The 72,089-nt window shown below is 43.9% G+C and overlaps 1 protein-coding gene across 1 annotated transcript; it reads left to right on the top strand.

The window, feature by feature from the left end:
* The first annotated feature begins 21,607 nt into the window (after positions 1–21,607).
* On the top strand, positions 21,608–52,599 carry RPS3A (ribosomal protein S3A). Its single transcript, XM_085641657.1, has 6 exons — positions 21,608–21,693; positions 30,300–30,403; positions 31,277–31,464; positions 32,794–33,002; positions 50,849–50,958; positions 52,437–52,599. Exons 1-6 carry the CDS (start codon positions 21,632–21,634, stop codon positions 52,556–52,558), a joined length of 795 nt encoding a protein of 264 aa, XP_085497783.1. The 5' UTR covers positions 21,608–21,631; the 3' UTR covers positions 52,559–52,599.
* The last annotated feature ends 19,490 nt before the right edge of the window (positions 52,600–72,089 follow it).

A 72,089-nucleotide genomic window follows, 5' to 3' on the forward strand; every position in this document is an offset into this window, starting at 1 on the left:
AAATAGACCTTTGATTTTTCCAAACCAACACCTTTTCTCTTTTTCTGGTGGTTTGTAATACATCATTTTGTCTTCTGTGTATCGCTAGTTTTTCCCTACGACTATTCTGTTGTTTTAACCAATCGTAGTGCGACTCACACTAACGCACCAATCCGGAGCGTCTAATTCACTTCTGTAATTCTCCAATCCCAGCGCGACTCACACTAACGCACCAATCAGGAACGTCTACATTTCTTACTGACTAGCCAATCCCAGCGCGGCCTTTCTGACGTCAGCGTTTTCCCGCTGTCGCTGCTCCTACTCCTGCTGACCCCTCCTTTACAAAATTTATCGGCAAACTTTCTTACGTTCTTTCTGACTCACAAATCTGTTAGTAACGACATAAAAACGCCACCATTATCTGTTTCGCTAGCAAAAGAATAGTTAATGACCTTTCTTACAAGAATTCCGTCTTTCCCAAGGGCAGCACTTACCTCTGCCCTACTACGGAATCGTTACTTTCGTTCATAAAGTAGCACACCCCTCTACCTTACCCTTCTAACAAGCATTAGCTAACCGTTTCTCCAGAATTAAGACACCTAGTTGGAGACGCTCTGCTCCTGAGAAATAAAACCAGAGTTTCCCAATTAACCTGAATGCTATTTCATTCACACACTTTCATACGGAAAATGTAGTTCATTCACACAGAATCCTGTCTTTCCCGAGAGCAGCGAACAGTCTGCCCTACTACAGAATTATGACACTCGTTAATAAAGTAGCACTTCCCTCTACTTTATCCTTCTAGCAAGCTTAGGGAACACCTATTACCTTTCCAGTGATATGCGTAATCAGAGTGCCTTTTGGACTCCTGGTACCTAAGACCAAAATTTCACAGGTGACCTTCGCTACCATACATTTCTCTCACACAGAAAATGTCCCTAATGGCAACACACGACGATGTTACCGAATCGAACCCAGACAATGCGTCGTGCAACTCCAATCGTTACACGTTTTCCCATGTACCTACAGGGCAACAACAATTCCGTCTTTCCCAAGAGCAGTGCTTACCTCTGCTCTACTACGGAACCGTCACAAACTTCCGACTTCCTACATCCCAGAAGCCGTCAAACAACATAGAACTCCTTGCGACTCAACATACATAAACCAATACTTATCCACAATCAATAATCAATAAGCAATTTACAAGCAATAATCATCAAACCAAAACAATAAAAACCATAACTCTGCTACCAGAAAAACTGATCCAGCGCAAGACCGGGAAGAATGAGGAATAACATTTACCGATACCCTCCCTGCATCGCAGACCCGACGTCACACTAACTCATTCACACACGCAGTCATTGGTGGGGCCCATAACACCAATACTCACACTTCTCTTTCAACGAGTCTACACACACAGGAGGGATGAGTAATTCAAGCGCTGGACATGTGGGGGGAACACCTTATAACCTATAGGGAGAGAAAAGTTATCTTACAAAATATACATTAACATCCTTCGGCTATAGATCCTTAATCCTAAACATCAAGGCGCTCCACCCACTTGGTCAATGGACCAATTTAGTTGGATTGGTTGATGGTGATTTAGAACCAGCTAAAACACATTTTAAGACTCAGAATCCTTATCTCTCCTAATAAACCACAAACTTGTATTTCTTGTTAATCAATATTTGTATATCTAAATTTTCTTAATTACATATTTGCATTTGTCTCGTCAAAGTTTAGAATTTTTAGATCGATTCAAATAAATCACAGAACATCATATTTACCTAATCTGGCTATCTGAAGTCCTCTAATTCATTGGCTCTACATACCCAAATTTTGTCATAAATTGTCCGAAAAGCAGGCCAAAGCTCAAAGTTCTTTGCTCAGCACGCTACAGTCCCAATTTCTCAAAGGACCAGAAGTCGTGCAAGCATCCATCATAGCCCGTAGATTTGGAAAGGTTCGCAGTCATCAAACGATCGGGCAGCATCCGGACCATTAAGGAAAGAGCCACGACCCACACCTCTCCTTCGGACTTTCGTAGCTTCCGTACGTAGCTCCACACACCGAGAAACACCGACCAACACCGACCACCACTTCTAACCCACCCCTCATTTTTATAATAAAAAGCAGGTTAAGATAATACAAATTTTAGGCAAAGAACGGTGGTGATTTGCTGGTTGGGATTGTCCGATCACTATTCCTAGATTTTCAGTACAGTTCGAGGGGTGATGTCACTGGTTTGCCCAAGTGTCGGATTGTTCTGGTTTACTGTAAGGTTGATTGTTCCCTTTTCTGGGCAAAAGTCCAATTTGCCATCCTTGACCAGGGACACACTGTGTAAAGGTCGCCAAGAGGTCCAGGATACATGTTGGCGCATGCGCAATTGATTTCGCGCCTCACGAGACAGTGGCCACTGCTGCACGCGGTGACAGCAGCCATCTTTGATTTAGGCCCAAATGCCAACTTAAGCAAAACAAACACAAAAGAGTAATTAATACATAGAAATATTGAATCTAATGTTAACCCCTTAATAATTCTTCTATGTGCTTGTATTTATCTAGCGTATAGCAACATTTAAAGCGATTATATTCACCTTTTCGATCCAGTCAGGAACACAAACATCACAAAAGCAACATATATCATGCAGTATTGTATTACCACATATACTATTGTTAATATGCGTACAGATTTTAGTTATAAAGGTTATTTAGCCATGCAAATAGCAAACCCCATGTGTAGTTTTTATTAATAATGTTGATTTAGTATACATGCATTACTCGTTTAATAATATTATAATTAATAGATTAATTAATTAGTATTTTCATGCAGGAATAGAGGAGGTATACAACATTTTGCACTACCTGCTCCATCAGTAACAAGCACTCTTGGAGAGACATTCTGGTGCACATCGCTTCTCCTACTTTTGGAACTTCCTTGCAGACTCTATTGGCTTTCCTTTCGACTGACGTATACACTGTGTTTACTGTTCTTTGATTTCTTTCCGTCTTATGGGAGAGTACCTTTGAGCTGTCAAGGCTCATGTCCCTTCCTGAACTTTCCCAGAGCTTTGGTAATTAATGGCAAACTCAAATTTAGCTTTTACTATATTGTACTCTTAGGTCTTAAATGTCTGCTATTGATGTAGTTACTCCTTTTAATATTTATGATAAAATCTAACTTTAACTGAATGCTGTTTCTCCATCAGTTGACTCCAAGAATTGATTGTGCATTCCAATTGGGTTATCAATGGTTGGAGGGAATTCTGATAGAGAGATCTCTGGACAGCAAATACTAATGTTATTATTCCGCATAGCTCTAACTGAATTATTGGTTTGTATGATCTTCAGATTTGGTCTAGCAGTGACAATACATTACTTGTATAGCTTAGTTCTGAGAGTTATATACATGAATCTAATTACGAGTTTGTAGGTCAGTTACCCAATTGCTGTTCCTCATTGTATAACTGGAGTTGGATACTCTATGTCCAACCCCTCTCAGCACAAAGAAAGATCAATCGGAGGACCATGTGAATGCGCATTAAGACGAGTGATAAGACAAAGAAGTTTGTGATCAAAAAGGGCCCAGTGACACTACAGCACCCCCTACCCCTAATGGGACACACTGTGGCAGCAACAGTAGAGTGACCAGACGTCCCGGATTTGCCCGGACAGTCCCGGTTTTTCACCAGCTGTCCCGGCAGAGTTTAGCAATTTTGGCACCTGTCCGGGTTTTTAGGTCTCGCCTGAGCCAGCGCTTTAGCGCTGCTCTGGCGAGAGTTTTAGTAAGCGGGATTTGGAAGTGCAGACTAGTGGCTTTTCAGGCCTCCAACTACAGTGCATGTGCGCGCACCATTTGTCCGCCTGTGTGATCACTTTCGCGGCCGCTTTGATGTTCTCAGTGAGCCGCTCGGCCACTGAGAACATCAAAGCGGCCGCAAAAGTGCACACCATGTCAGCCTGCGTGCCTTTCTCCGCCTACCCCCCTCCCTTATCCCACTTCCTGCTTGGCTTCCTTTGCGTTTCTCTTTGTGAGCGCGTCCTCTTGACCCCTCAGCCACCCCCCTCTTCCTGGGCTGCCGCCTGGGCACCCGAGCAGACTTCTCCTACCAACATAGCATATTTAACAGTAATTATGCTGCCCATGTTGCCCCGATTGTTCGCCTGTAACGAACTGAGATAGATCGGCTTTCGCCAGCCTTTCCCCCGCCTGTTCTTGTGGCTCCATTGGGTCGATTTTACTTTGTGACTTTTCCGATCTGATTTTTGTCTATCTGCAACATTGCCATTTTGCTGTGATGTTACTGGGTTTTTAACCTGATCCTACATCATGGCGGCTTCGAGCGATTTTCTGGCTCCGATGGATTTACTGGTCAAATTATATTATTACTGTATTTTGAAAATGTTAATCTGCTCTGCGGATTTCCCATGGGAGAGCGATAAATGAATTCTATTTCCGAGCTGTCCCTCTGCCAAGGCAGAGCCGGTGACAAGCACCTCCGATTTGCTGATTACAATTAGCCTCACCGATTTGGGCTCCTTCAAGCATTGATAATTTTTGCGCTTGTTTGTTGTTGTTTGCAGACTCCCCATAGCCCCTCGGGAGCCTCTCCTTGGTACAGCACCCCACCCCCCCCCCAGATCTCCCCTCCAGTTTCGCAGCGCATGTTTCCTGATCTTTGAAAAGTGGGGCTAAGACCGAGATAAGAGCAGGGCATTGCTGCCTACACTCACACACTGTTAGCATTTGACAGGGTGCATTACTATGTTTTTGCCAGTGTACTATGGTCTCAAGATACCTAAAATTATATAATTACTGTATTTTGGCATGTTAACCTGCTCTGCAGATTTCCCAGGGGAGAGCGGTAAATGAGTTCTATTTCTGAGCTGCCTCTCTGCCAAGGCAGAGCCGCCGACAAGCACCTCCGATTTGCTGTTTACAATTAGCCTCAGCGATTTGGGCTCCTTCAAGCATTGATATTTTTCGGCATATTAAGCACGTTTTAGCAAAGGTGATAGGTCAGTTTGAAATTGAAATGAAATTATTATTATTATTCTGATAGAAGTTTGGTTATTATTAAAAATCCGGCCTCATTTCAGATTCAGCTTTTTTTTCTCCTTCCTTCTCTTCTTAAATGGTAGGGGGGGATGCGTTTGGGGGCAGAGGTGTTGGAAAGAGACACCACTCTTAGGTCTCGCTTTTGGGACCTTATAAGTATTTAGTTATGCAGCACAATATCCATGGTGCAACAACATCAACTGTTGCATGGCTAAACACTTATAAGGTCCCAAAGGCGAGACCTATTGGCTATGCCAATGCTTGCTAGAGGATGTTGACTGAAAACAGTAAGAGGCACTTTTTGGTGTGTTCTTAAGCTTTGCTAGTTAGCAACTGTTATAAGTAAGAAATTTAATTAATAGGTATGATTTTGGTTGTAGAAATTCTATGTCAGGACCGGAGGCTCCGATTATGCTTCTCTTTTCTTTACTCGAAAAAACTCAGCAGCCAATCAGATTACAGTATCAGAAAAAACAACTACAATACCCATGAATACAGTGGGTATGACCCGACAACCATAGAGAGTCCCTCTATAAAAGGTCCCTAAGAGAATACCACATCCTCTTTCTTTGCGGCTCCGCAGCCAGTTAAGTCCTTTCACATTATTGTTGCATTGTTCATGTTCTCACTGTATTGTATGAGCATTGTGACATTAATTACTTTACCGCACTTGCCCTCGCTTGGCCGCGCAGTGCTGAAATTCATTTGGCTATTGTTCCCATTGTTTTACCTTCAAGGTTCTTTCTCTGTAGGAGCATGTGTCACCTCATTGCCTCGGGCGCTTCGCGCCCGCGCGCATTTGCTTTTATTTGTGGAGCGGGAGACCGGGGGTAGAGGACAGCGCGTCTGTGCATCGCGCTGTCCTCTTTTCATTGCAGACTAGGCGGCTGTTACTGCGCATGCGCGACGGCCATTTTGTTTGTTTATCCGGCGTTTTTTGATGTTTTTTCCTCAAATTGGAGCGCGGGAGCAGCGCTTTTCATGCTCAATTGCCCACAGCCTAGTTTTATGCCCCCATTGACGCCCAAAATTACATAATAGGTTTTGGGCTGTATAATTATTGCATAGGCTCTGCCTAGAGTGGATCTTTCTTGGCAAGCCCTCCCTCCACGTTTTGAATACATTTCTACACAGTTCTTTCGTGGCTGTGTGCATTGGCTTGCCTGGGGTCGTTTCCACTCCCCCTTATTTTGCTTGTTGGCATTACATTTGAGTACTGTTTTACTACCTCCTGTGGGCATTATTTCACTTCTAAAGTGTTACTATGGAAGACTGTTTTGAGGAGGAAGAATACTATTATGACGAAGGGACCTCTGGGTCCATGGAACAGGAACTGGTCGACGCACTTGATGTGGGTGTCCAACAGTCAGTTAATAAAGCGCTGGTTCGCGCAATTCCGCCTTTGAAGCGTCACTTATGTTCCTATGCTATTCAACAGGGCTGGTTGCCGGGTCCTTCTGCTAAGGCTCCGAATCCTCACAGATCTGATTTTGCTAAATTAGCCAAGGATCTCTCCAATGACCATTCTTACGTTCATACCTCCAAACCTGCGGCGAGCTCTACTTCTCGCCAGGCGGATGATGGGGATACGTCTTCCGCTCCGTCATCTGACCATGACGATTCCCCCTTCCGGCAAAAAAGGTTCGTAAGGAACATTTTGTTGATGCACCCTCGCATCCTCAACTTCTGACCTTCGAACCTAAGGACATTGTACATCCTAATTCCTCTGCATGGCTCCCATCCACAGAAGTTGCAGAATATGTTCAGGCTCATATTTGCCAACCTTTTGATAAAGATGTACGGACGCGTCTGCGTTCGGAATGTCCGCGTCCTGATCTAGCCGATAAATGGCTGACACGCCGGAAGTAGATCCGTCCATGATGACGTATTTGAAAAAGTATGCTAAGGACCCCAAAAAGGGTACTGATAGAGCTTGGCGTTCCTGCCAAGACAAGTTATTGGACTTGCTGGGTCCCCTTACCAAAATTTTAGATTTGGGTTTTAGGGCTAAGGAATCCTCTTCTGCTATAGTCACTGATGAACTTATTGAGTGGGCTCAGAGAGCCGTTTGTATTTTGGGCAACGCCAATTGTGCCATGTCTTGTGAACGTAGGCATTCAATTCTTTTGAAATTAGATCCGAAATTGGCAGAACTGTCCTCTTCTGAAGCTGGCCCATTGGCTCAGGGTTTATTATTTGGGCAACCTTTTCTAAAAGAGTTGACCAAGTTTGTTGCTACTTTCAGCGGTCTGGACAAGGCTCAGTCGTCTCTTCGACGAGCTTTCCGTCTGGTTTTTGGTCGGGCCGGACGATATAGAGGACGATCGTTCGGCCACGGAAATAGTCAAGGTTCCCAGCGTGGACCTCAGTCCCACCGTGGAGGGTCTCAGGACTCCGGATACAATAATACCTACAATTTCTACCCCAGTCGCAGATCCCGCAACAGGTTCCGGAAAGGACGTCACGATTCCTCCACTTCAGGTGAGTTTACTAACCCCTTCGGAGGTTGTGTTGGGGGGCAGGATTAAATTTTTTCTCCCCAATTGACGACACATCTCGAACGATGCTTGGGTGTTAGAAACTGTGATGGGTTACAAGATAGAGTTCTTCAGTTCCCCCTCCCAGTCTCATCCCCCATTCCCTATGGTTTTTTCCCTTCAAGATCAAGCAGTTATTTCCGCAGAAATAGATTCTCTTCTGCACAAAGGAGCCATTGTTCGTACCACCCCTCATCCTCACGGTTTCTTCAGCAATATCTTTCTGGTCCAAAAGAAAGGGGGCGGATCCAGACTGGTTCTAAATATCAAAGACTTCAATGACTGGGTCATTTATCGTCACTTCAAGATGGAGGGCATCCATCTTCTTTGAAATCTTCTTCAGGAAGGGGACTGGATGGTCCGCCTGGACCTGAAGGATGCGTATCTGTCAATTCCCATTTTCGGACCTCATCGTCGGTTTCTCCAGTTCCAATGGCAGGGGGCCTGGTTCGAGTACAAGGTTCTCCCGTTCGGCCTATCGTCAGCACCTTGGTGCTTCACGAAACTTCTGAGGCCTGTCGTGGAGTCAATCAGAGCACGGGGTGTTCGTCTGATCATTTACTTGGACGACATTCTTCTCATGGCTCGTTGTCCTCGTCTTCTCCTGACTCATTTGGAATGGTCGATTCATCTTTTACAATCGCTCGGCTTTCTTGTGAATCCACAGAAGTCAATGTTCGTCCCGTATCAATCAATAGAATTTCTGGGTTTTCTGGTCAATTCTCGCAGTTCTCAGCTCCTCTTACCCTCTCAGAAGATCAGATCCATCAAGAGGGATTTGAGATTGATTTTACACAAACCGATTGTGTCATTGAGATCGGTAGCCCGGATAGTTGGCCTTCTAGCTTCATCAATTCTGGCAATATTCCCGGGTCCTCTCCATTACCGAGCACTTCAGCGACTCAAAATCCGCCATCTCCAGAAAGCCCTCAAATATTCAGATCAGATTCCTCTTTCGGAGGAGGCGAGGTGGGAGATGCTGTGGTGGTTGGAACACATGGAGTCTTGGAATGGTCGAGCCCTATTCGGGGCGACTCCCGAAGTGGTGATAGAGTCCGATGCCAGTCGGTGGGGGTGGGGAGCCCGTTGCGGTTCTCTAACCACAGGGGGCTGGTGGTCATGGAGCGAATTATCTCTCCATATCAATTGTTTAGAACTTCTAGCAGGATCCTTTGCGATTCGTTGTCTTTCTCCCTGCATGACGAATTGTTGCATTCTTCTCCGCATGGACAATGTGTCAGCGGTTCGATATGTCAACAAAGTAGGGGGCACGAGGTCCAAGATCCTGGCAGAGATTGCCAAGGATTTCTGACACTTTTGCCTTCAGAGACAAATCTCAGTGATTGCAGAATATCTTCCGGGTTGCAACAATCTGATTGCCGATTGGAACTCTCGTCATCTCAGAGACTTCAGCGATTGGAGACTTCATCCTCGTGTCTTCAGGGCTGTCACTTGGGATTGGGGTCCTTGTCAGATAGATCTTTTTGCCTCTCGTCTCAGCAGGCAACTTCCTCTATTCTTCTGCTGGCGCCCGGATCCGGAAGCTCTGGCTACGGATGCATTTCTGCAGGACTGGCAGTCTCATCACTGTTATGCCTTTCCCCCGTTCGTGATGCTCCCCAGAGTCTTGGTTCGCACGAAACGTTATCAGTCGGAATTGATTCTGATCACTCCTCTTTGGAGGGCTCAGGCTTGGTTCCCGGTTCTTCTGGAAATGATCTGTGCAGTGCCGCTCCTTCTTCCCGAAAGTTGGAATCTGTTGCTGGACCCTCTCGGCAACCCGCATCCTCTGATCGAATCAGGTCAACTTCTTCTTGTGGCCCGGCGGGTTTCGGGGATCGCTGTAAAATCCCAGGCCATTCGCGAGACGCTACCAAGTTTATCAGCGAGTCTTGGTCTCCCAACACGCACAAACGTTATTCCGCAGCCTGGAAACGATGGTGTTGTTGGTGCGATTGACGGGAGGTGGATCCCGCTTCAGCAGATATCTCTTTAATTGTGAATTTCCTAGCTTCTATCGCTTCTTCCGGTCTTGCTTATAGAACGGTTAATAATTTTCGTTCTGCTATTTTGGCTGGCCATATTACGATCAATGACAAACCTGCAGGTGAGCATCCTTTGGTTTGCAAATTACTCAGGGGTATTAGGTTGGTGAAACCTCCTTGCTCTAAATATGTTGCTTTGTGGGATGTTTCGATGGTTTTATGATTCTTAGAAACCTGGCCTTCCAATTGTAATCTGTCCCACAAACAGCTTTTGGCCAAATTAGCTATGTTATTATGTTTGGTTTCTTGTAAATGCGTCTCGGATATCCGTGCTCTGGATCTGGCAGGTCGTAGATTTTCACCTGAAGGTGTTACTTTTGCCAACTCCAGATGCACGAAGTGCAAAACTACTTCTATTACTTATCCGAGTTTTCCTAACAATCCTAAACTCTAAACTTTGTGTAGTTCAATGTATTAAGGATTATGAGGTAAGTACTGCTCAATTTCGACAGGATACTCAGGGTCAGTTATTGATTGCTTTACAAAAACCTTTTCGCCCTGTCACCCCTGCTACCCTGGCACGATGGGTGAGATGGCTCATGAGTGAGCCTGGAATTGATGTTACAAAATTTGGTGCACACTCCGCTCGTGGAGCTATGGCCTCCAAAGCTTTCTCTTTGGGAGTTGGTTTAATGGATATTATGAAAGCCGCTGATTGGTCAACTGATTCTATGTTTAAAACTTTTTATTACAAACCAATTGTGGATATTGCATCTGTAGTGGTGGCACAGCTTTGAACAAGCATAATCGGAGCCTCCGGTTCTGGCATAGAATTCAAAATTTGCGAACATACGTTTTCAATTCTATTAAGGACACGGAGGCGAGGATTATCCCACCCAGTACTGTTTTTTCATATGGTTGTTTCTATCATCTGCTTTTAATGCATATGTATATTTGTATTTTGGATACATTCCTTTTTTCCCTCCCCTTTACTGTAATGTTTTTTCTGCCATGAGGGAATGGTCTATTACGACCCTATTTTTTCCTGTCTTATGGTTACCTGCAGGTTCCTGTTTTTTCTGCTGCTGCGTGCATCCAGCCTTCTGTTTCCATCCTGTTGATCTGCTGTTCAAGGAACGAGCTGCGTTCAGTTCCAGGCTCTTCGCAAGTTGGACTGTTCTTCAAGCTATCTGTTCTGTTTACAAAGAAAGAGGATGTGGTATTCTCTTAGGGACCTTTTATAGAGGGACTCTCTATGGTTTTCGGGTCATACCCACTGTATTCATGGGTATTGTAGTTGTTTTTTTTGATACTGTAATCTGATTGGCTGCTGAGTTTTTTCGAGTAAAGAAAAGAGAAGCATAATCCTCGCCTCTGTGTCCTTAATAGAATTTAAAATTCTTGTCACGTATGTTCGCAAATTTTGAATTACATTTTATTTACTTTCTTAAGCCATTCCGTGGATGAAAAAGTGTAGTCCATCTTCTATTTGTCTCACATGTCCCGTTTTTTGGTTCTCAAGATCTGGTCGCCCTAAGCAACAGCCTCCACTAAACTTCTCTATAATAAGAAGATAACAAGCATTAACAATGCAATGGTCTCGGCATTGGTAAAGTTAGAGCTATTGGCATTGCTCATGACATTACTTTTGTTTATGTTTTTGTTTTTAAAACATTTAAAGAAACGGCATTGTCATGAGCAATGCCAATAGCTTGGAAATCCATTGCTATCCGCCCCTCTTCTCCCCTGTTCTCCATTGGCTGGCCTCTTGAATGCTGGCCAGCCATTGGAGAAGAGGTGCCGTCACTCCGATCAGACCCCGTCCTGGACGCTGCGTTTCTCCGAGGCATTTCTGCTCTGCCTTGGAGAAAGGCAGTGGTGTGCCTTTTGCTCTGCCTTGTCTAACCCCTCAGCGGTTGTCTCAGCCATTTGTTATACGTGTTCTACACTCATTTAGAAAATGTTCGAAATTAACACCGGAACACGCGCCCCCTCCAGGGAAAAGAGTGAAAGGGCGATGTTTTCCCGTTTGTCTGTTGCTCCACCATGGACTTTGGTTTTCTTGCTATATCAACTCTTCTTTCTATCAGTTGTAATCTTCTACAGTGATTTTTTGCGGACACAAACGGAAATATACAGCCCGACGCCAAAGCACCAAAACTCCCAATTGGTGATGCGCGCCTGATCACAGGTAAATGTGGGAGAGAACGGGGTTGTTGAGCAGGGCCGGGCTGGCTTGCCCGGGCATCGGGCGTTTCCTGAAGCAAAAGTGCTTCACAGTTAACCTCCCCCATGACCCTCCAGCTGGTCCGACATAATTGCCAGGCCTACTTTGGGGTTCCAGTTCGGCCCTGTTGTTGAGTATCCTACCCACGGCTTTAAGTGGGATAAAAAAAAAATGGGTGGGGGGCGGTGTTGCGCGGGGTCTATACGACTTGTATTTTGCTGTCTCTTTTGTCATTGCATCCAGGCATAATGATACAGCAAGTAACATGATACCTACAACAAGTAACGACTATTGGCTTTGTCAATCGTTGTTAGTTGCATAAGATAAATTAGCAGTAACTGTGGCTTGTATATAATATTGAAAAAGCATCCACTTGAAGCCCTAGTGACACCACGACAATGTTACTGCTCCTGAGTTTCAAAAAGAGACAACAATATAATCATGCAGTGGCTGAACTCGACAGATTAAGAAATATATCCCAAATTATATATAACAGTTGGTAGACGCATGCCTCTACAGTGTTCTCTTATATTTTGAAACCAGAATTGGTCAAGTTCGTATCCTTTCAAAGTTCCCTTTTCAAACAATCATTATCAACGCCAAGTCTGGCCCTGGCACGGTAGTGCGTTTTTTGTTTAGTATTAATAAAATTTGACACTTCAGAGAGCAGTTTCAGCAGAGAGGACAAAGAAGGAATGGGCATGGAATCCAAATACAGAAACTGAAACTTATCTATCAAGGGGAAACATCACTGCCAAAGTTCAGAGCTTGTGAAAAAGCGACCAGCGAAATCACTTGCTAGTTAATGTTAGGGGGGGGGGGGCTAAGCAAAAATTTCGGGGGGGGGGGGGGCTGAATCTTTAAACAGTAGGCAGAGTGGCGCTGATTTCGGGGGGGGGGCTGAATCTAGGCAGAGTGGAGCTGCGGGGGTTCTTACAAGGGGTGAACCAACAGCGAGGCCTCATTAACATGCAAATGGTCTTTTTAAAGACCTGTGAAGTGCTCAGGCGCGGTTTATTGTGTAGTAGAGTATTGAATAACTCACTGAGCCATACGGCTTGATTTAAGCAGTTTTAAAGCATCCGAGGGGAAGGGGTGCTGGAAACGAGCTTCTTGAGCACAAAGGTCAGTCTGTGCTGCATTTGTTGGTAATTGTGTTCTGTTTCCATTGTTAAGCAGAGGGTTGCACAGGCATTTCCAGTTGTAGGGTGACCCTTACAGACAGCGAGCAGGAGATGTGGGGGAGGGGAATTCCATCAGGTCCGAGACTCTGCACTCCTGTTTCAGCGCCTAGTAGACCCGCTGGCACTGCGTGTGTTTATTTTCAAGCCACTACAAAATAACTGTCCTTGGAGCTAATGTCTGCCTCCTAACAAGAGCATTAGCCTTTCAGTGCACGCGTCCAACCACTGTCCAGACTCCGGCCCATGCTCACCTCACCGACCACCACCCACAGTGACTCATCTCTAAACAGCCTGAGACGTAATCAAACATATATCAGCAGACCTCTTCCTGTCACCCACTAGCCAGGGACAGTAGGGGTCCGGGCGCCTAGATTCCGAAAGCGCCACGGAACTTCCAAGCTGTAGTAAGCGCTATTCACATGCACATAAGAAAGGAATGTAGGGAGGGGGGGTGCGGGGCAGACAAGGTAGAGCCAGACGAGAAGTGATAAGTGGAATATGTTGTGAGGTTTAATGCAATGCGTCAATTTACTCCATGTCAGGCTGTATATGGCGACAAAATGCTGCTTAAGTGGCTTCATACTGTATTGCAGGGTGTTGTGTTTGAATCCCAGAAACCTCTGGCGACCAGCGGCAACATGTGATCCTCAACGTTTATTTGTTTAATTCTAAATTTAGCTCCGGGGGACTATAGGGCTGATGCAGCGTTGAGGCCAGCTGTAGAGATGCCTACGCTGCTGACCACTGGGGAGAGAGGGAGGAGGGGCCCTGGGGGAGGGAGGGCTGTCTGAACGAAGCAGCCAGAGTTGGTGAATCACTCCCTGCACAGGCATTTCCAGTTGTAGGGTGACCCTTACAGACAGCGAGCAGGAGATGTGGGGGAGGGGAATTCCATCAGGTCCGAGACTCTGCACTCCTGTTTCAGCGCCTAGTAGACCCGCTGGCACTGCGTGTGTTTATTTTCAAGCCACTACAAAATAACTGTCCTTGGAGCTAATGTCGGCCTCCTAACAAGAACATTAGCCTTTCAGTGCACGCGTCCAACCACTGTCCAGACTCCGGCCCATGCTCACCTCACCGACCACCACCCACAGTGACTCATCTCTAAACAGCCTGAGACGTAAACAAACATATATCAGCAGACCTCTTCCTGTCACCTACTAGCCAGGGACAGTAGGGGTCCGGGCGCCTAGATTCCGAAAGCGCCACGGAACTTCCAAGCTGTAGTAAGCGCTATTCACATGCACATAACAAAGGAATGTAGGGAGTGGGGGGGGGGGGGGGGGGGGGCGGGGCAGACAAGGTAGAGCCAGACGAGAAGTGATAAGTGGAATATGTTGTGAGGTTTAATGCAATGCGTCAATTTACTCCATGTCAGGCTGTATATGGCGACAAAATGCTGCTTAAGTGGCTTCATACTGTATTGCAGGGTGTTGTGTTTGAATCCCAGAAACCTCTGGCGACCAGCGGCAACATGTGATCCTCGACGTTTATTTGTTTAATTCTAAATTTAGCTCCGGGGGACTATAGGGCTGATGCAGCGTTGAGGCCAGCTGTAGAGATGCCTACGCTGCTGACCACTGGGGAGAGAGGGAGGAGGGGCCCTGGGGGAGGGAGGGCTGTCTGAACGAAGCAGCCAGAGTTGGTGAATCACTCCCTGCACAGGCATTTCCAGTTGTAGGGTGACCCTTACAGACAGCGAGCAGGAGATGTGGGGGAGGGGAATTCCATCAGGTCCGAGACTCTGCACTCCTGTTTCAGCGCCTAGTAGACCCGCTGGCACTGCGTGTGTTTATTTTCAAGCCACTACAAAATAACTGTCCTTGGAGCTAATGTCGGCCTCCTAACAAGAGCATTAGCCTTTCAGTGCACGCGTCCAACCACTGTCCAGACTCCGGCCCATGCTCACCTCACCGACCACCACCCACAGTGACTCATCTCTAAACAGCCTGAGACGTAAACAAACATATATCAGCAGACCTCTTCCTGTCACCCACTAGCCAGGGACAGTAGGGGTCCGGGCGCCTAGATTCCGAAAGCGCCACGGAACTTCCAAGCTGTAGTAAGCGCTATTCACATGCACATAACAAAGGAATGTAGGGAGTGGGGGGGGGGGGGGGCGGGGCAGACAAGGTAGAGCCAGACGAGAAGTGATAAGTGGAATATGTTGTGAGGTTTAATGCAATGCGTCAATTTACTCCATGTCAGGCTGTATATGGCGACAAAATGCTGCTTAAGTGGCTTCATACTGTATTGCAGGGTGTTGTGTTTGAATCCCAGAAACCTCTGGCGACCAGCGGCAACATGTGATCCTCGACGTTTATTTGTTTAATTCTAAATTTAGCTCCGGGTGACTATAGGGCTGATGCAGCGTTGAGGCCAGCTGTAGAGATGCCTACGCTGCTGACCACTGGGGAGAGAGGGAGGAGGGGCCCTGGGGGAGGGAGGGCTGTCTGAACGAAGCAGCCAGAGTTGGTGAATCACTCCCGCTGCACATTGTAAAGCAGGGGTTAGGGTGTCTGCTTTTCATGCTGATTCAGAAAAGCAACCCGGAGGAAGTGCGGAAGCGAACAAGGGTTTGGAAGCGGGCGAGGCGAGGGCCAGGAACACCACAGCCTTTCTCCGAGGCAAAACAGAAATGCCTCGGAGAAAGGGAGCGTCCTTTTCGGATTCGGGGGCGTGTTTTGCTGTTGTCTCCTCCCTGAGACTTTCGCAAAAAACACGCCCCCCGATCCGAAAAGGACGGGGCATAATTGGAGTGACGGGACCTCTTCTCCAATGGCTGGCCAGCATTTACTAGGCCAGCCAATGGAGAACAGGGGAGAAGAGGGGCGGGTTCAAGCCCCTCTTCTCCCAAGTCATTATCTCTCGCGAGCGAGACTGCGCAAGCGCAGCCATCGCTAGCCGAGACCTAAAAAGACAAGCATTTACAATGCAATGGTCTCGGCATTGGTAAAGTTAGAGCTATTGGCATTGCTCATGATATTATTTTTGTTTATGTTTTTGTTTTTAAAACATTTAAAGAAACGGCATTGTCATGAGCAATGCCAATAGCTCTAACTTTAACAATGCCGAGACCGTTGCATTGTAAATGCTTGTTAATGTTGCCCTTGTACTTTTTCTGTGCTTTATTGCTTAGTGTTTTCAAAAGGCGGCGTGCCTATTATGTTGCTCGCCGTTCCCCAGCCTTATGTTCCGTTGCCGTTCGTGTTTCTATACTTAATGAAGCAACGGTAGCAGTTGATCATATTATCCTACCCCTTTGATCTTATAATATTATTATCGATCTCAGTGTAATGTTGATTAATTTTGCTAATGTGAAATTATAATTTTTTTCCCCACTAATGTACACTGATGTTGCCTGTTCCTTGTAACCAGGGCTTTCAGTGGGATGGAAAAACTCGGAGGTCTCTCAATGGGGCATGGCCAATGTAATTAACGGCGTGGCTTAAAAACACGTATACTAAAAATCTGTGCTTTGCATAGTGTGCCGCCCTACTTGTATGTTGCTGTTTCTGTCATTACATCCAGATATATAACAAGTAACATCGTGTTGAGCATTTTAACGATAGCTGAATGCAAACTACAACAAAACAATCTGTAATCAAGGCGTTTTCTGCATATCTGCCAAGTGGAAGCATGCTACGTGACACGTCTATAGAGTGCACATTTTTTGATCAACCACAATTAGCATCCTAGGTCTTGATTTCTACAATTCCCAATTGGTGGTACTGGCAAAATCGCAATGAAAAGGGGTCATATGTAGCAACTATTTGGGCAAAAAGAGCACCATGAAACGCAATACACATGAAAAATAATGTAAGGACTCTACACACTCAGAAGTTGAGAACAGAAAGGCACGTAGGTAATATAGGCATGGGGAAACAAATTTGTGCAATTAACATGCATGAAGTGATCAGAAGCAGAGAGCAGCTGTGTGTGTGGGGGGGGGCAGACAGTGATGGCGGACTTGAGCAGCGAAGTCAGTAGGGGCAGGACGGCACAAAGATGGCGGATGGTGGAGGAGGGACTTTGGCAGCAATTAAGCACCCTGGAAATCGAATGCGAGACGGATCTAACTATTTACGAGATGGGGTCCTCTAAAGTACCAGGAGAGGAAGAGACATGTTATGTACAAGTCTCAACCGAAACAACGAAAGAAATGCGCGCGCTCAGGACCGCGGTACGTCACCACCCGCCGAGACTCACTACATACCGCCATGGTGACCGGAAGCGCCTGCGTACGGGGTTCCTCCGTCAGCTCCCCCAGTCTCCTTCACCTCCCCCAGTCTCCTTCACGGATTCTCTGGCACTTTCGGTCTGGACACACCGCCTCTACCACCGTTCAACTCTAAAACGACAAGCCGAGCACCTCCTCCAACAAACGTCAGCACCCACATAGACGAACAAAGGGGAGGAGAGATCACCAGCGAAGGCGCTGCATTCTGAGTAATAGGAAGAGCAAGCGAAAGGAAGTAGGTGGGGAAGCGAACAAGTGTTTGGTGATGTCATAACAGCAACTGCCAATGACTTCCTGGGGTTAGAAAGTATGAGCGCACACATAGAAAAATGAGAAAGAGCGGACTGAGCAGAGGCTGCAGATACGGTCTGAAACAAGCCGAGGGCACCGGAAGACACCACCGCCTTTCTCCGAGGCAGAGTAGAAAGGCCTCGGAGAAACGCAGTGTCCTTTTCGGATTCGGGGGCGTGTTTTGCTGTTGTCTCCTCCCTGAGACTTTTCGCAAAAAACACGCCCCCCCGATCCGAAAAGGACGGGGCATTATTGGAGTGACGGGACCTCTTCTCCAATGGCTGGCCAGCATTTACTAGGCCAGCCAATGGAGAACAGGGGAGAAGAGGGGCGGGTCAAGCCCCTCTTCTCCCAAGTCATTATCTCTCGCGAGCGAGACTGCGCAAGCGCAGCCATCGCTAGCCGAGACCTAAAAACTGACCTCCTAGTGCAGGGGTCTTCAAACTGTGGGGCGCGACCCCCAGGGGGGCCGTGGAGTGATGCAAAGGGGGTCGCGCCTTCCCAGTCACACTTCTGCCCAGGCCCAAGGGCTTCAGCCCCCCCCCCCACACTTTCCCCGTCCTGTGTCATCAGCCCGGGCTGCTGCAGTGAAACTTGAGCTGCTGGGGGCTCAGCTGGGCAGTGTCTGGATTCCTATCTCCGGCACGCCCGTGTTTTTCACAGGTCTTTAAAGACCATTTGCATTTTAACATGCCTTTGTAAACTGGTTACAGAGGCTTAGGTTTTTTTGCTGGTTCCAGTACCCCCTGGGTCCCCACTGTGCCTATTCCTTACATTTGGATTTTACATTCACTGCCGTAGTGTGAGAATGCATTTCATGGAAAGGAATACAAAGTTGGCTTCCTGGGGGCGCCATGTGTGAAAGTTTATTGTGCTTTTGAAGCACCTGCTGCAGCATTTCTTTCCCGGCAATTACCAGGCCTCACATAAATGTCAAGATAACTTGTGTGATTAATTATCTTCCTGGAGAGTGATCAGAATTTTGTATAGTTGAGGTTTTGACTTAGGTGAAGTTAGTGCAGAGGGTTAATATGCCTGCTGCAAAGAACGTGTACCAAGTAGATTACAGAGTGTGTATGATGTGAAGAGATCAGCAGGTTACTGCTTTCAAAAGAAACATCCTTTTGTTACTTGCAATTTATAACTTAAAGTCCTAATATAGAATAGTGAGCTATTAACTTTCATCCTAGAACAGCATGCACACTACAAAGAATACCTCATTAGACCATTGATTAATGTTGCAAAAAGGGTTAATTTGGCTAGAAATCAATTCTTATTATTAAAGGAAACTCCCAACTATGCTGTTTCTTTTTCGACTCTGAGTTTGTGCTTCTCCACACCAAGCACTCTTGAACTATACTGCCTACCAGTATGGATGACATGTGACTCCTATACTTTTAGTCCTTTGGCTTATGTAACATTTCCTATACACTGATTTACACACTTATGATTGATTGTCTCTGTGTAATGTGTGTGTGATGCAAAGTGCTCGGACACCCTACACTGGTATGAGTGGCACTATATAACTAATTCAATGCATCTGAGAGTGTGGGGTTATGGAGACTTGGTCACTGTTAAAGGGTGCTAGTGAGAGAATCCGTGGTGGGGGTGGTCATTGGGGGGGCACCAACAAACATTGTCGCACAGGGCACCACCAGCACTAAAGCCGGCCCTGGGAAGTATGCACAGATAAGCGCTGAAAATACCGCTTTAGGTGACTGCTTTTTTTGTACCGACTGGGCCATCAAAATAATCTGCTGGTAACCCTAACCATAGGACTGGAAGTTTGTTGCAGGATCAGCACATTATTTATTCCCTTCACCCTCGATCCCCGATTAATGCCGCAATAGTTTAACTTAGATCTTAAAGTCTACGCCCCCGTCAATAACATGCTGAGTTACTTCATGGGTCTGGGAATGCACCCTGCATTCAGACAGCTCATTCCTCATTCTCGCCCTTTATTGTCACGCTCACCTTGCACTCACAGTGATCACAATGCACTCACACTGATCACCATGCACTTGCACCATTCACCCGCTCACCTTGCACTCCCAGTGATCACTCTGCACTCAAAATGCACTTGTCCTGCTCACACTATACCTCAACCTGCAGTCACACGAGTACACTACTCATCCTGCACTCATGTGACACTTCACTCACCTGTCCCCCTCACTACTCAATATGCAACTCACTCAAACAAGCCCATCAGTAATCATACATTCATTCATCCCATTCTGAACTTGCATCCGCACCCAAAATGAGGTCAGGGATGAGGAGAAATGTGAATTGCCGAAGAGAAGTGTGGACACGCAAGAAGTGAGTGTGATCCAAAGGTGAGGGCTTCTGTTAGAACAAAGGGGAGATGTGAAAGAGGAATGGGGGGACTGGAGAGGTGTAAGATACAAATAGACAAAAATTTGAATGAAGAGACGAGGTGAATGAGAAGTGCTGAGGGGCACGGGAGGTGACAGGGCCAGAGAGGCCATGAGATAAATGTGAGAGACTGTTAGAGATGAGGGCAGTGAAAGGACAGAATGGCAAGAGGTGATTAAAGGTGAAGTGAGAGGTTGAATGGGGAGAGTTCAGAAGTTGTAAAAAGGGGTGAAAGAAAATGACCTGCAAAGTGAGAGAGGGATCCGGGGTTAGGAGAGGAGAGAGGGATGGAAGGGAGGGGGTGAGAGGAAAGCTGCATGGGTAAACGGCTTAACTCTACACAAAACCGCCAGGGTTTTAAGGGACCCCTGCTTCTTCCGGTCAGGGCCAGGTGAGCTTCTAATGTGGCAGCACGTATTGCTGCAGAGTGGAAGGCCCTTCACAAAGGTTGACTTGAAATCTTTCTGATGATAATTGCTGTATTTTGGTTATAAATGGGTACTGATTGGGTGAAATCTTTCCTCAGCGTTACTGTGTGTAACAAATATCAAAATAATGAAGCAATGCTATCCCAAAATACGCGGCATCACATAACCTCATTTACATTTTCATCCCACGCAATTTAGTCAACAGGTTTAGACATTTTTGTCAGGAGGGGGTCCTTACGCCTCAAAATGTTGACAGGGGGGTCTCGGCATCCAAAAGTTTGAAGACCTCTGTCCTAGTGCCTCTGTTCATTTGTAGGGCTCATGCTCATGGCCGCTATCACAAGCCAATAAGCTGAAATATAGCCCGAGCACGAATCCCAGTGCTACAGAGATGTTCGCTCCCATGTTGATACATAAATGAAGCATGCAACTCCCACTTTAGAACGTTATTAAAACGATATGGAGACACTAGTATAAATAGCAATCGTACTTTAAAAGTGAGATAGCCGTGCAATGTTAGAAGCGAAACCACAGGTCCCAAAATGCAACGTTAGAAAATAAGCGGGGACGGTTTTACCGGGATACGTGATATTCTTCACAAGAGGTCACTTCTCACTTGGCACGTATGCAGATTGACGAACAAGCATATGGCTATTCAAAAGCACTGTGTTCATGGGAGAATAGTGACTGGTGTGTCAAAAATAAGAATGTGCTGGCATTTTATCTCAACTCTGTGGTATTGACAAATCGGAAAAAGATTGTCCGTCGTCAGTCATAGAACTGGAAGGACTTAATCACGCTCGTGTACAGTCAGCCTGCAGCAAGCTCCAATGAAGTACCATATCTCAACTCAGAAACAACAGCATTTAATTTTTAAACAACTTTTTCGTAGCGTTATTACTGTATTTACTGATATCTTACCGTATCATTAGCGGTAAATTGTATTTATTACGAGAGCAAACTTGACACCTGAAATAGTTGCTCGTCATATTGGCGTATGGTGTATCTATGTAGCGATCTTCGGAGAAGTGGCTCATTGTGCATATTTTGAAGGTTTTCCTACTGTGGCTGTTTATTAACGCATTACTTACAAATGGCCGCCTTAAGTATTTCAACCTAGGATCTCTTGCCAGGACGTTTTTGGTTTTTAATGGGTTTGAACCGCTCGTAATAGTAACAGAGATGTTATTCATCCTCCAACCGCTAGGTGTAGCTGCAGGTAGGTTTGCTCTCGCGAGTTTATCTCTTCCTAATGTTCCTTTGCTCAGGCTCCTAAAGTCTCGCGCGAATACCCTTTACCTCCTCTTTCGTTCCCTAAGCTCCAACATGGCAGTCGGCAAGAACAAGCGGCTGACTAAAGGAGGCAAGAAAGGCGCTAAAAAGAAGATGTAAGTTCTCTCCATTCATGGCGTGTCGTTTGACCGTCTTTATTTTGCGACCCATGGTGGCTGAGTCATGATGCTAGAAGGGCGGATGGTCTGGATGCGAGTTGGATGGGGTTTGAAGCTCCCACTCTTACGGCGGCGGTATGGCGATTGGCGTGCGGAACTGATGCCGGTGCAGCTTTACTGTCCCGGCCAGCGCGCAGTGTAGAATTGGGAAATGTTCTTAGTCAGCTGTCGTTTGCTAAGCGGCCCCAGCTTTTCTCATTTGCGATATGTTTACGTAGGGGCATTGATGCAATTGGCTTAATAATAACCAGTTTTTTTTAAGACTTTACATTTAACACCACTTTGATGAAGCTGTTATTCACCTTTGCCATTCTCACATCTGTTTCCTGTTTTGAGGATCCTTTTTTTGTCTCTGGTGGTTTGCTTTATTTGCGTGTCAGGAGCCACAAGTACTTGTTCATCTGTTGCATGTTGGTTTCAGTCAAGTTTTCTGTGGTAAATGTTAACATATGCTCCGATTCTCTAAGCTTTGGTATTTGGCCATTTATTGTCTTGGAAGTAATTCGTCTGACTGAGGATGCTCTTATTGCTACTGTGGTGATATGGGTTGATGTATATGGGATAAAGTATTCCGTGTCCTGCATTATAAGGATATTGCGTTTTACAGAGGAATTGCATAACACATAGAGGATCGAGGCCGAAGGCTGAGTCCCTTTATAAGATGATGGAACTTCAATACGCATACATTAACCATCCCATAAACAATTTAAATCCTTGGTGTGATACTTCATGGTTAACAGAAAAGGCAGAACCTATACTATGACGTCAAACACACCAGTAAGCAGATTTTATCGAAAGTTTTTAGTTTAATGTACATCACCTATAGGATGGGAAAAAGTAAACGTGCTGCTGCAAGTCACTTTTTGTTCTTTCTTAGGTCGAAGCCTACTCTGGTTTGCTACTTATACCTTGGGAATATTCTGAAAGTTTCCCTGGGAATCCATTTTGCCTTTGCCAATCTACTCCACACCAACGCACTGTACTGTAAACCACTATACTCTAAAACACATTACTCCACTGCACAACTGCTCTCCATACTACTCTGCATCACTCTACTCCAACTGTATGCCACTACACTCTACTGTGCTCCACTTCATGCCACTCCATTTTATGCAAGTTCACTCTACATCAATTCACTCTAAACACTTTACTCAAAATCAATGCAGTCTATGCCACTCCATTTTATGCAAGTTCACTCTACATCAATTCACTCTAAACACTTTACTCAAAATCAATGCAGTCTATGCCACTCCACTCTGTGTTCTCCGCTACTGATCTGTATGCCACTCTTCTCTGCACCACTGTACTCATCTCCAATGCACTTGTACACCACTACGCTCTATGCAATTCTGCGTCGCGCCATCCTATGCCACTGAACTCTATGCCAATCCACCCTAAGCCACTCTGCTCCACTGTACTCTGTAACAATCTAGTGTACGCCACTGCACTTTACTCCACTCTGTGCCATTGCACTCTACGGCATTCTACACTGTACACCACTATACAACACTGTCACTCTTCACTGTGCTTAATGGCACTGCACTCCGTGCCATTCTACTCCAGTGCCTGCTATACCAATGCACTCTACTCTGCACCACTCTACGCCAGCGCCCTCCACCCAAATCTGCTTTGCAAAACGACACCCCATTGCACTCTTTTACTACTGTGCACCACTCTCACTACTCTACCCACTCTGTATACTCCCTTCTACGCCAGTGCACTCTACGTCAATGCACTTTACTCTTAACCAATACACTCTAAGCCACCCTATTCTGTGACCTTGCGCTTTCCACCTCTGAACTCTGCCACTCTTCACTGCAAACTCTGCCACTCTACTCTGCACCATTATACTTTATGCAAATCTACTCCAATGTCTGCTATGCCAATGCACTCTACATGCCACTGTAATCTTCTGTATACCACTGCACTTTTGACACAGCGCTCTACTCTGCATCACTCTACTGTATGCCAGTGCACTCCACCCCAATCTACTATGCACCACTCCAGTCCACTCTGGAGGACTGCACTCTACACCACATTACTCTCCGCCACTCTTCTCTGCAACACTGCACTCTATACCACTCTGCACCACTTCACTCTACTGCTATCCCTCCCTGTACTATATGCACCACTGCACTCTACAACATTCTACTTTAAATGCACTCTACACCACTACTCTGTACCACTCCATTCTACGCTTGTGCACTCTATGCCAATGTACTCTAACCACTGAGCTACTGTGCCACACTGCACTCTAGACCTTTTTACTCTACGCCACTCTAAGCAAATGCTCTTTATGCCACTACTCTACCCTGCACCGCTCCGTATCTGCTCTGTACCCCTATTCTACGCTAGTGCATTCTATGTCAATGCACTCTAACCCACTGAAAGCTACTGTGCCCCACTGCCTTCTGACACTGCACTCTACGCCATTTTACTCTACACCACACTATGCAAATGCTCTCTAAGCCCCTACACCACTCCGTATCCGCTCTACTGTGGGCCATTCCGCTCTACTGTGCGCAACTGCAATCTCACCGGTCAGTCCACTCTACGCCAAGGCACTCTACACTTTCCTCAAAACAAATACTCTACTCCATTAAACTCCGCTCTGACATTCTACTTCACTGTATTCCACTCCACAACACAGCTCCACTCTGCGACACTCCATACAGCTGTGTGCAATTTTACTCCACTCTATTCTACGACACACTTCTGCACTCCGACACGCCACTCAGCAACTCTATTCCACTCTATGCTACTCGACGCCCTTCAACTCTGACACTACTTCCTCCACAACACTAGACACCACTCAATTCCACTCCACTCTGCCATTCCATAACACTCCACTTTACGACATCCCAAATCTCTCTCCTTTACCCCACATACTTGTAGCCATGCTGAACAGCAGCCTAACTGGTGTACAACATGGCTAAAACATTGGCAAATTCAAGTGTTTGCATATGCGCAACCTATTTGTTTTGCCATTGCTTGTTTGAACTGTGGCTGTAAATATGCTCCTTGGCCTGCTTTTCATGTTGGTAGGAAGCATTGTGATGTCCTAACTCAACTGTAATAACTTAGTAGCGTTGAGCAGTTAGGTTTCTTTGTTACAAGCAACTAGATGCATCAAAACTATGTAATAAGGAAATAAGTGACTGCTTTTGTAAAGAGTTTCTCATGTACAATATGCTCTTGCTAAAGAGTCTAATCTTTAATGGAAATAAGCGTAACAAAATTGCTTTGGTAATCAATCAGATTAACAGTACTAGACCTTGAGAACCTCCAAAAACGTGGGTTTCGGCTACAGTAAAATGATACCTCACTTGTGTGGGTGGGCCAAAGGCCTGTCTCTGGGAAGAGCTCCAAACATAGGGATTAAGGGTATAGCACTGAGAATTGTAAGCGCTACATTAAAAAAAAGTTTTTAGCCAATTCTGCATTGGACAGCCACACAGGTGAGGTATCATTGTACTTGGGAGACCAAGGGGAACGCTAGGTGGTAGGACATTTGTGCCGGCACAGTGATCCCACGCTAAAATGTATGGAAAAAGTGATTCTTTTTTTTTTCAGCCAGATTTCAGGTTTGCAGGGGATTCTGGGTAGAGAAACGCAAGCCATATCTCATTGGACTCCCTTGGGTGTCTAGTTTTCAGAAAATGTGTGGGTTTGGTAGGTTTCCCAAGATGGTCGCCGAGCCCGGGGCCAAAAACTCGGGGCCCTTCCCTGCCGTGAGTACTTGGCCCACCCACACGTGAGGTACCGTTTCTATCGGGATACTTGGGGAAATGCTGGGTGGTAGGCAATTTGTTTCTTTCTGAAGCGTGAACATTTTGGCACAGTAATGCAAGGGAAATGTGACAGTCACATTTTGAGGTTTGCAGGACATTGTGGGTAAGATAACTTGGGGTCCACAAGAGAGACTCCCATGGGTGTTTAGTTTACGACTATCTACAGTTGGTAGGCTTTTCTTAGATGGAATGTACTTTTTGGCAAAGACAAGACCGATATTACTGCACAACCATCTATTCCTCAAGCGCACACATGCTGGTTGAATTTGGCCCTAGGGCGAGTGATGGTTCAGTATATAAAATTTTATTAAGAGATTTCACAAAAATAAAATACACTGTTAATGGAAATGATGAGAAACAACCATTGACTCGCAGCTCGTGAGCTGTAAAGCCACGATAAGGCACCAACCTCTTTACAGGCCATTCATAGACCTGTCATATGTGTGACACATACAAAATCATTCACACTGCCAGCCGTGTGCAAATGCGTGGACTGGTGTTTGGCTTGCAGTGTGTGCAGTAACTAGCAGCAAGTCACTACTCGTGCCAGTCCACGCGCACAGCCAGCCGAATACCAGCCTAGGCAACCGCCATCACATTTAGCGTTTTTTATACAAAAAAACCCCCCAAAATTTTAAATAGATACAAATCTACTAATGCAAAATCTGAAACTAAATACATTGCACAAATGCCGACCTTGAAACCGAACAAAAATTGTAAAACAATAGACCAGGCCATTCACTTTACCACTCATGGATGCTCCCAAAAATTATTTTGTGTGTGGTACATTCTAAAACAACCAGGCGCGCACACAGCGCAGGGTTAGGACACTCTGGACAGTACATAGGTGTCTCCTTCTGCGTACCTCTTCGCCTACAGGCTCTACATCTCCTACTGGGAAAATCTTTTGAGAGCGTGGGTGTAATGTGATCAGGAAAGTGGCGATCTTTCAATCTAGCCGCATCCTACTCCACTCCAATTGTAAGAACACTTGCCTGTTTCTCTACAACAAGGCTGCCTATTCCAGAGTCCTGAAACTTAGCCAAAGTCATATTTGACTCAGGACAACAATTCTTGAATAAAACAAAAGCATTAAAGGTTGCCAAGTGAAAAAGATGGATAGCCAAATGTAAGCCTTAGAAGAGCAGTGTAAGGTTCCAACCTCTGATCTACTCGATCAACACCACCCATGTGCCTATTCTAGTCTAAAATTCACACAGGTTTTGCGCACTTCAGCAACCTGGCCCCACACAGTCGCAGGTGAAGTGCTTTCATCATGGATGGTAATCAGCATGTAGACATCTCTCCTGTCTGAGAACTTCACAGCAAAAAGTTCCTTGCTACGCACTGCACCCGCACAAGCCTTCGACAAACAAGTTATTTGGGAAACCTTTGCGGTTAGTGGATTGTGCCATAAACGGTGTCCAATTTGGCCAATTCCCTGAACTCTACACCAGTGTAGAAGTTATCTACATATAAATGGTGACCTTTGTTAAAAACTCCTCTAAGTTCCTGCACAATTTTCTCAGTCACTCAAAGTGTACCGATAACCAGGGGTGTCAATCTTGGAATCCCTACCGGTGTACACCCGGAAATTAGAGACCTATCCAGTCCTACTGTCACACAGCATATACATCTTAATTCCATTGTGTTCCCTCTTACTAGGAATGTATTGCCTAAAAACCAAGCGGCCCTTGAACAAGACCAAAGACTCGTCCACTGCTATTTCTTTCACTGGAACATGGATCTCAGAAAATCTATCTAGAAAGTGATCAATGACAGGCCGAATCTTAAAAAGATGGCCACAATCTGAGTGATCTCGTGGCAAAGCTAAACCATTGTCAATAAAATGCAGCATCTGAAGCAAATGCCTATCGCAATCTGTGACTGCCGGAAATATAGCCGTTTCGATCAAGGGATTAGTAGACCAATATGAAGACATTGATGGCTTTCTTAGCAAGCCCATTAAAGTTAACCCCAAGAACTTAAACTCATCCAGATTTGTGGGAGTCCACCGGGTTGCTCTAGAGTGGGGCCTAAGGCTGGCACTTGTGTCTCTCAAATACTGTTCAGCATACAGATTAATCTGCTCAACAATCTCTGCCAAAAATACATTGTCCATAAACCACTGAAACTTATCCGCAAAAAGTTTTCAGTATTCACTCTTCACCCTGGAACACCAGTAAAGTCTGGCAGTGCCGGCTGCACCATGCCTGGGGCAACCCAGAGGTCAGCACTTCCAACGGGAAGCCTTGCAGCCCAGATGCCTCTTGCTGCACTATCAGCACATCAATGTCCTCCTCTAAAACAGGCTCTTCATCTGCATGCAGAGTAGCTTCATCGTCCGATTTCTCGTGGATAGAAAACTCACTGCCTGAATCTTCCACTGCCTCAGATGCATACCAAGAACCTGCTGAGCAGTAATCCTGCGGCTAGCCGTAATCCTTACTAAAAGTCTTCACAAACCAATCAACTGCAACCAACACTGTGCAAAATAAGTAATAAGTGTGGCTTTAGCTCAAAGATCTATATACTCAAAAACAATGACTCTCATGCCAAAGATAGCTACTCACCAGCACCTACTCAGCAGCGACACAGCAAAAACCAACGATATCCCATTAGAAAGAAACAAAACCAAAATGCACAGAGCACAGATGCAAAATGATTTTGACACTCAAAAAGCAGAAGCCAAACATACTGCTATTACACTATTTGCAAAAAACATTCATGCTGGGAAATTAAACTCATTTAGAGCAAATAGCACAAAGTCTCTTACCAAACACATGCAACGACACAAACTGCAGCACCACCAGTAACAAAACCGCAACTTGGAACATCAGTCTAAAGAGCAAAAAACTTGAACTAGAGTAAAAAGGAAAAAACCGTAACAATTGCAATTCAGAAGAAATAAAACAATTCACATTATAGCAAGCTATGTAACTACTCAAATGGTCAATGTGCCAGATGGGCTTTCAAATGGCGAGAAAAATGGGGGGTGAACTTACCCAAGGGATCTGGTGGGGTTTTCTGCCAGACCGATCTGTCCCCACGTGGGGCAGAAAAGAGCAGGCAGAAATTTGCCCCCTTGCAAAAGAAATAGATTCCTGGTCCCTAGTAGGGTTTTCAGCCCTCTCCCGCCTGGGGGCAGAAAGGCCAAAAAAACAGGCATATCCGGCCCCATGGTGGGGTAGAAAATACATCAACCTAACTTAAGCCCCTTGGAAGCAACCCTTGGCCAAGGGGTCGCTTCCATCTGCAATAAAAATAAAAACCTGGTGCCTAATGGGGTTTCTGCCTGCCCTGGGGGCAGAAAGGCAAAAAAATGTTGATCTGTGGGTGGATGCCATGACGGAGCGGTTCCTTCATGAGCACACGCCCACCATGGTTCATGGCTGGACCGCTCCGTCATGAGCATAGAAATGGCTAGGGAGGAATGTCGGAGCAGACAACTGTGATGGGAAATAAAACCATCAAATATTGAGTCCAGTGCTGACCCAAAGCATATTATAATTAACACTCCCTGTTTATTGTTTTTACAGATAAATACAGACCGAAACCCTTATATTGTCTGTATTTATTTTTAAATGTGGATAAAACAGAAAATATGTGCTTTGAGTGATTCTAAATGCACTTTGCCATGACTGCCATGCCAGTAGCTGTGTGGATTGATAGGTACGGGGGGTTAAAGATTATTTTAGTAAAGAGGCTTAAACACGAGTAGCTATGCACAAGGCTGGTACTGAAATATGCATCTTTTCATAAAAGTGCATTGTTATCTTCTGCAAGTGTTCATATCACTGAAACCTGGCAGGCATTCAAGATTGACTGCATATTTATTGGTTAAATAAATGTGGAAATACCATTTTCAGCTTTACTTTTTTCACAAAACCAATAATAAATATGGATAACTACATATAAAGGTGATAAATACAGACGGGAATGGCCAAAAAATAAATGCCATAAAATCAGGAGCCCTATTATGTTGCTTTGGTAACAGTAGCCTGCTGCGAACAGCTAAATCTGCCTGTGACAGTCTTAAGCAATGTCCAAGGGTGCGTCATATGAATCCTGTAGGTGAGCAGTTGCTGGTAGAGAGTTAAGTACCACAAACATGGAACAGCGAGTGGGCTGCTTAAGGTTTGATCAAAAGTCTTCTCCACATCTTTTGCTGTTTTCCCGTTCGTTCTCGTTACACCCTGGATTACCTGATACTCTATTGCTTGACCTCGGTTCACATGTTGGGTTCATTAATGCAACTGATCAGGATTCTGTGGGGCTCTTTAGTGCAACTGTGCACACTTGTGGATGTAGGAGTTTTTAAGCTGGGTTTTAATCTTTTGCCTTGTACTCAATTTGCATAGCATGACACACAGGCAGGTTTTTACTTCTTTTCAATGTGCTTGTCTCTGTAAATTCATCTCACCAGTGAAACCTGTTTTTCTGGTCTACCTGGGTTATCGCTGCATCTGTTCTTGAATACCGAGCTTGTAGCACTGCTACTCTAGATGGAACCTTGATCACTTATCATTTCAGTCCATATATGCATGGCCTGGCTCTGCATATTTGTGCATTTAGGAAGAGCATATGTTTTAGAAACTTGTGGGGTGTGGTACATAAAAGTAATAGTTATCAGATAATGGGCACTAGCCTACACTATTTCCTAGTAACCATTCAGAAGTAGATTGATGGTGGTTGGAAAAAGATTTTGTCTGAATTTGTACAATTGACAATCTAACATTTTTTTTTTCTCAGTGTTGACCCCTTCTCCAAAAAAGACTGGTATGATGTCAAAGCACCAGCAATGTTCAATATCCGCAACATTGGGAAAACTCTAGTCACCCGAACCCAGGGAACCAGTAAGTACTGAAAGTTACCCAGCGTTCTGCCGTGCAATCCTATGAATTTAAATCTGCCTATCTGTTGTGAAGCATATAAATGGTTGTAAACATTTCGCTTGTCTGCTTAACATTTTTTCTACTTTTGAGTTTGTACTCAAGTTGAGTTAATCACATTTGCTTCATACACTTTACATATCTACTACAGTGTATTCTTAACCAGTGTGTATTTGGTTCCAGAGAGAATTTTCATTTGTTTTTTAAAACTTTGTTGTATTCAGCTCTTAGTTGCAAGTGTCTGTACAGGTTTTTTGAATTTGGTTTTAAGACTCTCTTGAAGACTGATTAACTCTGGTACCAATAATGCAGATGAATTATTTTTCAGTCATGCCTCGATTTCAAATGTCTTAATATGGAGGGCTTCCTGTTAAATCGTACCAGATTGTTGCGTCTACCATAGCTTAGTAGTAGTCTCCTATTGATGAGTGCGTGGGTGACAGTCTTTCAAAGCCGATGGAACATGTGAAAGCATAATGAGGATACAGCATTGATCTTGCGGTTCGCTGTGTGAGGAGTCCGGTATGATGAGGAGGGCTGTGAAGAGTAAGGGCACATGTAACTGGGGCAGTCCTCATGGAAGGATAAAGTCCATAAGGAGGGACTACTAATCTTATTCACCAAACAAAAGCCGGCATTTTCAAAGGACAGTAAAAGGAAACCATGAAAAAGATGGGTCGAACAATGAAATAGGTTATGAAAGAACAAAACCAAGTCCCAATAATTTAGCTGCTATTGCTGAGTTGTAGCATTTATCCCTTAAAAGTAATCTTGGTTATTTAAGTTTATTCAGAATAGTTTGCTTTTCTATATAAAAATGTTTACTTTTATTTACAGAAATTGCATCAGATGGTCTTAAAGGTCGTGTTTTTGAGGTGAGTCTCGCTGATCTCCAGAACGATGAAGTGGCCTTCCGGAAATTTAAACTCGTTACAGAAGATGTCCAAGGCAAGAACTGCCTCACCAACTTCCACGGAATGGACCTCACCCGAGACAAAATGTGCTCCATGGTTAAAAAATGGCAGGTCAGTAAATGTGCTGCCAAGGTTGATTTTGGTGCTAGGCTTTTTAATTTTTTGTTTTATATACTTAAAGTTTGTTATAGGTGGCTTAGCATAAAAAGCCTCCATGTCTATAGAGGGGCATAGATGACATTAGTGCAGTGTGGCTTGTTTAACATGTATTTCAGGTCTGCAGGTGTAAGTTTTTAACCTTTTGTTCTATAGGGAGGGAAGCTGTTACTGTTTGATTTTTAAAGGAGGGAATGTATGAGATTGAGTTGGGAAATCATATCTTGCATCATCCGTCTCAGTATAAAATACCTTCTTGTGAAGGTCTTTGATCCGAATTTTGATTTTCTTGGTTCAGATCTATTTAATACAGTCTGCTCCTCACTCCAGAAAGGGATTACCTTGGCTCCAAAGCAAGAGTAAATGTCCCAATTGCTCGTTTACAATGTCAACAGTGATAGACAGACCAGCCTTATGGTGTCATTTTGACTACAGTTCAATAAATGTTCTGTTGTGTGCGTGAGATTAATGTCCAGTTTCAGCCCCATAACTCCTTTACAGATTATCGCCTACCTGCACTGAAATGAAATTGTCTCCTGAAAGCGTTGTGGATAACTAATTTAATAATTTGCATTGATATGTTGCTATATATCTTGGATATTATGCATGCAGTTTAATATTACCTAAATTTTTGGGATGACACATGGATGGTCAAATGATGGTGTGAACGCGTTTACACAAAGATGTATTGGTCTCTTAAGAGCATACACATTCCCCCAACTTTTTGTGAAATCTTATTTGTTTTGATAACGTTTTTCTCTTGCCCATTTAAGCCTTTTAGTCTTATTTATTTCAGCATGATAAATTCGCTATCTGCCAGTGTTAACCTACAAGCTGCCCTCTGAGTAGGGCGCAAGGCATGGATAATCATGAGCTCTGGCAGATATCTGGTTGCTGACTATTAAACTTACTTTGCAATATCCCCATTTCAGTTGAAATTCGGCATGCCAGTGTTGTAAGGGAAGCTATTGTGGGTATCTGGGCACTAAGGACAGATTAATTTGAATAGGTGAACCCCATAGATCGGTTTGCTTGCAAGTTGGTAGCATCTGCTGCGACTGCTGTAAACCTGTTCAACATAATAGCATCCCTTGCTCATTAAAAAAAAGTATCTACTGTAATGGGTTATTTGAAAAGCCCTTTCATTTGACTGACTAAACTCTACTGTATTAACTACTTGCTAGGTACTGTATTGAGTGAGTTATGCGTGGTATTTGTGTGTAATAGGTTTTTGTGACTTTCCTTGTGTTGAGCAGAAAGTAAGCAACTTTTGTTTTTATATAGACTATGATTGAGGCTCATATTGATGTGAAGACCACTGATGGCTACCTTCTTCGGCTCTTCTGTGTTGGTTTCACCAAGAAGCGCAATAATCAGATCCGCAAGACCTCTTATGCCCAGCATCAGCAGGTCCGTCAGATTCGCAAGAAAATGATGGAAATTATGGCCCGTGAGGTGCAAACAAATGACCTGAAAGAAGTGGTCAACAAGCTGTAAGTTTTAAACTTTATCTTGCATTTGAGCAAGATCTTTTGAACTGCTGTTTTATGTTTTTTTCAGTATTATCGTGGGTTGCTTCCTGGCCCATTAACCTTTTCATTTTTAAACGCTTGCTAGTGGATAGGTTCTTGATCATTCTAAGCATAACAAATGATTGATTCAAACCAAGGTCTTTTATTAGTATTGAGCTGAGATTTCTGTCCAAAGGTTCCAGCACCACCTCATTTTCCTTGCTTCGAGGGCTTGTGGCTTAGTTTTGTTCTCAGCGCTCCAGTTATTGAAACTGTTGTCAGCATTAGTGTCTATGTACCCATATTCAACGCAGACAGGCTTCCTGAACAAGTCAACCTGGATTGCTCTCCATTCCCTGGTACCTCCTTAATACTTAAGAATAGCGCTATGATATATTTGCACAAAAGTGAGTGATTAGTGTATTGAGCAATTTTACCTGCGTCTCTAGAGAAAGTGGAGAAAACTGACTGAGGTTAAATCTGGTTCGCCATTGAACCCCTGCCCTAGTTTATTTTCTCGTGACTAACACCTATATTGAGTGCGTTCTTTACCCAGATTTTTAATGCATCCCTAAAGACAGCAACCTACCTGAATATCTCGAACCTTATTCCTCCCATTAGCTAAAAAGGCTGGGCTTGACGCATCCATATTATCAGACTATCACCCTATTTCCCTATTGCCATTCGTGGCTAAGGTTCTTGAGAAATTAGTCAACCTCCAAGTGAGTGCCAACCTTCCTAAAGGATAACCATCTACTGGATCCCTCTCTGACTGGCTTCTGAGTGATTAACAGTATAGAGAGCGCTCTGCTTGCCGTTCTAGATGACCTCAGACTGAAGGTAGATCAGGGCATGGCAGTGGCCCTGGTCCTGATGGACCTAGCTGTGGCGTTCCATATGGTCTTACCTTCTTATTTTAGAGACTGCATGAGAGAGGATTTCACTCTGCTGCCCTTCAATGGCTCGGATAAAAGATCCCTATCCGTCCAGCTAGACACATTTAGTTCACTTCCTCACATCTCAGAAAGCGGCATCCCTCATTCTTTTTAATGTACTTGTTTCACCCCTTGCCACACTAGTTAGAGTGGGGCTTCGATATATGCTTCTGTGCTGATCATCTGAGTGACAATCCGACAGATACAAAGAATTACCTGGAGGGGTGTCTTTCGTAAGTGGTCCGATCCAAGATGGTGCATTGTTTAAAACTTAATGCAGAATAAATCGAGAGCCTTTTGTTTGATGGCACTGTTATTTGGGACAATTCTTGGTGGCGTGGCAGCGCTCCGGTACCTAAAAAAAAAAGCAGCAAAAACTTACAACTGTTATCATTGGCCAATCTTTCGATGCAAGACCAGGTACTGTCCACTTGTGACAAATGCATTGGTGTGGAAAAACTTTTCAGCAAACTATTTAGGTGGATTCGGATCGATTGTTGACTGATGGTTGTCCTTGCACTGATTGTCAGCTACTTGGATTATGGAAACTTCCTTTATACAGGTATGGCGGACTATTTGTGTGCATGCCCACAGACTATTAAAAATACTGCTGCAAAACTGATCAGTGTAGGCAGATTTGGCTCTGTGTGCATGCTTAAAAACATTGAATTGGTTACCGACACACAGAGGGCTCCATTCAAGCTTCTTTCTCATGCACTCGGGGCGCTGCATGAATCCGGCGCTCTGCTTCTTAGGCAGAGGGTCAAATTTTATCTACCCTCAAATCTATGGTCATCCAACTTGGTCCTTGCCAAAGTAAATTGGATTAAAAAGGGCAGCCACTCTATTTAAAAAAAAAAAAAAAAAAAAAAAAAAGTGACTGCCACTCACTGGAATTCTCTCCCTCTGGATATCCGGCCAACCGAGGACTATCTGGTGGTCAGGATTTTAAGTGGCGTTTTTCCGACTAACACTTTTCGCATCTTTCCCTAGCTCTGTCCTGATTATGCAGTAATCAGTAGTTCTTAGTGCCGCGATATCCCTTCGGGCATGATTGTTGGCGCTTTTCAAATTCCAAAATAAACCTATTGAACGGAGTTTCCACCTTCTGAAAATCTGTGTAGATAGACCTGGGTGCCATGTGGGAAGGAAATGGTGCTTTAGTATAGTTTATTTGCCATAATTGTGCATTGTTGAAAGAACAGTGACTGGTATGGTGGCTTGGAACCACTAGTTAACTTTGGGTTCTGTATCTATTGGGAGGAAAGGCTATTCTGCATGCCTGTTTTCAATGCAGGTATCCGGAATGCTCTCAAGCAGTGATTGTAACATGTGGCCCATGGACCCCTGGGGGTCCGCATCAGTTTACTAAATTAAAAATGTTAATACTCGTGTGTCAAGGAATTTGAAGTTCAAGGATAAAAATGAAGTTTGGGTCCTTGTCTTCATTTGTGGGATTAGATAAAGTACAGCCAAAGAAATCTAGTATGGACACCAGGTGGCCCCAGTATAAGCACTAGTAAATGCTGGCGGAAAGAAATCATTTGGGGCAAAATACATTTTTTGAAAAATTGCTAGACTGTCCTGCATATCACTGTCTTTTAGAAATAAAACTACAATTTAAAATTCAAACCTTGTGATTAAAATTTCAGCTTTTGCATACTTTATTGTTTGTGAATTAAGTAATATTTCAGTATTTGTGTATTTGATATAAACTTGTTTTGCGGTACAAACAAGTGTGTAGGGCACTTAACATTTATCCCTAGGGTATATTTGAAAGTATATTGTGTGCCAATTTGCATTCGTGCCATAGGAAAACAGACACAGATCTCGGGAATAAATACTATTGGGCATATGGATGGCATTCGCCATTCACTCAAACGTGTGAAGCGAACAGAGCAGCCCTTGGTCTTCTCTTTCAAATGATGGCATTTCATCTGTGTTCTGAAGTCTTGTTGAAGGGGTTGTCTGGTGCTGAAGAGGTGATAGAAGGTGCAATGGCTATAACTCGGAAGCTGCTCATGGCAAATTGGGTGCCACTACCAGGCTAATGGTTGATTTTTAGATTTTGGGCTGGCATTGCGTGGTGGAGTCCTACTAATCGCTGCTTTTTAATAAACGCTTGCAAAGTGTTAGGGTTTGCTGAGCGAGGCACAGCTTGATGAGAAAATCAAGTGTCTGGGAAGATTGTACCATATTCTTGTGGCAGACCGTTTACTCTGCCGACCTCATTGCAACTTGCTTTTAACCTACCTGATACCTACTCTTCTAATTGTTCACTCGTTGCTCCATGATCACATTCCAGCCACACACAGCTTGCCGTTGCCTTCAAACTCCTATTTCCTTTGTCCATATCCATGGAGTGCTTTTCGGTTCGTGTGGGGCGTTCTGTTTTATTTGATCAATCGACCACCTAGCTACAATACTCTTCACCTAAGCTTTCTGAATTTGCCAACACCTGTAATCAGTTTCTCACTGCAGTAGGCCTGAAGCCATTCCGGTGCTCAATCTTCAAATTGTTTCATAAAGAATATCCCTAATCTTTAAAATAACCAGCAGCCATTGTCCCACTTCACCAGAAACTTGATGTTTCAAGTGTCCTGAACTCCTCCTTTAATAAACCTTACTTGCTCCTCTATGTAATATACTACCTAACCACTCGATAGAACAGTAAAACCAGATAACACTTCTCAAAAGGTGTTAAAAAAAACTGCACCAACCCACTCCTCAGTCCAACTCCGTATGAAAGTTTAATAACATATGCAGTTAGCACAGTCAACAGTTGTACACCAGAAATACAAATTACTGTCCAGTTTCCGCAATACCTTTTTGTTTGATTTCAAATCATTTTTATTGATTTTTCAAAAAATAAACAAATGATAAACACGATAATAATAAATACAATAATAAGATGACCAATGGCAAAAATGATAGGTAACATACAAATCATAAATACAAAGTAAATAGAAAACATTAAAACTACAAATTACTCCAGTGCCTTAACATGGGAGTCGCAGTGAAGCTGTAGTGACATACAAGTGGACAATCGAGCAGAGTTTCACACAAGTAATAGAGGAAAATACAATACAGTACAGGTGTATCAAGCAAGTACAGTTTCACAGTATTAATTGTAGAAAATACAATACAGTACAGGTGTAAAACAGCGAACCTGGTGTTCTGTAAGCATAACCTTGTGGAGGGTGAGGCGATTTTCATGGGGGTTTTATGAGAAGGAAAAGGTGTCAAGGGACTTCCATAGCTTCCTGTGTGATTTGTGCCAGTGAGGCGTAAAGCGCAATGTTGTCAGCTCTTCTGATGAAGGGTAACCATTCTTGCCACAACCTAAAGGAGACTTCATTGGAGTTTTTCAACTTATTCAGTACAATTTTACAGGCTAAAGTGAGCATAAGGTCTAAGTATCGGTCATTCACATCTTTGATCTTGGTCCAGAGCACTTAGTAGGATATAGGAAAATTCCCTGGGAGGAGGGTGTGGGGGGGGAGAGAACAACGTTGAAAGTATTGTTTATACATTCGTAGATCTTATCTCAATATGTTTGTAGGATAGGGCAATGGAAGAGTATGTGGGCATGGTTACCAACGTGAGGTTTACCAATTCCAGCATATCGGGTTTTCGCGGAGATTAAGTTTGAAGATCCTCTCAGGGGTCCAATATGTCCTATTTATTAGGAAAGCTTGGTTTGCGATAATGGAGTTTTTATTTGAGCAAGGAGTGATATGTATTCTGTCGAATGGGATATTGTTTGACTTGGGTTCGGATTCCCATTTAACGTCACATTTCCTATGAGATTTGCGAGGCTTAGAGGATAGGAGTTTGTAAATTTTAGAGACTGTGTGACCTGACCTTAGTAGCTGTAGCATCTTTGAGAGTATCGAAGGATCGGAAGGTTTAATAGAGCGCATCTTGAGGAGTGACTTTAGTTTTAGGAATTTATAAAAATCGATCAGGTTTACCCCGTGTCTAGACTGAAGCACAGCGAGAGGTAGGGGAAGGGTCCCTGTAAAAAGGTATTTGACTAAATTTATGCCGCTTTTAGACCAATGTTCCTAATGGAGCATCCCGCCATCAACCACCTTTTCTTTAATACTTATTATTCAATCCTCAGTCATTATTCAGTCCGTAGAACCTAATCTGATAGATCTTCATTGTTGAAACCATTCTTCCGTGGACTTAGCATCTGTCCCTTCGATAGGTTTAGACTTAATCTCCCCTAGTGGTGCCCTTTAGGATTTCTGGTGTTTTTTCAAGTTTACGTGAACTTTGATTTATTCTCCTCATAACATAAATTCCCCCCCCCTTTTTTTTTTTTGCGCCTGGTTACTTGTTACCATGACTTTCTGAGGTTTGCATTTCAATTAAGCTATTCCTATTTTTAGGCGCTTTGTAGTATCCTAATTTGTAAGAGAAACTAATCTAACACTGCCACTATTTAGCTTTCATCTCTCACCTTCCTCTCGCCTTTCATATGAAATGAATTCCTATTAAATGTTTTTCACTGAAAAGACCGCACATTGTATTACATTTTTTTAACTTTATTTTGTAATGAATTTCATCTAAGTATAGTGCTCCCATCCCAAAAATTTCTCAACCTGATGACTACCTTCCAGTAGTTCTTTGTGCAAATGCTGTACACTTGTTAAAAAAAAAGATATTGGAGCTTTTTATGGACATTTTTCTTCTGATAATCGGCGGCTGTTTATCATTCCATCGCAGCTTGTTTTGTGCAAACACATTTTAGACTATTCGTCACTCTTGCACCGTGTTCAATTGGTTTTGCAGGGATGTTAAATTCTCCAGTATTGGGGTGTCTTTCATAGATTCACATGCTTGAATATTCCCCGTCGAAGTGGGAGTCCCACGGTACATAAAAAGCAATAAGCCTCATGTATATAGATACATAAATAATATACAAGAATAAAATACATGTAAGAATAAACATCATAGTTTAAAAACAACATACCAAGTCAAAAGTACCATAGGATAACATTGACCCATAGGAAAGCATTGAGAAAGGAATCACTTTACTGACATATCCATGTCGTTTTATAGTCCAAACTATAACCAATCGGGCGCAAGCACACTCTAGAACCTTCTCCTCAGAGGCTCAGGCCCTCAGATTTTCTACTGTACGCCGTGTGAAGGGAGTCTCCCTGAGCTCTGCTCAGTTTTTCTTCAATTTATCCTCATGTCTTCAAGTAAGAAGTCTCTTTTCCGTTCCTGTGCTTCTTGTGGAAAGTTAAGACTTTTTTTCTGAGGACCCTCATGAAAAATGTATTTACTGCCTTTACCCAGACCATAAGGTGGGCAACTGTAAAATCTGTAGAACTTTTTCACAAAACCCTCTAAAGGACAGAGGGTCGCCTCCTTCTGTGGCTACAAAAATTGAAGGACGCAGATAATCCTCTCTCTGAAATCTCAATTGTGGCTTCTGCTCGCACCGGAGTCTCTTCCAAGCGTAGTAGTGTACAGGACTTGCCCTTCACCTTTTGGATGTTTCTAAGGTACCTGTACATTTTGCTACTACGTCAACGCCTTCGAGATCTTACTCTCGGGCGTCTGACTCCTTCAGCACATGTTTCTACTCAAATGTGCCAGACCGTCGACGGGCTCATCGACTGTCACTCCGTCGACAATCTGCTGCTTCTTCAACCTCTGCGACGACTGTTTCCAGCAGATTCCCTATGTCGTTGACGATGGCTTCGTCGACGTTATCGCAGTCGACAGTGATTTGTGTTTCATTAAAGGCTGTCTCGTCGATTCCCATATCCTCCTCGATGACGAAACTGGTTATCCCGTCGACGTCCAAATCCTCATCGACTATCAAAGTAGTTGTCGATGATTAAATAGTCGTCTGCGGCAGGCTTGTCGTCTGCGTTGTCAACTTTTGCCTCTCTTCCACTGGTGCCGTTTTCTACGTCAACATCTGCACCGGTCGACTATTCCTTGCTTCAGCATCACGCTGTTTTGGACTCCATTACTATGCCACCGGCCACTCAGCCACCGCAACAGCTGTTTCCCTCGGGCAACGAAGATGGCAGTCCATCAGAACTCTTCATTAAATGTCAGGATTTCGAGGATGAGGATCATTATTCTCAAGAAGAGGAGCAGGATCCTCCTACAGAGGTGCCAATGGCACAGCTTCCTTTGTCCCTCATCTCTAATCTCCAATTTATGTTGGAGGATTACAATTGCCGTTTTCCACCTTCCCACAGGTCTCCACGTGACGCTCCATCGAACTTTCCGACTCCTCCAGTGCCAGCGGAGCCAACGCCATCCGCCCCTTCACTAGTACCCCCTGCAGAGGGTGACGTTCTTAAAGATACGGAAGATGGAGAGCTCCAGGGCGATGACGACGACACAATGGCCGACTGGGATGATTATCAAATTCGCCTTCAAAGTCGCCAGTGAACTCTCCACCTGTTGACATTACAGGTTTCCATCAGTTGATGGAAAGAGCGGCGCAGCGATTTAATCTCCCCATGATCGTAAGAGGATTGCTTTCTGTATAATTTCAAATCACAACCACAGACCAGTTTGGGCCGTGCCCATAATTGACTTTGTTTGGAATGAAGGGATTAAACTGATAAACACCTGATTCAATCCCGGCAGTTCTTCCGTGGTTGGAGAAAAAGTATAAGGCCCCGGACTCTTCTCCTGCTTGCTTGGTATCCAGCCTAAGCCGGATTGTCATCACCTAGGCGGCACAACGTTGCTCGAACAATCCCTCGTATCCACTTTTCTCTCCACCTGACTGTGATGGCTGTCGCCTGGACGCCATTGGGAAGAAGTTCAATACCATGGCCTCCAACAGTAAGGGCAGCAAATTCTTTGGCAATCTTGGGCCGTTACGATCGCCAAATGTGGTCAGACATGGAGGCTTTCATTAAGCTCATTCCAGAGCCCTCTAGAGCGGAAGCTCTCGTTTCTGCAAGAAGGTGAAAGAGCATCTTCAGAGATTGATTGCTCTGTAGATATCGCCTCAACTGGTTTACGACAGCTAGCTGGAGCAGCTGTTTTAAGGAGGCAAGGCTGGCTTCGTTCCACTTTTTTTACGTCAAGAAGTCCAGGCAAAGATTCTCGATATGCCCTTTGACGGGGAGTCCTTGTTTGGACAGCATGTGGATGAGGCCTTCCAAACAATTAAGGACACTGAGACGACTCGTTCCCTTGGCACGCTACAGTTTAGATGGCCGCCTTTTCGGGGTGCTCGCGGACGCAGCGCCACCTCTTCCTTTTGTGACAATTCCACTCAATACCGCTCTTACAGCCAAGGACACAGTTTTTCCTCCCAAAACTCAGTCTTACAGCTTACAAACTAGTAAATCCTACAGAGGTAAGTCCAACTATAGGGGGAACTCCTCCAAATAAAAATGACTTTGTTTATATCCCCCTCCCCTCGTCCTGAGTTGGAGGACGGATCTCAAAATTCTTTTCAAATTGGTCATTGATCACTTCAGACCATTGGACATTGTTTCAAAGGGCCATACCCTAGAATTCGTCAAATTCCCTCAACACCCCTCCATCCGGTCCTCCTCCCGCTCATCTCAAAGAGCTTTTCCATCAGATCAGCATTATGCTCAAGAAAGGGGCCATCAAAGTGGTTCCGAAATCTCAGAAGGGGCTAGGCTTCTATTCCCTGTTTTTCCTCGTATAAAGAAATCTGAGGAGTGGCACCCTATCCTCGACCTGAGGTCCCTCAAAGTTTCAAAAAGACAAATCATTCCGCATGCTCACGCTGAGGGACATGCTTCAGTTCCTTTCTCAAGACTACTTCATGACGACAATCGATCTTCAGGATGCTTATTTCCACGTGCCAATTTTACCACGCCACAGGAAATACCTACGCTTCCGTGTAGGCCACAGGGACTTTCAATTCAGAGTCCTGCCCTTCGTGCTTCGCTCAGCTCCTCGAGTCTTCACGAAAGTCCTTGCCCCGGTGGTGGCCCATTTGCGGTTGCGAGGCGTTCAAATATTCCCATATTTGGACGATTGTCTCAGTCCTACCACCAAGCATCCCTAGATACTCAGTATTGTCGGACTCTGTTCCACTCTCTAGGACTGTCAGTCAACATACAAAAATCTCAGCTCACGCCAGCTCTGCACAGAACGTTCCTCGGCGCTACCATCAATACCTCCATGGCCATGGCTTTCGTCTCCGCCAATCGGCAAACACGGATCCTGCAGCTCGCAGCTTCCATCAGATCAAAGCGGTCTGTTTCAGTCCGCATATTGAAGTCCTTTCTGGGGATGGCGTCGTCCTGCATTTCTTTGATCCCACATTGCAGACTGAAGTCGTCCCATTCAAGAAGAACTGGACAAACAATGGTGTCAGATCTCCAGTTCTTTCAGCGACCGGATCTTCGTATTCGCTCGCATGGCACAAGCTCTGCACTGGTGGACACAACCTCGCAACATCGCAGCTGGAACTTCTTTCCTGGCAAAAGCCCCGGAACTCGTTCTTACCACAGATGCCTCCCTGGAAGGGTGGGGCAGACACCTTTAAGATCTGTCCAAGGGCAAATGGGTCTGTCTCAACGTTCTTGGCACATCAACAGACTAGAACTGATGGCAATTTTCCTTGCACTCAAATCCTTCCGGCTCCAGCTTCAAGGGGAATCAGTGCTCATTCAAACTGACAACACCACCAGCATGCACTACCTAAACAAGCAGGGTGGGACAAAATCTCCACTGCTTTCCCAGCTGGCTCAGAAGATCTGGGATTGGGCCATACTCCATCAGATCACGCTCACTGCAGTCCACCTGACTGGCATTTCCAACATTCTAGCAGTCGGTCAGCATCATCGACCCACGAGTGGGAGTTGCATAAGCCGACTCTAGACTTTGTCTTCAGCCTTTGGGGTCACCAGAACCTGGATCTCTTTGCAACTCCACAGAACAGCAAATGTCAGTTTTACGCAAGTTGGCTTCCCCACAGAGGGTCGCGCGGAAATGCCCTTTCGATGGACTGGTGCAAGATATTTGCCTACGCTTTTCCGCCAATCCCTCTGATTCCTCGAGTGTTGTGGAAAATGCGGAGACCGTGCCACATTCTCTCGATTGCTCCACGGTGGCTTCGGCAGGCATGGTTCTCGGAGCTACTGCTCCTCTCTGTGCGAGCCCATCCTTCACCCTCGGCCAGACCTTCTAACAATGAACAACGGTCGGATCGCCATCCGAATCCCAGTTCACTCAAATTGTCTGCCTGGAACCTGAGCACCTTGAATTTGCTCACTTGAACATTTCACCTGCTTGCAGGGAAGTTCTTGCCAGGGCGCAGGCGCCTTCCATGGTGAAGACCTACAAACTAAAGTGGAAGCGCTTCTGTCACTGGTGCTCGTCTGTTCACATCCACCCAGTGTATAACTCCCCGGCACAGATTCTGCCTTTCTTTTTGCAGTTGGCACAGTCATGACTGTCTCACTCCACCAAAAGTCTTTCTAGCGGCAATTTCTCGCTTACGCCAGGACGGCTCTTCCTCTCTCTATTCATCTAGAGTAATTAAGCAATTCTTTAAAGGGTTGTTCGGGATGTTTCCACCCATTTGGCGTCCTCCGCCCACGTGGTGTCTTAACATCGTATTGGCGCAGCTTATGAAGGCGCCCTTTGAGCCAATCCATTCAGCGGATTTCAAATTTTTAACCTGGAAGGTCGCCCTCCTGCTTGCACTGACTTCCTCTCGCTGAGTAAGTGACATTCACGCCTTAACAATCCAGCCTCCTTTTCTTCAATTTAAATCGGACTGTGTAATCCTTCGCACTAACCCAGCTTTCATGCTAAAGGTGCCGTCCGATTTTCATCTTAATGAACCCGTAGTTTTAAAAACATTTTTTTCCTCATCCGCAATCTCCAGCGGAACAGTCTACACTCTTTGGACTTAAAGAGGTGTCAAGTTTTATATCAGCAGAACAGCACCCTTTCGCCAGTCTGATCAACTGTTCGTTGCCTACGGGCGAACCTGTAAGGGACATTCTGTTACCAAACCAACAATTGCATGTTGGATTTCTTCAGCGATATCTTTCTGCCATCAGAGGGCTGGCAAGCCTCTTCTGGAGTGAGGGCGCATTCTACAAGGGTAATGTCCTCCTCTACTGCTTTATTCGCTGGTGTGCCCATTCATCAGATCTGCCGGGCAGCTACGTGGTCCAGCAGGCACACTTTCACGAGGCACTACTGCCTGGATGCCATCAATGAAGCTGATACGGCAGTCGGCCAAGCAGTTCTTCGCAATCTATTCAAATAAGGTGAGCCTCTGTTACTTCCCACCTCCTTGGGTTGTTATCAGCTGTGTTTTTATCATACAATGTCATTGTATTTCATGCAATGTTATGGCCTCTTCAGGCTGCAGAGTACTGCTCACTATTCTATTCAAGCCTGTGAATCTATGAAAGACACCCCAATACTGGAGAACAAATGTTACTTACCTGTAAACTGTGGTTCTCCAGTATTGGTGTCTTTCATAGATTCGCATGCGACCCACCCTCCTCCCCTCAGAGGCTCTCTTCTCCTCATTAGACTCTGTCACACTTGTGCTACGAAAATCTGAGGGCCTGAGCCTCTGAGGAGAAGGTTCTAGAGGGTGCTTGCGCCTGATTGGTTATAGTTTGGACTATAAAACGACATGGATATGTCAAAGAGATTCCTTTCTCAATGCTTTCCTATGGGTCAATGTTATCCTATGGTACTTTTGACTTGGTATGTTTTTAAACTATGATTATTTTTACATGTATTTTATTCTTATATATTTATGTAACTATATACATGAAGCTTATTGCTTTTTATGTACCGTGGGACTCCCACTTCGACGACTGGGAATATTCAAGCATGTGAATCTATGAAAGACACCAATACTGGAGAACCACAGTTTACAGGTAAGTAACATTTGTTCTTATATTGACTAATTCTATTGACAATAGGTTGAGATCATACCTTACTTGATTGTTTAGTTTTTCTTGCGTATTAACTTGATGCTGCTTGTGTTTTTATTCACTTTACCTCCAAACCGCACATTTTATTGACTTGTTGGAATGCTGTTCCCTTAAATGTCCTTGTTTCTGTTTGGGGGTTTATGGAAAGCCCACTTTACTCTGTGTACTATTAATAGAGGGCTGTGGCAGCCTCCTTACTCTTCAAAATGTGTTGTGCATAACTCCCTGGAGCAAAGCCTCATCGCAGCACAATGCACAGACTTTCTTTTTACTTGTGCATGGGACCTCTTCTTCCCCTCTGCATTATGCCCCAAACCACCTCCCCGATGGGTACTGCAGTGACCGTTAAAAGGACCAGTAGATATGCTAAAGAATGAAGGAGCCATGTAGGTGGAGAGGTCCCCCCCCCCCCCCGGTCAGTAATAGGTCACTGGATAGAAAAGTAATGTGTTCTGTATTTAGTTAGCTGGTCTTGGTGGCCTTAGAGGCGGGAAGTGGAGGTATTGGAATGAGCCAGAGTTTGTGTTTTTAACAGCAAAAGGAAGGGTACTCCATTTCAAAATCTTGTAACACGTATTGAGTAAGTCCGGGCGGTGAACTCCGCTCGTGTAGTGTTCTGCATTACGAAAAATTCTCCCTCGCGTCTGCCAACGGTAAGTTGGCAAGCACGAACAAGGAAAATCCACCTTCCAGCGTCGTCTGTAATACACCCCCCCCCCCCCCCCGGTTTGCAGTTGTCAACATCAAGTTTGCGAGTGTGAAATCAACCTCCCGGTGTGATTTAAAGTATACAGACCTTTATCGGTGGAGTAGCTGTCATCCCTACTCCTAACCTACCTCACATGTATCCCAGGGAGGGGGAGGAATACCCTCTTAATAAAAATGTTTCCCTAAAAAAACTTCTAACAGAGGCTCAGAACAGACACTAGTGATCCTGTTTTTACTTTTGACACATCCTATCCCTGGCCCGATATGGTTCTGGATGATTTTTCAAACTTTATCTTAGACAGCGACACCCCCCCCCCCCCCCCCCCCCCCCCCCCCCCGGAAGCTCCGCTGGCTCTCCATTCAGAAGTGATACCACTTTGAGATGCTGATCCACAAGTACAAAGCCCTGCACAACAGAGGACCAGCATGCATCAACCACCGTCTGAATTGTCACCAACCATCCAGACACCCTTCCTTAATCTGCCTCACACTCACCCGCCTACGTTGAAACTACAGCGGAGGTTGGTTCCTTCTCTGAACCGGCGGCCAGGGCCTAGATCGACTTCCCTCGTCGCCTCCAGACCTCACCCTTGCTGCTAGGAGGGTGTAAAGGGCTCAAGACCTGGCTGTTAAAAAGGGCGCCAGCAGCAAGATCCTTGACACCTGGATACCCTCGCGGGTGATTAGCTGCACTAAAACAGTCCTTTGTGTTTGACCCTTGAAGCACAAATCAAAATTCTGCCCCAAAGCCTGGCACTAATATGAAGCATTGGTGCACCTGCTACTTTGGTACTTTCAATTGTTGGTTTAAATAGTTGATACAGTGTATTTTCTTTAACTGACTTTGAAACTTTTAATTCTTGTGGCCATATAGAATGCTAGCTTTAGTTTAAAAAAACAAACCAATCTGCATTCAGTGGCTTTCAAGGTCCGTCCTCTTGGTTTTCTTGTATAGTGGCTGTCATTTTCTTTTTGTCCATACATTTTGCAGGCTAGCTCTTTTACTGACACTAACTTGGGGGAAGCCTATTTAGTCCAGCATATTGCTTTAATGTACTGTTGTCGTGCAAATAGCATTTTTTGCGTGTATTAGCACTTTAAAGTTGGGTATATAGGCTTTGCTAGTGCTTGTTGCGGAAAATGAGCCTTCTCTGCAGCAGGAAAGGACATGCTTTTGTATGCTGACTACATTTACAATGCATCTGCTCGTCAAACTGACTGCAGAACCTAGTCTAGAAATTGTGGCTAGGTGGATTGGCGCAAGTAGCCTAAACCTTACTGCCTTCAGAAGTAATGTTCTTCTGGCTTGGTATCCACTCCACCCGGATTGTGCAACAAAGGTTCCGTTTTCTTTAGGGAAGTATGCGATCTTAGCTGATGCAAGCCTGGATGCAGGTTCTCCTCCCATTTAAAGCACTTTATTCACCTGAATGATGTAACTTCGAATCTATTACATCTTTATTGGTACTTTCTAAGGAGGTCTGTGATCCAGCCATTGAAAGAATTTATGGATATACAGCAGATCCTGTCGGAAGTGAAAAAGGGCTTCGGCTCGCTCCTTGTGCTGAAACTGCACTCTGACCTTCTGGCTTGATGCTCTATGGTTAAACTTTTGACCAGTGGCAATCCATCTTAGGAAAACCTGTAGGCTGTTCTGGCAGACTGGTTTGCGTTCAGGAATTTTCACTTCAGTGTTCAGTGCATACGTCTGCCGAATGTGACCTTTTTTCAGGAGTCAGTATAGTCTTGTGCTAGATTTCCATTGCGCTGCAACACGTGTTGCTGCATCTTCACCAACTTTTGAACCGTTTGAGCAAGAAACTATTTTTTAAATTTAAAATCAGTTTATGCAGCAGATGGATTATGTGGCAAATGCGGCAAATTTGCAAAAATTGCAGCTGCACAATCGCATAATTCCAGTAGCCCTGAATATACTCAAAGGTATACAAATGTAATCAATTCTCTTAGGATCCCACTGCAGAACTACCTTAGTTGTGCTTCCCACCTAAAGCCTTGAGATTTTTAGCCTCCTGAGAAAGTAAATGCTTTACTTGTATGTACCTCCGATAACCTGTTGGCAGATCCTTTTTCCAGCCTGGCAAAATAAAGCCTCTTGCTTTACTACTCCAGTTGAATAGGGCTCTCATGGAAGTAAGAGTATCATTGTGCACCTACACTACTGCGGTCCTCCTCATTAAGTTGCTATGGCCCATAGTCATTTCAAATGAAGAAGCGCTCAAAGTAGCTCTCCACGCTGTTACTGGATTAGAAAGAATATTAAAGCAATGGATCAAGGAGCCCACTCACATTGCAGGGCATACCCTTGACCTACTTTTCTCCAACATCGAATCCACTGTCATCCAGGAGATCAAACCACTAGTATGGACAGATCGCTCACTAGTATCATTTTCATTGGAACTGCCAGCCAAACTAACACATCCATGCAAGCCCAAAGAGACAAATAACAGTGTGGAGGCTAGTTACTGAAACAACATTCCTACAACACTTCCCCCCCCCCATTCCCCCCCCCCTACTCTATCCCTTAATGAGCTCTCAAGCTCAGCCGCAGCACACATGGAGTCCGAAATCAGAACTTTGAACCAAATCGCCCCCAAACTTAAGCCCAGTCGATCAAAAAGACCTCTCACTGAGAAATGGTATACACCAACTCAAAGCACGTAAAATAAAGTGCCAACACACCGAACATCAATGGAGACTGTCCAAACTAGAATTAGACAGATTTCGGTACAAATCTGAACTTAAAATGTACAATCACGCCATCAAAAATGCTAAAAAGAGCTACTTTGTGTAACGAATAAATGAACTGCAACTCAACCAAAGAGCTATATAAAATAGTGAAAGAACTTTGCAAACCAACCAGCATGTCCCAAACCATTCCCTCTGCAGAATCCTGCGAAAAAATTAGTAATTTCTTTTCGGACAAAATAAGCCAAATATACTCCACTTTTAATCCTACCACGGAAATAGATGTCCCAAATCAGAAATTTCAGACTCCGCACCCAGAAGCAATGTCTGAAATGAGCAAATTCGCTCCCCTCGCGGAACCTGAGGTGCTGAAGGCAATGGGCGAAGTTAAGTCAGGATCCCCCCTGGATCCCTGCCCACACTTCATTTTTGCTTGGACAGCCCCTACCCTCTGCCCATATGTCACTCACCTTCTCAATAAATCACTCCACACTGCCACCTTCCCAGATATTTGGAAACTGGCAGTAATTACTCCTCTGTTTAAAAAAAAAAAAGGCAGGGACAGACGTTCTCAATCCCGAAAACTACCGTCCAATCTCCCAACTCCCATACCTATCCAAAGTTCTAGAGAAATTGGTGAACAAACAATTATCCTATTACCTGGAATCTAATGACCTATTGGACCCCTCACAGACTGGCTTCAGGGCTGCCAACAGCACCGAGGCAACACTACTGGCAGTATCGGACAACATCAGGTCCTGTACCGACCAGGGAGGAGCCATAGCACTGATACTTTTGGGCCTGTCGGCAGCATTCGACACGGTCTCCCACAATAGACTGTTGGAAATCCTCTACAAAAAGGGAATCAACTCCACAGCGCTAAAATGGATCGGCTCGTTTCTCAACAACCGAACACAAATGGTCCGACTAGGTCAGTTCCAATCCAAACCAAGGATCATTGGCTGTGGTGTTCCACTGGGAGCGTCGCTAAGCCCAACTTTATTTAACACCGAAGTCTCATCCCTGGCGGAAATTAGCAGAAAATGGGGTATTGGCATTTGCTCCTATGCAGATGACACAGCTAATGGTGGCCCTCGAAGAAAGGCCTGAAGCCACCAAAATAAAACTACATAACTGTCTCTCAGAAATGGCACAGTGGATGCAGAAGCACTGCCTGGAACTAAACGCTGGGAAAACTGAAATCCTGCTTTTTGGAGGGGCCAAGGAGATTTGGGACGCCACCTGGTGGCCACAAACACTCGGGACTGCCCCAATCCCTAAGCATTGTGCAAAAAATGTAGGTATCCTCATTGATACCCTATCCATGAAGGACCATGTGCTGGCCCTTTGTGGCAAGGGTTTTGCCACCTTGAAACTGCTACACAGGCTTTTTCCCTGGATCCCACTAGACCGTAGAAGAACAGTCACGCAGGGCTTGCTTATGAGTCAGCTCGACTACGGCAATGCTCTATTTGTGGGCATGAATGAGTCTCTCTTCACTCGGTTACAGGTGCTACCAAATGCCGCAGCCAAGCTGGTATGCAACAAAAACAGACTAAGCTCAGCCTCAAAGTGCATGAAAGACCTGCACTGGATTCCTATGCGCCAAAGAGCGGTTTTCAAACTACTCAGCCATGTTCACAGAGCACTATTCCAAAATGGCCCTAAAATACTACAGGGGAGATTCGAGTTCTATGTCCCGACAAGGAACCTGCGGTCCTCATATCTGGCACTAGCCAGAACTAAACGTATAAAGAAAGTAAGGTCCGGAGGACGCTCCTTCTCATACTTGGCAGCTAAGAGATGGAACAATCTCCCCACAGACCTACGACTCATCCAACTATCTGGAGTTCCGGAAAAAAACCTGAAAACTCATCTGTTCCCAAAAAACTAACACCTTCCTGCCTGTTCCAGCAGCCTAATACCCTCCCTCTTGCTATCAGCGCCTTGATATCCTCTGGGATGAATGTCGCGCTCTATAAATAAATAAAATAAATATTTCTCAGCTGCTTGTAGATTGCTAAAATGACTACTAAGAAGACTACATTTTATTTCAAGATTGTCTGCTTGTCCTTAAATTCCTTTTGAAAATTAAACTTTTTTTGAACTTTGCTGTTCATACTGTAAATTCATTAATAGTCAATCTTACAGTGTACACTTTAAGCAGAGCAGACATGTACATGATAGTGACAGTCTGAGTGGAGCCATCCCGACTTTCAGAGATCTCAATCCCCACATACAGTACACAGAAATGCCGAGCTACCACCACAAACTCCCATGCCCATCCTCGCGTAGCTTTTCCTTTAATCCTTGAACCAGATTTCTCCATGCTATCATGTTACCAAAATAGACCCTTACCTACCAGCTTGTCATTTCTGTCAACTACCTTCAGATGTTCCTAGGTTTAATTTTGTCACCCATGAACAGCTGTTATATTTTTTCTCTCCAGTATTGGTTCATAGCTTATCTGTCTCGTTGTGCGATTACTGCAGGATGTATGTATGCTATGGTAACACGTTAAGTTTTATTTCAGGATCCCAGACAGTGTTGGCAAAGACATTGAGAAGGCTTGTCAGTCAATCTACCCTCTCCATGATGTGTATGTACGCAAGGTCAAGATGCTGAAAAAGCCAAAGTTTGAATGTAAGTTTTAATCTGTTCTAGGAAACTGAATATAAAATCTGCTTGTACCTTAAGTTCACTGCTCCATTCACTAATCAATTTCAGATGTGTAACCAAGTTTGCAATGTTTTTGAGCCCTGAATTCACAGCAGCAGGTTTTCTTTTAGTCCTATCATATAATGCTAAACTATTTTTCTGTACTTGATTTTAGCTAGTCTAGTTTTCAACATAACCACAAATTGGAATGCTAGGTTTACTATCTTTTTAGGGCCTGATGTATAAATCTGTTTTACAGTTGCAAACCCCGCAAGTCCCCAAATCATAGGATTTACAGCAGCAAAAGGGCATTTGGATAAATACTAAACCAATTGTGCAAGTGCTAAAAAAAAAAAAAGGTTTAAAGGGCGACACTGCTGCTTTCTTTTAAGCAGCCCAGGCTGCTTAAAGTGTTTATTGTTTGGGAATGCACACGCATGAATGGTGGGTTGTCTGCTGTTCCTTGAATTCTGCCTTGTTTTTCTTGTAAATAGTCCAAGGTTGTTGCAACTAGTAAGATGCCTAACTATTCGAAAGATGGTTCTGTGAACACCGCCTGTTGCAAGTGGGGGATAAGCAGCAGAAAATCATGGTTCCAAGTGAACTAGACACGTTCCTTAGTTTGAGTTTTCCATTTAGATAGATGGTTTACAATCTGTAAAGATTAAATGTTTTACTGCGTATCAGACAATGCAGTGGCTCTTGTTAGATTTCACAGCCCACAATTATACCTCGTTGCCTCCAGAGGTCCGTGCGGCGCAAGACTTCTATTCATGAGCCTTGCGTGCATGTGCTCCCATAATAAGCACACAATGCCTGAAATGGGAGGCCTCAAAGTTACTCACTTCATGCTGACGTGATGTGTATTCCCCAGTCCTATCTCAGAGTTCTACTTTTTGTGCGAAGATGCTTTGAAGTTGTGTTAACTTCAAGCAGCCTGAGGCGATAGTGTAGTGCTATAAGCCTGCAGGTAGCGTCAAGCAGGTTCAGCTCTGCCACTTTATCCTTGAGCTACCACTCCATCCACTAGCCCTCTGCCTTGTAGCCTGCCAATAAAACTGGCAAATAAGCCATAAAGCCAAATAAGTCTATAAAGAGATTCCTGGGCAGGGTATTCATGATTGTTTAAGGCTAGCATCATAAACCTTAAAAAGGGAGTTGGTGGATATATTGTGGAGGAGTTGTCGTGTGCTTGAGGCATGGATGTTGAACATAAATCCATTTTTAAGTAATCATGAGGGCTCTCCAATCCTGGTCACGTTTATAGCTTACTGCTGAAATGACCTCTTTGCTCGTGTCATCGCAGAAAAGGATAGGCATACTGCTTAAAGGATGCTTGTTCTAGTATTTTTCCTAAAAAGTTTTAGCTTGATTTTTGAACTAATGTCCCATTTCTACCTGTAGTTGATTGTGATGTGTGTTTTCTTATTGTTGTAATGCATGGTTTTTCTTTACCCTTTTAGTGGGAAAATTGATGGAGCTGCATGGTGAAGGAGGTGCCACCGGGAAACCTGCTGGTGATGAAACTGGTGCAAAAGTGGAACGGGCTGATGGCTATGAGCCGCCAGTGCAAGAATCAGTCTAAAGATTTCAAATATCTGTAAAATAAATACAAAATTTATGTAATCAGTGTTGTATCATTTTTAAATGGCAGGTTTCGTGTATGTATTTTACTGTAAGCAATATGGCAATACTCTGGTCTTGCAGTCATTGCAAACATATTGCATGAAATTGGTTATGAAATTACTTGAATTTTTTGTTAGTGAATGAAATGCTTACATGATCTTGCTTCTGTTCACATTTCCAATACTACAGAGTAATTTCCTAATTAATAAAATAAACTAACCAGATTTAGGTTCAGGATAATAGATCTTACCTGTATGTTTTAAAAGTCAGGTTTCATAGAATGTCAACACACACATGGGGAAGATGAGACAACCCCTTAACTACTCCTGATAAAACCTATTCAAATTTGTCGTTAACAAATTTCATCCAGAGACACTTCATATAAATTGCCTCAATTGTTGCTAATGTGTTTTTACTGTATAGTTAAAATCAACTCTGCAGCCCAGTCAATGATGGGTGCCAACCTTTTAGCCACTGGGGATTTCCAGTAAAACCACCTATGCTGCACGTGAAATCGAGCTATACTTGGTGATCTGTTTGATTACCAAGCCCATCCTACCACACACTTGTGTCCAAAATGTACTAACCTATGTGTGAGTTGTAAAGCAATGAAGGGTATGTTATTTAGTATTCAGTTGGTTTCAGGGGTGCATAGTCTAGCTGTATTTCTAAGATCCAATATATTCTGCAGAATTACATTTAGAATTTTGAAAGATTCCTTAGTACATTGGATTTTAAAGCATTGCACCTTTGTACTGGTTTCTACTGATCAGGTTAACCTGAATATTCTCAGACTTGTCCATTCCCTCCTGATATTTTCCTTGGTGGAGGGGTGAATAAAGAATCTCAAATGGGCAAGAATACTGCTAACCATATCAGTTACTATTATTTCTATTCGTTTAGGCAAGCACATTTCTTTTGTTAAAAATGTACATTTAAGTAGTATATACAGTATATTCAGTAATGAGCATAGTTTTGTCTTGGCGTTGCCACTGGAATCTGAGAGCCTAAAGAACTATTGTGCTTCATGACCAGTTATCCTTAATTTGCCATACTCCAGAAATCTCAGTGTTTAGAGTTCTGGACTCCACCATGTAGATTTTTCTTCCTTTACAAAAAAAGGTTCCGTCCAATCCTTTAGAGACTACTCCCAGTTTAATGTGATCAATTTTAGTTGGATGTATTCGCAAAGCCGGGAACTGTTCTCATTGAAGATATTTAGTGTTAATTGACCTTTTTATTTCATCTACATGATTCGCGCTGAAAACAAATATGCTTGGTACATGTCTGGTGACACAAGTTGGAGGGTCTCTCTCCACTGTCCCGAGAAACGTTTCAGTGTTACGATTTCAGCATGGGGACCAGAGATAATGTGTGGGTTTTTTAGCACACACCTTGGTAGCATTCATTTTCCTTAAAGTTAAAATGTGGACATTTGCAACATTTTCCAAGATGACAAACTTTCTCTGGAAAAGTATTAGAATTAATCATGTTACCAAACTTTACTCTTGTCCCCAAACAATTTGCCTTCCCTCACTTGTTCATTTTCCCAGACTCTTAACAGTTAACTAAAAGCAATTCACTGAAATACCCAGATCTGCTTTTATTCTTCTAAAAGCTAATATTTCCACCAATTGTATTTCTAACATTTTCAAGATACTTCGGATATGTTTATTTTAACATCGTGTGCACTGCATCACCCCCTGTAACCTGAATGGCTTCCTTCTTCCTTTGAAACTTGTTGAAGGTAACATATTTAAATACTAAAGCACTGATGATCGTGGGAACCCTTATCTCGTACCAATCATTCATCCAGTTTTCAGCATTGGTCACGTTCGCTAATATCTTGTCTTGGGCTCCAATACAATGTTTTAGTTTGAAAATGATACTAATCCATAAATTTTTTTTAAACATAGTACATTTCTCTTAAACCTCTTCTGCAAACAAAGTGAAATCACTACAGCTGGTTCTGTTCCACTTGCAATCAAACCCGCTTATGTGCTTACCATTAGCAACTCTTTCAAGATGAAGAAAAATGTAAATGTTTGGAGATTACTTTAAATGGAATACCTGGAATCATTTATTATACATCCATGTATTTCCTTGCTACCTTCCAAACTGATACAAATCTTAGTTAACACAAATTCCATCTTTGACATGTTTTTTTTTATTTTTTACTTTTCTGGGGGATTTTAACTATTATAGAGCCAGAACATTATTGAAGAAAGGCTTCCTCTGACCCAGTTTATCAATACGCTAACTCGAGAGGGGGTGTGTGATAAGAGTTTGAACACCTGTTATCCTGGATACCTTAGATCCAGTTTGGAGTTCAAGCAGTTACACTAAACTGAAGGCTAATCACATTCTTCATTGCTAATGAGCTAGACATTGGACCAGAGTTTTCTTCTGAAGATGACAACTCATGGTGGCACCTAAGCAATATGCAACCTGAGACCTTTAGCCTGTTGTCCTTGACTAGACCTAGTCTAGTTACTTTAGCTGATCTGAATCCAACTAGAATTCAAAATATCCAAGGTTCTGGATACTCCTAACAGGCAGTTATTTTTTTTTATATGGGGCTAAAGACCAATAAATGGAACGCTGGCAGCCGAAACCTCAAGACCGCACTAGAAATACTGTGGATCAAACTCAAAAGGTAGTCTTTCTGATGGATACTTCTACCCAGATGATTCACCTTTTAGAAAATCACCAGGTTTAATCTGCCAGGTTTAATACAGCATTGGTCCTGTGCAGGACTAGGTGGCACCCTGGTGCTTAGCTTTGACTTTGTTCCGCCCTGGAAGTGATGAAGGAGCTGCATATAAGCTCCTCTCCAGCACATCAATGTTAAATTCTTTTTTTCTGTGCCTTTGTACACAGATCTGGAGCTTGCTCCTACTTATCTCATCAGTTGATGAGTTTCTTCCTCACATTTCCATTTAGCTACCACACAAGCCTGCAAGGGAACGTGTCCCTCTCTGAAACTCTGGGTTTAAGCCTAGTCTGGAATGGTGCAAGCAAATACCGGTTAGCCACACAATGTATGTCGCTGGTGTTTGGGTTCATGGTTGGCTCCCCAGTTGTGTGAAGAATGTGTCGTCCTGAATGTTAAGTGAAGTTGTATGTTGCACAAGATAGCGCGCAAGTCCTGCTCTAAAGTCGAGGGCATGACCTGCTTTGTCTGGTCTCTGGGCCTTTTCCACGACTGGTCCTGATTGTGGTTAAAGTCTTCTGGTATGTTTTAGCAGAAGTAGAAGAATGTTAAGTGGGATTTGTCCCAGTCTCCACTTTTTGCCTGAGAAGTGGAGGACGTCAGGTGCCCTCATTGTTGCTCCCTGTGCCCTGCGGAGTAGCCAATTCCGCAGCTAATCTCAATGCAGCCTGAGTTTCTAGGCCTATCTGTAAAGCCAAAACCGATTAAGGCCTTTAAAACGGGCCATGTTGCATATCTTCAACACCCTTCAAGCGCCCTCTGATGTGCCGTTTGGACCTCAAATACACAGGTTCTTCGAGTCCGGTTATAGCTGCTATATCTGTCCTCTGTACTTCCTGAACCCATATGCTCTACCACCTTAATTTCTGTACCAACTGACTTTTTCTCCAAAACCCACAACTGTCAGTTTAACATTGATGCTGGGTCTGCCACTGGCACTATACTAATAGTTGTGTGCGACTCCACTGCATTTGACTTGCCCATGACCAAGGTCATACCCCGAATCCACCCTGACACACCTGCTCCCCATCCTACTGTTCAGGCAACATTCTGCTTCTTCTACAGAGCTGCGGTCCAGCAACTTTTAAGTTCTGACTGATAAGACATGAAAATGGAATGAGTTAGCACCACACTATGACCACCGCTTTCATATGGATTTTTAGGCCAGTGGGTTTGACACTGCCTCTGATACTTGGCTGGATCCCACTCCCAGCTCCCCCTGGGCCATCGGAGAAATGCTTCCATTGCTATTAGTCATTAAATGGATATCTTTATTAGCCCCCAAAGGGGTAGTAATTACCTGCATTTCCGCTTAAATGGTTTTGGTCCTGGTCTTGCGAACTAAAGACATTTGAGACCGAAACAACGCTAATCTTTGTCACAATCTTAAGATATTCGCCTACAAAAGTCTCACTCTTCAGTGAAGACTGACATTAAAATCTTAGTGGACTCCACATACATTGACATGTATCTGTAATGATTGATTCTTCATTTCAGATTACTGAGCCAGCTGCCGTACATCAATGGGCGCGCACACGTAACAGCACTATTCTGATTTTCCAGGGCTACTGTGGCATTCATGCACCCTGTGAACGAAAGAGGTCTGCCAATAAAAGCTGATCAAGCACAAATCTGAAGAGTGAAACATCAGTGAACATCAATTTATTGCACTCCTAAGGCCGCTAGTACACTTCCAAACGAGACCTAATGGCAAAGGCAACCTGTTGCCGAATGTGCACGTCATCAAGCTTTGACTGCCTTCCAAAAAGAGCCTCAGCCACTTTAAAACCCGCTGTCTACATGAAAAGGTTAAAGGATGCAACCCCCACCTTTTGCACCATTTTTTTTATATCAAAGAAATAACTTTTACAGACTTTGCCAAGGAACCACCCGATGTAAGTACCCAGGAACTCCACGGAGGCCGTGTGTGGAAAAAGACCGCGTGATCAATACAAGTCAATAGGTAAGTCGTAGCTGCAGTTTTAAAGACTGTCCCTTCCCAGTGGACCCTGAAGAAATCCCGTGGAAGATGGAAAGATGGAGTTACCCCACCTATGGATACCCCAGGAACCAGGATACCTACACCAGCGAAGCTGGGTGTATATTTGCGAAGTGATGTTGGAAACCAATATAGACTGCAATTAAGGACTTCAGGAAAAGTGCCGCTGGAGAAGATTCGCGAGTCCGGAGGAACCCAAAGGTGGATTCAAGATTGGAAGAACCTGCAAGCAGAGGGGACAGTCTGCCACTCAGGAGTGACCAGGAAGCACGAAAGACGAATGCCCACCAATACCGATAGCTGCAGGATAATTGACGGTGTCTTTGAAGTTGCAGCTGTGCGGATCAGGCGACAATGTGGAAGACAGAGCTGTTCATGAGCTGTCCCATGTCAGATGTCGAGAGCCAGAGGGTCAGTGTCCAGCATGGGCGCCAACAAGCCACGGCAACAGGTGTAGAAATCGAAGAAGGTGCAGTGTCAGGACCAGCAATGTCCAAGTGACTCACCATGACTAGAAGGGAAGCAGGCTCCGAGCAAGCAGGCAAGCCCACTGGAATCAAAGAGCCTCAAGAGGACCCACAGTCTGGAGGCACATGAGTCACAAGAGGTCCTCGAGCAGCTCGCAAATTAAGGCCCACGGTGCAAAGGAAGCGGGGATGACCAAGACCTGAAGAGGATGCTTGCGGTTGGAGCTTCTTGGCGCTGGAAGATCTCTGGAGGAGAGTCCACAATCCTTGGCAACGGCAAGTCGATTCGGTGCACAGGGGTTCTGTTCCAGCGATTCAGAGAAGGGATACTGGTCTCCAACACGGTAGGACGACAGTGCAGGCCTCAAGGGAGTTGCAGAACCACCACCTGTGTTGCGGAGCCTTTCGGAGTCCATGGGAGCCCAGGATCAGCAGACCAGTCTTCTGCTTGGCAGTGCCTGTGGATGCAGGTAAGTGACTCCTTCACTCCAAGTGAGATTCCTTCCAGTGTCTTGGATGTCCACGGGTCCTGTGAAGAACCTGTATGGCGCGCACATGTTGCAGCAGACTTGCAGGATAACGAGACCAGGAGCAGCAGTAGTTGTCCTTGTTTCAGTCTCCGTTCTCAACGCCGTGTCAGATGGTCTAAGATGAAGTGGAGTTAGATCTGAATCGTGTCCCACGACAAATCTAGGGACCCACCCTCAGGTATGCCCTTAAGTACTCTTAGGAAGGGGTTGGGACGATTCAGGGGTCCCTCCCAGACGAGGGCATGTCCTATGTCCAGTTTCACACCAGAGCAGGAGCCAACTGCTCCCTGAACGGGGTTGAACTGGAGTATGCAAGGAGGGCAACAAATGTGCCCTTCAACCAGTCTCCGTGGCACTGGCAAGCGTCCCATCCTGCCCCAATACACTAAACCCTGTCTGGAATGTGGTCACCTCTTTGTGACATTATACCTATTCTGGCCTCTCCCTGCTTGAGCTTGGCTCAGCAGCAGGAGGGCAGAATAGTCTCTGGTCGGCAACAGCCCTAGCTTGCTGTCCGGTCCTGAAAGACTTACTGAGAGCACTGCCCTGAAGGAGCTTCATAGTGCATGGAATCATACCTCCCACACAGTGTACGGTGTGGGGGGGGGGGTATGATTCCAATATGTTTGATACCAAACGACGGTTCGTTACAGCCAGTTTAGATTTGGTCATCGCATAATGACGCATGGCCGCTCTCTATCTCCTACGGCTGTAGGGGTGCCCTCAAGCAGGACCCAGCACCCTGTCTTCAGGATTGAAAGCTTGCTTTAGGGGTGACAGGTTTTAAGTGCAGTGACCTCGGATATAGTACCAGCTTACACAGGCTGCAATGGCAGGCCTGGAGTCACAATTTTTAGTGGTGTCCCATGGGTGGTATAACACACTGCAGCCCATGTGAGACCCCTGGTGTACCTATCCCCTGGGTCCCTTAGTACCATATACTAGAGACTTACAAGGGTACACCAGTAGCTGATATGAAGTGTACCCAAGTACTCGCCATGTCCAATTCAGGGGGAAAAAAACAGACTGGGGTCCTGCTTAGCAGGGTCCTGGTCAAAATAGTCTGAAAAACATAATGACACCAGCAAACAGTGGGGGTTACTATGAAAGCAGATCCTACTTTCTTACACTTTGTAATTAAGGAGTTGTGTAATAAGGAAGCGTGGTGGGCTCCAGCGGGGGTTGTGGTCCAAGAGTAGTGCACCCTCTCCACAGAGAACTTTGGAGAGAAACTGAAGGGGTCAAACCGTACTATTAGGTGTTCAACGAAGGAGTCAGGTCGGCCCGTGTTAGTGATCTCAGCAATTCCAGAAATGCAAACGTTCCGTCTCGACCTGTCCTCCGAATCTTTATTTATTATGGCCACTTGCTTTAGTGTGCGCTCTACCTTCTCTAGGTGTTTCTGGACTGTGGAGGATGTGTCTTCCAGACTTTATATTCTTTCCTCAGCGCCATCCAGTCTCCCTCCCTGGCGGTAGAGGTGCTTCTCAAGCCTGTCTATGCTGTTCGTCGGAGTCTAAGCAAGCATCCACGGTGCGGAAACCCACCTTTAGTTCCATCGTAATGGCTGAAGTGTCGCTGGTGGGGGCTGTCTCCATGGGAGCACCGGTGGCTTCATCTGCATCCGAGCTTTTGCCCCCACCCCTTGGTTGTCCAGCTTGGTCAAATTGCAGCTTGTGCTGCTTCGGCTCCGTCCAAACCATTGTTGTTGGTAGATCCCAAAAGGTGTTTCCACGTGGAAGGCAGGCAGGGGCCCTGGTTGTTGACCGCCAACACCCCAGCAGGGTGTGGACCACACAACGTTGTGCTGTCACAGGGGCAGGCGGGTGCACAGACCTCGGGCCCGCAAGATGTTTCTTGTCAACAGGCAGCAGGGGGGCTTCGTGAAGCAGAGCGGTAGGTCTATCAGGGACTCACTGAAGGTTGCTGCATTCAGCTTTTTTTTTTTCTTCCCCCCGTTCCCCCCCGGCCCCCCCCCCCCCAGGGCGTTGGCATCCAACGCGGGGCGGGGAGTAGTTAGCGGGACTGCTGCCATACCAGGGAACACAGCAGTTTAATGTGCGGTGAGGTCTAGGTAGAAGGGGCCAGCACTCCTCAAAATGGACGCTTCTCTCACCGCCGACCAAATCTCATGCCCCCTCAGCAGGAAGAAGTCTGTGGCTGGCCTTTCCAATTGGGGAACCCCCCCGCTCAACTTATTTTTTTTTCTTCACCCTGGGGCCAGCATCCAAGACAGTGGGGTGTGGCAAATGCCGAGGCGGCACCAGCTGGACTGGGTGGTTCTGGCCTCTGGTTTGCCTGCGGCCCACTGCGGGGCCTCTGAGGCGGGCTGGGACATGCCCAGCACCAAACCGACACGCAGCCGTAGAGCCGCTGCAGCCCGTAGGGCTGTGGCCCGGTCATTGCCGGTCGTCTGGGTTGTGGCAGGATATTAAGTCCACCTTCTGGAGTGGGGTATGCGGCGGCGGGTCTGATGTTCAGAACCTCTGCTGCCAAAGCCTCGCAAGGTTGCGGCCATCTTGGTGGCGGTCGTGGCCACGCTCCCTTCTAAATGATTTCTGATTCTGCATGTTAGACATCACATTACCTCTGTCTGCTGATTTTGATCTGAATTCGCCTGGAACTTGTTAGGATGCTGTCTACGCTCTTTTTTTTTTTCCAGTGCCCAATCCTTCCACAACAATGATAGGCTGTATTCCTTTTCAGCATCTTAACATTTGCATTCCTCCCATCTCCTCTACCTTCTTGCATTGCTTGATTGATTGAGCCCTTGCTCACTGACACTGGAATCAAGCTTTACATGGCTGATGAGCCCATAAGGGCAAAACCAGTCCTGTTTTGTTTGTATTCTAGTTCATGGAAGGCCTGGCCTGGCATTTCTAGTTTGACTGTCCTTATGAGGAGCAGGGTCAAGGCTAATTTGCATATGGCTGGATCCAAACTGAGGTGGCCAAAAAACGATGCATTAGGATGTGACCCAAGCAATTGCCAGTGTCTGAGATTAATTAAAGCATTCCATTCATCACTTTTTTTTTGGGGGGGGGGGGGTACTTGATTTGTTCCATCCATTCCATTCTGCACAAAATTCATACTTGAACCCATTTGATTCCTTGACCCTCCCTAAAACAGTTTTTTCTGAGCAATCCTCATTTTCTCTTCACCTTCTTTTGCCTTGTCTCAAGATAGTCACTACTATTTTTTTTTATCTACATCAAAATCTTGTCAAGGCCCTTTGTCTGCCAACACAGTTCAATCTTTGAATATGGAGACTAATCTCTGATCTCAAACCATTCACAAAAGCAGAAACAAAACCACTAACTCCATCTGTCTCTGGATTTAGGACTCTTATGTTTTTTTGTAAACATGTATCAACTTCTTATAATTAGATTGCACTGCTTCTTTGGGTTCCTGTGTCCTTCTCAAAACCTCCTTCCAACTTGTATCCTTTTCAAGAATTTACTTTTTCAAATACTCAGCCTTTTATTTGCATTAATAGCACCAGGTCTTGCTTGCTTGTTCCACTGTCTGCTATCTAAAATCAACCTTTCTTTCTAACCACTGGTCTCCAGGGACTGCAGTTTTAAACTAAGTGTTTAAATTAATCCATAATAATGGGAAAATGTTTCGCTGGGTGGTCTTGTAATTTCAGAAAGTTATGTGTAAAAGCGTGCATATTAGCCCTTGTCCATAGAACATGCATCAAATTCCCTCCTTGTACTTCCTTTCCAGAGAATTCTGTTCCTGAAGTTCTCCCTAATTTTGTAATATCTATTGCATACCTTTTCCCAGTAGCTTTTATTTTACTTTCATTAGCTGTCCTTTACTTCCATTTCTTTCAATTTGTTCAAGTAATTCCAGTCTCTTGTTTTTTCATTAAGTCTTTAATTTGAGCCTTTGAAGTAATCCAGTCCATTTTCCTGATCTCATGATGTCAAATCCATTTTGTAATTGTTTTACATATTTAATTTTGCTACTGTCAACTTCTAATTCATCAACTTATTCTTCCAATTTGTCATGTGATTCGTTAGCACATGTAGCTGCTTCTTTTATCAACTACCTCATTACATCAGCATTGGAAGTCAATAGTCTGTTCAAATCCACATTCCCTAGTAGCATTTCACCAAATTTTGTTTTTTTTAACAATCCCAATACAAACTTCTTTAAGTAGTGGCTCCACTACCACTGTTCAACAATAGCGCTGTCCTTCATAAAGGGGCGTCTCCCATCTGCACTCGAAATAACGTAATCCCAATGTGAAAGTTTCATGCAAATTTTTGTTTAATGTCTGAATTGATTTTTAATTCACTTTTTAGTTTCTTTTTCTCTTCAAAGATCAAACCCATGTTCATATAAACAAAATGTGTTCATAGTCCAAAATGATCCGAATATATAATTGTACACAAATCAAAATCGTTGCAAAGTAGCCTAATGCATTTCGGGCTGTGTATCTGTAAATGTTGCAAAAGTGTATCTGTCAGTCAGGGCACAATCAATAATGAATGGTAACGGTCAGAATGATAGATCATGCGGTATACATTTCAGATGAAAGTGATGGTGCTCATAACATGTTGTGATTGTCAGAAATGTGGTAGAAGGAAAAGTGTGTGCGTTAAATCGTAATAACAAAGAGGCAAGCCCAGAAGGATATAACTGGCGAATGAGACCGTGATAAACTATAGAGTAAAAGATAAGCCCATGTGAGAACTATACTATAAAAGCTTACTTGTATCAGTGAAATGGCGATTTGCGCATATTCAAATATTCTGAAAAATAGTAAGGTAATGTCAAATAACCAAATATCTAACTCTTGTAGATGCCAAAAATTGTGTCTTAACCAAAATATACTGAATAGTTTTCTTCGAAAAGCGAACGTGGTCTACTTCCGGGTAGTGCGTAAGTCGGTAGACAGTGACGCACTTAAGATGATGTGAAAGATCACCTGACTAGTGTAACTTAAAAGCAACAGGGAAAAAACAAATGAGAATATAAAACGAATGTGATGTTTTTCAGAAAATGCGGATAACAAAATGGAATCGAAAGTCGCTAATAAACAGGTATATTTACCACTGGTCACGTGGTGAATAGAAATGGAAGTTTGTAGTTCGTAAAAATAACCTACAATAATGAGCTCCTACAATTATAGTAACTAAAATAAAATGTGAAAATCTTAAAGAGCAAAAGAATTTAAATTAAGAGCCACAAAGACGATTGACCAAACATTACGCAATGTAAAAAAATGTGTTGCTCAAGTCAAAGGAACGAAGATAAATGTGAAAGTGAGACCATGAGCATGATGGTCCTGGGCCGTGTGCGTGTGTGAAATATGGGATGTTTGGAAATGTGAGAAATATGTTCAATTAGGATGGTGATTGGTGTATAGTGAAACCTGTAATACAGCAATGTGCAACATGAAAAGGGTGAACAAGTGTGTAAATAAATCAAGAACCTCTGTTGAAAGAGTATACATATATAAATGCAACATTAATAACACAATATAGTGATTCTCCATGCTATAAATCAATGATTAATTTACAAAAATGTTCGTATTGGCCAAATCATTTGTTGAATCTCTTAGGAGAAGTAGATAGTAGGGGGTGCTGAAGGACGAGCTTGCGGAGGGTAGGTAACTAGAGTGAGGGTAATGTAAACTTTTATGGTTGCACAATATGACACCTATGGGCGGGTGCAGGGAAGGGCAACTTATATCTGTGTATTGAATGCAACAAATGTGGAGATGAGAATAGCAAATAATAAATGTTATAAAAAAAAAAAATATTATTTGTTGAATCTCATAGAAAGCAGCTAAATTCAAGTTTTTCATTCAGTCCATTGGGATTAGTGGTGTTCGAGCTATAAATCCAAAACGTTTCTTGCTGTAAAATAAATTTTGTGTGGTCGCGACCAGGAATGGGTGTAATTTGTTCAAGGTCACACAAACTTAATTGGCTAACGTTGTGTTTAAATTCATTGAAGTGAACAGTCACTGGTGATTTGGAATTTCTGGTGCGAATACTGATAAAATTGAGTGCGTCTGTTTTCAATCTGTTTTATGTCTACTACCACCATTCTCACAGGAGTGACCTGTGTCTGATCCCATAGTACCTCGCTTCCTCTTGTACTAGGTATTGTCACTGAAACATCAGTTGAGGCACTTGGTACAACTCCAGTTGGAGCTTGTGCTATCACGCTCTTCCCCAACATTCTTAACCCCTACAGTAGCCTAGTTTGCCTCCATTGATCTAGATATATATGGAGGAGGTCCATAACTCAACAACTCACTTATAAATTTGTCATCCTAGTCATTTGATTCTTCATTCCTTTTTTTGTTATGCTCTTTATCCTGCTCTTTTCCAGTAACTATAGCGGGGAAATGTTTTTACACATTCAATCATATCTTCTCTCCCCCCCCCCCCTTCCTCTTGATGATCTTTCTAGCCAACTCCTGAATGACTTCTTTTATAGTTTTATCTTTATTTTCCTTCTGTCGCCATGTGATCCCATTTATTAAGTGCCTCAAACTGTGTAGTTCTTGGCCTCATATTAAACATATATAAATTGGAAATTGCAAAGCCTCGTCATGTGCTGTGTATTTATTCCATTCAGTGATCCAGGTGTAAGCATAATACCGGACCTCTACCATCATTTCATATGCTGGCGTTCCTTCACTCAGCAATTTCTGACTCACAATGTATATCATTCTTAGGTTTGGGTTTTGTGAATACACCACCTGTGTTTTACACCTATATAACTCGAAACCGACGCCAAATCACACTATAAACAAACTTAGTGAACAACCACCAATAGCAGTGTGGCTCTGTCAGAGGTCAACTTATCACAGCATGACTATGCCAGCAACAACCAATCGGAACACTGCTTTGTAGGGCACATCTCACAAATCCCAGCATGGCTGAGCAACCAATCACAGCTCGACTTCTTTGTGAGTAGAAAAACAATTACAGATCCACATTAAACCAAATAAATCAAACCCTTTTGTCTGTTTACCCTAGATTGGAATAAAAGTCAGCATATTAAGTATAACCTCTCAATCGCAAGCCATAAAAACTCAAATACAAGGAATTTGTGAAAATTAAAAAAAGAAATGATTAGCTCAACAAACCACAACTTAAAGGATCTTCCCTAGGCAAACTCTGGCCAGCAGAAATCTACCTTTTAGTCCATGTACTCCACCCCGTACACGCAGGGTAAGCACAATAACTCAAATTAAGCTTTCAAACCTGTAAACTTAAAAAAAAAAAGTGTATATGTGGCACCTTGCTCTACACAGCACATTACAGAATCTTTGTCTCAAGATGGCGGATTCACGACAAATCCGGTAACCAACTCTATTCCGATAAAATAATCTTCAAATGGGATTACCAGTAATACATCAACACAACAGTAGTCAATCCACCAATTGAACCCACAATCATTACCACATATCCAAGCACAACTCAGCACAGTAATAGATTCAGCATTACAAACTTATACCTTAAGAGTCACTAACTCGATTTTTCCCTATTCATACTTGCACTCCAAATTTGCTCGGACAGCACAGCCAATACAAGTAGTCCCTTACCAGGAGGATTCAACACCAAATTGTTGGCCAAATTTCCAAACATCTTCTCTCCTTTTGAGCTGGGCATTAAGAGCTAAAACTACAAAAACCTTTTTATGTTTAACAATTAGTAAAACTGCACATGCAGCATGGTATAATCATGGTTGGGTCGCACTGCAAATCAAAAACTAGGTAATTAAAGTTTCTTAATAGTAACTTATTTCTTAAGGTAAGAGCAATCTTCTGCTTGCTTCCTCAGCAACTGCACCTCTGATATGTACAACATAATATGCAACCTTTCCCAAACAATGCCCTTCTGATCGCAGCCAACGTGTCCTCATTAGACTGCCTGCAGATGATACAAAACACTGCTGCCTGCCTGGTCTTAAATGCCCCCCCCCCCCCCCCCCCCCCGCCCGATCATCCTCTCTCCCTCCAACTACATTGGCTGCCCATATGACAACGCGTGAACTTTAAGATCTGTTGTCTTGCACACAAAGCAATATGGGGAAACAGACCCTCCTACCTGGTGGAGAGACTTCACCACAACACCCCCACATTGGATTCTGCGCTCCAGCTCTAAATTGCTCCTCAAAATCCCCAGGATAAAAAAAGCAAGAACTGGAGGCAAGTCTTTCTCTTACCAAGCCTCACTCATCTGGAATCAACTGCCTCTTGCCTTAACCACTGGAATTTCAGGAAAATCTTGAAAACTGCTCTAAGCCTGAAGCCTCCTGCTGCATATCCCGAGTGCTGAGATACCCTCCCGAGGGTGATTCAAGCGCTATACAAGACATCAAATCATAGCTCATAGAATTATATCCTTCTGCACACCTTCATAGGAACTTCCAGAGGAATCCTTCAAAATGATGCAACAGTTACACAATGGAAAGTTTCATTCACAATACACTTTTTTTATTATTATAAATATTATATACAATGAGTCATCTGTGTCATGGCACTCTGTGCTGACAGAAACTAAGGGGAGAGAAGACTTGCAGCAGGTTGGGGGAATGATAGAAGCAAGATGAACTGAACACCAGAAACTGCATCTATTTTCAATAAATGGTGTCTCACATGAAAATGGAATAAGTATATTACTACATTATTAATCACACGTCTAAACAAAATAAGTTGTTTCAAGTGCAACATCGGTAGTTCTTCGGATATGACTATGCATCACCAAAATTATTAATTCGTACAAATAATTTGTCACTATTGCACATAAAAAAATCTTCTACATACGTGATTGTACACTTCAGTGATTGTGACGTGTGTGTATTCTGTAAAATGTGTGTTGTGAAGGCGTGTATGTATCTGGTCTGTGCACATACTTGCTCATGGCAGAAAGATAAAGTAATGGTGTGCAAGTTCTATGTGAGTGTTAAATGCAAAGTTTTTCTCAAACTTCCTGTATTTCTTGTGAATCCTCTGATTACTACCCACAGTTTGCAAAGTTGTCAGCATATGACTTTTCACATTAAATTCAAGACTTCTGTCGGATTGCTTCGAGGAAAAAAAATTCCACATCCATTCATTTTCACAGTCACAATAAAATCAGTTCCAAAGGTGACGAATTACACAACTATTTTCAGTGCAAACAAGCAGATGCAAAGAAATATTGGCAGTTTGGTGAAAAAAGGTGAACACAAATAGGAAAAGCACAAAACTCTGAACTACAGGTATGCCAGTCATCCTGTACTCGAGACTTCAATAGCAGAACAAAAGCTTTGCACTCGTGTATTTGCAACCCGTGTGTAAGATGGTGCAACAGGTGATCTGGTGAGACATCTTAGCACGCTAATTGCTTACTGCTGATACCTGAACACACAGCCTGTAGGTCACTGGGTGAGATCTAGCTAATCCCCCCACTGTTAGCCAGAAATTTCTCTACAGCGCTTTGAGTCCACTAGTGGGGTTTAACTTGCTAAATACAACAACCGCTGTCAGCAAAAGTGTATTTGCATGTGTGGACACGTGTGTGTAGGAGAATTTGAGTTTTTTTTTTTACCAAACCACAGAGCGAATATTCACTATGATTTTTATGCAAAACGGTATTATCTGTATGCTAGCACAAAAGGCAAATAAAGTGCAGTTGTAGAGATTGTGGAGTTGTCTTTACAATACAAAAGTGTAAACGTAAGTGTGTGCCACTGTGATACTGGGCAGCTCCTATACTATGTAGGGCATGTTTGTATACACAAGGATGTAGCTTTACAAAAAAAACGTTTGCACACATTTGTGCATAGCCTTTTGTGACACCCTTTTGTCTGCCTTACTGCATACTTGCCAAGAAACGCGTTTCGAATGTCTTGTTGTGGGTACCGTGTGTATATCCTTCAGTGTATGTCAGTTTGTTTCTGAGTACGTTTGTTTGTATATGGCACATGCTTCAAACTGGTGCGGCTTTAGACACTATGGACCGTTCCATGTTTGAATTTGAAGCTTGGACTGAGAGTACTGGTGATTAAGGGTGAACACGTTTCACCGACTGAGTTCTAATGTAAGTGTCCACCTTTTGCGAGTGATGTGTGGCTGTCAGTGTCCTGAAGTTGTAGGTCTCCATAGGTTGTGGTGCAGTAAGTTGTTGTTTTTCAAAATTCTAATGCTTTGAAGTTGTGAAGTGTCCTGATGTGGTAAGTGTTGTGAATGACTGGTCTTGTATGCATCTCCAGTCTGTGATTTTTCTGATGCTGTGAGAATGTGATGATGTAATTATTTTGAGGTGAGATTTTTGTCCAGATGCTGCAAGTGCATAGTGTCCTGGTGGTGAACCCCCTACTATTTTAGAAATGGTGTTTTGATCTAGTAAGTGTTAAAATTTGTGAGTTTAGAGTTTGGTTTTTGGAACGTTTTTGATGTTCTTTTATGAATCCAACAACATCGCTTTAAGTATGAATGCAACCACTGCAGAGGTCTTTGTGTAAACTATGGCTCTCTCTCAGCCTCTCACCCTTTCCAAGGTTGAAAAGAGTACCACAAACAAAGACTGGTATAAATATCCTCCACATGCTCGGTGTTGCCCCCGGCCCATATTTCTTCAGTTCCCCAGCCAGTGTTGCTTCGCCCCATCCACTCCTTTAAAAAACAACTTTTGTGCATTTTTGTTATTTGCTGATCCGAGTTGGATCGGCTAATAAAAAGGAAAAAAAAAGCACTCATTTTGTATGTGCATAACTGCGTTGAGAGTGCCTGAACAATTACGCAAAATAGCTAGTATTTATTGAGCTGTGTTAGACCGAAGAAATTTAAACAAAGCAATGAGAGGACAATAAAAACTCTATTCCATAAAACTAAGTATAGGATCTTAATATCAGCCCTGAGTACACAGCTCTCAGTTATGGCAAAAAATGGTTCTTTGTTTTCTTGTTCGAATTCTTAATCTGTAGCCAGACATATAGAAGCAGCCAACGCGTTTTGCCCAAACACAGGAGCTTCTTAAGGCCTGCAAAAACATATAAAAATACTTGTATATACAACAATCATGACTTGATATAAATGTATTGACAACACAACAACATAAAAAATGTACATTCTGCTAATTAATAGGTTGCAGCAATGTGTGCTACACACGTCAGTGAAATACAATAACAAAAGAGGGACAACAAAATAACTATCAACATAAACAGTTAACAAAAATGCAAACATCCGATTTTCTGAAAAATAAAACCGTACACATAATACTGACAATACAAAGCAAGAGCAAATATTCAATTTTCAAATCATAATACTAAAGATTGGAAATTTAAAAAAGGAAACAGTAGAAGACCGAAAAAATAATCCCCACTAAAAACATGTACAATAGAGGTGGAAATAGAAAGCATTCCATTTCTTGACCAATCGGAGAATAAAAAAACCACAGAACAAGTACCCTCAAGATAGTGGTCCCATAAACGTTAGATCACCAGAGTGGTGACCCGAGCCAAACGTGACCAATCTTAGAGATTAGCTTACCAGCGTCGCAAATGGAAAACAATCAATCATAAAAGAGTACGACGAGTATTTGTCATGGCTTCACACAGTTTCAGCAACCTTGATTCCAGAGGGATCTTCTATATTCAGAACATAAAGGAAAAAGCGACATGAAGGCCCAAGAAGAATCAAAACGTGTGTCAAACCCAACTTCAAAGATGAATCCTTTAAAACCCATCATTACACAATGCCACACACCACCAGTGAGGAATATACATATAACAAATCTGAAGACTTGATTAGAACGTTACCTCATAATAAGGTAAGGAATGTGTACTTTATAACGCCCATCATTTCACCATGTGACAAACGACCAGTGCAAAATCTGCTTGTGGTATGAAAAACTATGCATTACGCTACCGCAGTAGTAGGCTCAATATAACCCTTAATCACGCTATTCAAATATAGCCAGCAATGACAGTCCTGAGCATTATTACATTTAATCCCATTTAGTAAGGGTGCACACGTCTATAATACCTGTTTATTCATGCACAAAATCTCCTCATAGGTCTAAAGAGCTATCGGGCGAAATGTTCAAAATAGAGCACATCCTTTTAATTCCCGGAGCAGTCATGAATCCGTAAGTGGGACCTAAATCAATCAATCAATACTGGTCAAGGACAGTCCGTCTATACAGTAACACAACAGCAGTGGTTAAGGCAACACATCCAAATGTACTTGCATCACCGTTCTGACAAAGTAGTTCCGCCATGAGGGTTTGAAACATGGCGCAGATAAGACTAGACAGACCGCATATTGTTCGGACCTAGTGAGGAGTTTGTCAGAACTGTGATGTAAGTACATTTAGATGTGTTGCCTTAACCACATTATCCATTTTGAAAGCTGCAGGTTAATTAACAATACGCACAGGAGGTTTTAATTCATTCTCTTAGAGGAATCTACTCCGAAAGCGATTAATGGCATTTTAGACAGATTTAAACAGAAACCAGGGAAGCTCCGCTAACATGGATAGTGTGTTTGTTTGATTTAGGAGCCTCTGAAGTGATGTTAAACCGAGGAAAACCTGTAAAGGTTTGTATGCTTAGCACTGACACCAATTATAGAGAAGATAATCAAATCAGCATGTTACAATTAGCGGTTGCTGGGTGCAGTCACAAGTATCCTACAGAGTCAGACTGGCCAGTGAATGAGAAACCTTGGTGTACATTGAGAGATGCTATGCAGAGACTTAAGGAAGAAATGATGAAACATGCTACTTTTAAGCATGATTCTGAGTGGGGAGAGCAGCAGCAATATGCCTTTGAATTGACAAAAGAGGCTATACAATATGCTTTAGATGTGTGGCCAATACAGGAAGGAGACATTAAATAACGTGTGAAAGCCCAGAGGCAGTATGTCAATTGGAGTATGTGACAAAAACAAGGAAGGAAGAGGGTGCTCCTGAGATGTTGGACTAAAACATTGTCAGGTGCTGGAGAGTGGTATAGTTCCTTTGAAAAACAGTTGCTGATGTGTTAATATGCTCTAATAGACACCAGCAAAAGACAATAAGGCATAATGTAATTTTGAAACTTGACATTCCTCTAATGCAGAGGTCTTCAAACTTTTGTAGGTTGAGCCCCCCCAGCTCAATTTTTTCAGATGTTGGGCCCCCCCACCACCTGAAAGAAATTTCTGGAATCTAGTACACTACGTAAGCGACCTGCCACACGCATATCCCGGGCCTTATCCAGCAAATAATGTTCAACACAAAAGGAGTGTTTAGTAAAGTGCAGGTTTGTGAGTGGGTGTGGTGAAATGACAGAGGCTTATTACACAGCTCAAACACCATTTTCCAAGATAAAATGTGCGCAAATTGTTTTTACTAGGATGCTTTCTTTTACATATGACATAGATTGATAATAACACCACCAACATTAATGTGTCGGGTGTGCCTGTTTTTCACCACAGTGATGGTCAACCTGTGGATGGATTTTTGCTACTGCCATCCTCAGGTTGTGCTCCACATTCAGTCTTGAACGGTACTTAGTCTTTAATACCGCAAGTGCTGACATAAATAGGACGAGCTGAAAGGCAAGAGAGTTTTGATAGCAGTTTCTCTCAAAGCTGAATATTCTGCAGACATTTTCAACCAAAACAGGGACTGTAAGGGAGACAGTGTTGTCAGATTTTTCGAGCACTCCCTAGCTCAGAGCTGGTACACGAGAAAGAAATCTTCTCTAGACATCATTAACAAACGTTTTAGGCAGCATTATAATGGGATAACTGCCCACCAACCTGTTATGGACCCGAA

The sequence above is a fragment of the Triturus cristatus genome, chromosome 2_2 (assembly GCF_964204655.1).
Source record: "Triturus cristatus chromosome 2_2, aTriCri1.1, whole genome shotgun sequence".
Classification (NCBI taxonomy): domain Eukaryota; kingdom Metazoa; phylum Chordata; class Amphibia; order Caudata; family Salamandridae; genus Triturus; species Triturus cristatus.

Bases quoted from the DNA above. Each gene is read 5' to 3' on its own strand.
- RPS3A (XM_085641657.1), top strand. From the start codon at position 21,632: ATGGCAGTCGGCAAGAACAAGCGGCTGACTAAAGGAGGCAAGAAAGGC. The intron at 30,404-31,276 runs GTAAGTACTGAA...TTTTATTTACAG, and splicing joins CACCCGAACCCAGGGAACCA to AAATTGCATCAGATGGTCTT. The intron at 33,003-50,848 runs GTAAGTTTTAAA...GTTTTATTTCAG, and splicing joins AAAGAAGTGGTCAACAAGCT to GATCCCAGACAGTGTTGGCA.